This window comes from Diadema setosum, chromosome 6 (genome assembly GCF_964275005.1).
Source record: "Diadema setosum chromosome 6, eeDiaSeto1, whole genome shotgun sequence".
In the NCBI taxonomy this organism is placed as follows: Eukaryota; Metazoa; Echinodermata; class Echinoidea; order Diadematoida; family Diadematidae; genus Diadema; species Diadema setosum.
Genome location: NC_092690.1, coordinates 31,655,146 through 31,727,234, shown reverse-complemented (window position 1 = coordinate 31,727,234; position 72,089 = coordinate 31,655,146). Strand labels below are relative to the sequence as shown.

Genomic DNA, 72,089 nt, shown 5'->3' with positions numbered 1-72,089 from the left:
GAAATGATAGCAGTGTAATTCCATAACTATACCGCTTGCTTGCGAGTTCACCTGTCTATGCATGCCTTATTTTTTTGTTCTGCTTCCTTGAGCCCCAACTCATGCATTCTTATGGTGACTCTCCCATGTCATCATCCTTGTTCATTGCAATTTGTTCTATTTTTTGAAAATATTCTTATTCTTCATCCCACTTATCACAAATTCTGAAACTCTGTCCTCAGTATAACTAATTCATAGTTGTACAAATGTAAAAATCTGAGAATCACCCGGAGGTCTCCTTTAATGGGGGAGTTTCTTGAGCTCACAGGGAAACATGCTTTGAAATATCAATAGGGCAAGTGTTGAGACGAAATACTGTAGAAATATGAGAATATACAGTGCTGTGGTTTTGGTAGAAGAAATAGGGTATCTGTATTTGTCCTCAGTGATAACCAAAAAACTTATTTGGAAAGAATAATAGACATCAAAAAAGAATTGCCCAATCAAACATGTCGGGATTTTCTCAAACATCAGTGTTCTCATTTTCTTTGCAGTGTAAAACAAAAATAAAAAACAAAAAACAAAAAAACAGGGCCGGGTACAGTATCCGGATGGAAATTGGTGGGATGGGCGTAAACCCGCGGGTATTATAACATACTGACGTGAAAAAAAAAAAAGACCAAAAACTACTTTCTTTCTGTGCCCTGGGGAGAAATATTCATCAATTGCATTTTGGAAATGTTGGAAATCACAACTTTTGATGAAATTGTCTCCTACAGTATCTCTTCTTATATTATGAAGGCTTTTTTTTATAATTAAGTTTCTTTCCTCTATGACCATGATAAAACAAACCCCTGATGATTAAAACAAAAGACAATCAAAACTTGGCAAATGAACTCTTTGGACATTAGCAAAAGGGAATACATTAACAGTTTTTGCAAACACTCCAATTGTCTAATACTCCATCAAGCTCATAAAAAATACAATTCTACTGCAACAAGAAATCCATTCAGTAAGACTCGTCCTCGGTTTACATAGCTTAAAATGCCAACTTTTTAAAAATAATGCCCCAGCTCTTAAATTTACTTTAAAAAGGGGAAGTAAAGCTCAACACCTTTGGCCTATGACTTTTTAAGGTACCGTATCACCTTACGGTTGAGGAGATGGGTAAAGAAAAATTATTAACGAAATAAAACTTATAGGAACATGCTTCACATGACCTCACCGTTTTCTTCTCTTAAGAAAGAAACGAAATCTGAAAATTGTTCAAGAGTGTTTTTGAACATAGTACATTGCAAAAGCAGAAAAAATCAGTGTTTTTTAAGAAACATAACTCACAACAACAAGGAATTCCTGTCGTGTCTAGTATTGCACGTTTTTTGGTTTGGAGGGTTTTGGATGCTAATATTTCAAGACAAGTTTATGCTCCGGCACTTCAATGAACTTAAATGTAAAGTAATGATCAACCTCTCTTGCCAATAAACTCAACATTTGCTGTTCTTCAGTAAAGCATATGACAGAAACATATGAGAAACATGTCTAAAATTCATATGAATAAGCTCACAGCAACAACAAAAATACTATGTTATCTATAAACTAATACTGCATGTACTTAGTTTCGAGGGATTAAGATGCAAAATGTTATGACAAAAGTCCCTACGTCCCTACCAGCAATTAAACATCCTTCAACTTCTTTAGCAAATGAGCTCATGTGTATCATCTTCTTGTTGAAAAGACGAAGATGAGTAATGATAAAATAACCAAACTATCAACTTTCCTTAACATGTTTTACATGAAATCATTATTGCATTTTCTTAACGAAATAGAAAAAAACCCAGAACATCTGAAATTGTTCAAAATCGCTTCTTGATAACGACGAAAGCAAAGGAAACTTAGTGTTTGTAACCACTATGACACGTGTCTACAGATCTGTCATGCTCATAAGAAACGTAACTCACAGGAATATAATTTTATACAGTGTAAAAAGTACTTGGTTTGGAGGACATTTAGATGCCAACTTTTCAAGAATAATACACCAGCATTGACATTAACTGATGAAAAAAAAAAGGAATGCTCAGCTTCTTTATCCAATTAGCTCATAGGTAATTCCTTGTAGTTGAAAAAAAAAAAAAAACCGAGTACACATAAAAATATAGACTTCCCGTAACATGTATCACAGGTCATGATCTCCACATTTTTGCTCCTCTTAACTTAAAAGAAATAAATATATATTCTAATTTGTTTTAAATGACCTTTAAACAATATGAAGAAAAAAATTCTGTGTCTGCAAAGGCTTGACACGTGTCTAATACTGGGTCACGCTCATATTAAACGTAGCTCACAGGAAGGAATTCACGTGTGTATAAAATAATACTGCAAAGAGGGTGCAAAGTTGAACCCTCTATTGAGGGTGCGAAAATGTTCCCTTGGGTACATCTTTCCACCCACACTGAGTGGTGCTAGATTGCACCTCTTCTTGAGGGTGCATCTTTCCACCCACACTAAGGGGTGCTAAGTTGCACCTTTCTTGAGGGTGCGATCTTGCACCCTTTACCTTTCGGCGCACCTTTGCACCCCGTGTAGCCTTTACATCTTGGTGCAACTTTACATCCTTTCGTGAGGGTGCAAAGAAACACCCAAAGTTCCAAGATTGTGCCTTGTTTTGAGGGTGCAATCTTGGAACTTTGGGTGCTACTTTGTACCCTCAAGAAAGGGTGAAAGTTACACCCTCGGGAGCAACTTTGCCCCCTTGAAAAAGGCGCAACCTCGTACCTTTAGGTGCAACTTTATGCCCGAAGGATGCAAGAATGTACCCTCTCTTGAGGGTGCAATCTTGTGCCTTATTGGTATGATGTTGCACCTATGTGGTGCTTATTTGTGACCCGCTACAACAAAATGATCCTAAAGTCGGGCGAGGTCGATTATTTGAAAATTGCATGATATAATCCCCTAATTTTTCTGCTTTAAATTGATTTACACTCACTGCACTTCCGACATAAATACAAACCGAGAATGGCGTGGAGTATGCATGTTCGTGGATTTATTGGAGAGTACAAGTTTACCAAAACAAAAAGTGCTTACCACATTACATAACATAGTTACTCATGATAACATGATAGGGTTGTACACTTTATAGACGAGAAAGTAAAAACATGATCATACCAATGCTTGTTATACACAATTATACTTTCCGGTTTCAGGATTCGGTAATTTTACACCGACAAACAGAAATATTATCCAAGTAGTAAATGCTTTCAAACACGCCACTGCTATGTCTAACTCTGGAAGGACCCGGGTTTTCTCTCCGCAAATTTGTATTCATCTCATGACGAGCATCTGCACCGTGGAATACAACAACATATATACATGGCAGTGCTCTCTGCGTACGGGCCACCTACAGACAAGCACCCCGGATCCCGCCTTGCCTCTTAGGCCCTTGTCGGAGGACTCCCTGCATGGTAATCCGAGAAGTATCCCCATCGAGTATAACTACAATGGACTTCTCTGATTGACAGGCGAGCCCACTCAACTCGGAACCCACAAGCGCGTACAGACCCATATACAAAAGCCCCCTGCATCAGAAAAGTGCTCGGCACTAGTCACAGGCGGGCGCGTCCGTGACCCGCCGGCTTTCCTCACGGTGCCTCTTGATGCATAAATGGCCACAATAACAATTGTTAATAAAACAAACATTCCGAAATACACCCTTCCCTACGAGTTTGACATAACAAGTGGAAAACATTTCATGTACTGTATAAACTACATCTGCGCAGAGGCCCAGAAATGAACAATTTCCGCCTCTACCAATCCCCACCAGAAAAGACGCGCAGCACCGCACCAGTCCTGAACACGAAGCGACGCCACCCAGATTTGCGTCACCCCACGGGCCCATGCACTGTACCGTGAGGAACACAACCCCAGCGCCGCCGCGCGTCCACGGCGCGAAGCCGCGCGCGTCCCCGGAGGGAAGGAGACCCCAGGATTGGGTGAAAAACTGCCAAAAAAAACCTTTGCGGAAAAAATGGCAGAAAAGCCCCAACCTGCCAAGCTAGACTTCGACAACAAGATAGTCTTGTCTGGGATTCCTTAGACGATCACACATTGCGATTCCCTCATCACTTGGACCTATAATCCGCCTTTAGCGCGATATCCGTCCATACTTGTTTAAGGACAACGATCTCAAACTATAAGATACAAAAAATTAAATTCCTATTAATTCAATAATTAGTTTTGGCTGTACAGCACGACTTTCCTCAATGTCTATTACCTGTCACATCGATAGGTCAATAGGCATTTAATTATAATACGAGTAATTCCAAATTTACTTGTGTATCGACGACTTTCACAAATAATCAATGCATTTTTAATAGGAAAAAGTATAGGGGGTGGGTATGGGGTGGGTAATTTAAGCGAGGGCCCAAAATTGATGCTCTCTCCGTGAAATCCACGCACAGAATGATCCCTTCTCACATTAACTGCTAAACTTTCCCACGCTAAATGTTCAGCTTTCCCACGCGCACTGCTAAGCGTACTAATGCGGTTGCGCCATCGGGAACCATCAAAGGAGATCACTCGTTCATGTTTTCGGCGACGCTCTTTGCGTATGCCGCCTGCTCTCAGGCTCCGACTAGCGCCGAACGCCCTCAAAGGCAGAAAACAAGTCAGTGAGCGAGTGTAAACCCCTTTTAACGACTAGCGCCGTTAAAGGAATTACACTCACTGCACTTCCGACATAAATACAAACCGAGAATGGCGTGGAGTATGCATGTTCGTGGATTTATTGGAGAGTACAAGTTTACCAAAACAAAAAGTGCTTACCACATTACATAACATAGTTACTCATGATAACATGATAGGGTTGTACACTTTATAGACGAGAAAGTAAAAACATGATCATACCAATGCTTGTTATACACAATTATACTTTCCGGTTTCAGGATTCGGTAATTTTACACCGACAAACAGAAATATTATCCAAGTAGTAAATGCTTTCAAACACGCCACTGCTATGTCTAACTCTGGAAGGACCCGGGTTTTCTCTCCGCAAATTTGTATTCATCTCATGACGAGCATCTGCACCGTGGAATACAACAACATATATACATGGCAGTGCTCTCTGCGTACGGGCCACCTACAGACAAGCACCCCGGATCCCGCCTTGCCTCTTAGGCCCTTGTCGGAGGACTCCCTGCATGGTAATCAGAGAAGTATCCCCATCGAGTATAACTACAATGGACTTCTCTGATTGACAGGCGAGCCCACTCAACTCGGAACCCACAAGCGCGTACAGACCCATATACAAAAGCCCCCTGCATCAGAAAAGTGCTCGGCACTAGTCACAGGCGGGCGCGTCCGTGACCCGCCGGCTTTCCTCACGGTGCCTCTTGATGCATAAATGGCCACAATAACAATTGTTAATAAAACAAACATTCCGAAATACACCCTTCCCTACGAGTTTGACATAACAAGTGGAAAACATTTCATGTACTGTATAAACTACATCTGCGCAGAGGCCCAGAAATGAACAATTTCCGCCATACGGGCACAGCCCGCCGCCAATGCGCAGGAGAGCGGTACAGCGGTAAAAGGGGGGACGCAATAAAGATCCACGTTACACATATTTTGTTGTTGTTGTTTTGCTATACACAACGTTAATCTAGAAAGCACACATCGGAACAAGAGCTAGTTTACATCCATAGTAAAGGCATTTTATGACTATCTCTAGCCCCAGAAAACATTACAAAACATTTACTACCAAACATTGGAGTTATCGAACTCAAAACGATCTCATAGACTCCCTTATCAATCTATGAACACCTTTCATTACCAACCTCACTACCCGTGTCTATTTCAATTTGATTACTCATTACATGTATTTGATATTTGTATGTCTTTGTCTCCTTCACTTTCTGTTCCTTCCGCGCCTAGAGCACTCTGCAGAGTGGATTTGGCGCTATATAAGTCATATCAATTATTAATTATTATCATATCAATTATCATGTCGGCTATCCCGCTTCTGAGGTCTTTTAGAAATAGTGCTATGCCAACATCGGATAAGTGTATGCCGTCCTGTTTGTAAAGAGTGGCGTCATGATGTCGGATGGCTTGATGCGTAATAACAGGAGCACCTGCTCGCGGACAACATGCGCGTGTTCGCTTGTTCATAGCAAGGCGAATCCTATTCAGCCCGATTCTGGTGGGAATCCGCAAAACGGGCGTATTTCCTCCTTGGCAGGATTTCCGACTAAACAATTATTGCTTCTGGAAGAAGTTGCTGCAATTTATTTTAAACATTGTCTCTGAGACCAGCTCCATCCGTGCTTTCTTCGGAAAAAACCCAATGTCGTTTGTACCCGCGTGGATGATGACGTGTGACAAGTTGCAGAAGTGCTGAGACGAAAGAATCGATTCCAGCCTGCTATGAACCTGGCCGAGTCGAAGCCCCCTATATCGTCTCCATTGGACTGGAGCCCGCTGCCTCATTGCTTGGACTCCCTCTCGACTTGCGAATCTCCCGGCCCAGTACGCTACGAGTCCCCAACTACCAGGATCGTACGCCGGCCTCGCCTGCCTGCAAAACAAAGAAAACTATCACCCGGCAGCGTCTAGCTCAACCAAATATTTGCTCTATGTGCCCAAGCCTTTGTATATAGTAAAATTGTCCATACTTTTCGACATAATTCACAATTTCTAAGCTGGGTTAACCCTGCTAAACTGGGTTAATCATACTTGAACTGCTCTATAATCTAACATGTTAATTTACAAAAGTTTATGTGCTCAAACTGAATGTTATAGCGAGCAAGACCCTCATTCCTCAGCATACCACAGTATATACCAACATAACAAAAACATATCCACTATTTTGGTAACTATACCAACATGAAGCAACGAACATAACTGTCCCCAACATGACGTAAGGGACTATTCTGCCCCTACCAAATTTATACGAATGTAACGTTTATGTGTATTTGTCACCCAGCGCCCCATCTGCTGGATTACCTGCGAGTCAAAACCCGCTACTGCCGCCGCCGTGGCAGCACATATTCGGAATGAGTGGGAGGTGAAACGCGACTCTAGTGCGCCAGCCATAGCCGGGAAAACGGGCAGCAGATCTAACGACGTCCATATACCTGAACAACTCTCTCGCCCGGGAACCGTGTCTCTCGGTATACACTGATGCGCGCGTATACAGTGAAGGCACTAGTTCACTGCTCTATGGTGGTAATTCGTGGGACTTTGCGCTGCGGCTGTAGTTGTAGTGTAGCACTAGCCCCGGAGACCGCGCCGCAAGGCGCGGTCCTGGCGGCTACCTCGCAGCTGAGCGGGAGCAAAAATCACGAATAACTCCATTGCCACATTCACGGCGACTTCACAAATAAAGCACAGCTAAATTTCTATCATAAACACAGTGACAATAAAAATGAAATATGCATTACATTTTCGATTTGGTTCTTCTCAACCATTTATCTAGAAACTGCAAAATTTTCCACATTTTAGGAGTAATAAGCGGCCTGACCTAGTGCAACAGTGGAAAGACTTGCTGCTATATCCATTAGTACGCATTTACGCATGCGTGAACAATGACGTCAACGTTACGGACGCTCAAGGATATGAATGATGCACCATCGCACGGTGCATATAAGGTGAAATGAATATGCATCATGTAGCCAGCAATACAGCTGTCAATGCACTGCACTGCATGCATGCTGTGCGCATGTGCAAGTGGTTGGGAGTTTTAGTGAGCATCGGTGAGCTGAAGATATTCGCCTTGTAAGATTTTCTGCATCATAAGCAATGAAATGCATCAGTCACCAAAATGAATCATTTAGGTTTAATCGACCCATGTAAGTAATCCTAGTAGTTTTTGTTGAAAAATTAAGAAAATATAGCGCCGAAACGGCACCGTTTTGTACAACTCCTCGATCTGAATGCGAAAAACGGCGCAGCCCCAACGCTGCACGTTGGGGCTGGTCGCAGTTAGTGCAGCACCTGAGTATAGAGGTTTGATCACTTTGAATCGGGGCATTCTTGAATAAACAACCCAAATCTACAAACTCGCCCTTCCATATCTTTTCTTTGGTCGATATGGCAACCGTTGAACCTAGCTCTTCCCTAGGTGTCGACATCAGGGGAGGCTTCGGGAATCCAGTGTCTGACGACTGACCCTGTTCATCGTCCTCGACCCCAGGCATTTCATTAACCTTATGTACGGTCACCGTAGGCCAAGGCACTTAGAAGCCCTTCATTACTTGGGTACTCACCGTTATCGCCGACCGCGCCACCCATGTCCTGCTCAGGCTGGGCCGTCACATGAGCTCTCCCGGCCGCCTGCCCCGTAGCACGGTCCTCCGTCTGCACCCTGTAGTCCAGCTGCCCAACAGCGGAACTTGCGCCGGGGCCCCGGCTGGTATTATGTTCGTCTGCTGAGCTTCGGGCCGCCGACCCCGCGGATCGCGAGGACACTGGAGGGGGAGTAGTCGTTCCTTCCCGGCGTGTACTGGGTGCGGGAGCATTTCGAGCAATCCTCCTTGCTCTTGTCGGTACCGGAGGAGCGCTGGCCGATGCTGCAGCCCGTGAAGCTTTCCGCTGCGAATGTTTTGGCATCTTGGAAATTCCACTGCCTCTGATCGTAGCAAGAGTTGACGATTTTGTATCCGAATGAATAGCTCTATACAATAATTTAAGCGAGGGCCCAAAATTGATGCTCTCTCCGTGAAATCCACGCACAGAATGATCCCTTCTCACATTAACTGCTAAACTTTCCCACGCTAAATGTTCAGCTTTCCCACGCGCACTGCTAAGCGTACTAATGCGGTTGCGCCATCGGGAACCATCAAAGGAGATCACTCGTTCATGTTTTCGGCGACGCTCTTTGCGTATGCCGCCTGCTCTCAGGCTCCGACTAGCGCCGAACGCCCTCAAAGGCAGAAAACAAGTCAGTGAGCGAGTGTAAACCCCTTTTAACGACTAGCGCCGTTAAAGGAAATATAACACATTTTATAAAAATAATCGGCTGCGGAGATATCGATGTTTAAAAGAGAGCATGTCAAGACGTCTGGAAAATCACAGTTTCGAGAAAAGCGCCCTAAAGGTCTTCCTTTCGACACAATCGCGACCAAGGGACACGCAAATCAGTTTTCACCTCTGGACAATAGAAGGTAAGCACTAGCAACCCCTGAAGAGTTCATTCAAGCACATCAGCGTCGGCGGTCTCCTCACCAACCAATCAGTGACCAGGATTTGAGAAGCGGCTGAGCATAGCGCACCCCGCCTGCACGCACCAGTCGACTAGGCAGTGTGCGAGCTTCACGCTTCGGTTAGCAGCAAGCAGCAAACTGACCAATGACATCACTCTGGTCGTTGTTAGGGGCGGAACCTATCTGTGGCGCTCAATCCAAATTTTCGAACCAGTTTCTGCTTCGTTGAAACGCCAAAAAACATGGCTCAGAAAATCGCTATTTTTTGGTCATTCCTTTGATCATTTTGCTTCAAAATTTCGACAGATGATGGAAGACATGTTAGACTCCAATAATATATCAACATCAGAAAATTGTAAGTTTTTACCAATTTTAATGCTCTGACTTCAAACACGATTTTCACGGCTTCGACCGTGCGCGACTTTAGGACCTTTTTGTTGTAGCGGGTCACATTTGCTCCATGACTGCTGCAAAATTGCTCCTTTAAAGGAGCAAGTCAGTGTCACCGCCTGCTCCTTTATAGGGGCAATATTGCCCATCATCTCAAGGTGCAACTTAGCATCACATAATCGGGTACGATTTAGTTCCTTAACTACTCTATACCTTGAATAGTGCGAACTGATGTAAGCCTATTTGCTCAGTATATAACTTATGTTGTTGCACTCTGCAAAGTAAATAGGATTAGTGTAACTTGGATCTTGTGAATCATGAAATGTGTGTGCGTGTGGAATTTGTGAGTTGTGAAAATGTTAATGTAAAAGTTAACTTAGTTGCGTTTGAATAATATACTGAAACCAAAAATGTACCCAATTACCTTTTCAATAAGGTGAGCACTATATCTATCAAACAGTTAACCTTCTCGGCAAGAGTATACATCTGCATGAAGGAAGAGGTGAAAATATGATATGCAGTTGTCTGGATACGTTTTATTCAAAACGTTCTTGAATGCGTACTTATTCACATAATCTATAAGAATAACATATTATGCTTCTTACCAGTACTCAAAGCCTCTAAAACAAGAGCATGCTTCTTACACTTCTAAAGTATACACCATATCTTAAAAACAAAATGTAAGAAGCTGTTTGTATGCATTCAAACGAATCCATATTTCTATCTAAAATCTAAAACGTGTCTTGTAAAAGGGGAATTCGTTTTATAATGACGATGCCAATTGTCTTAAAGTCATTATCACGACATGTCTTGGAGTTCACGCTTATTGAAAACATGAGATTCTTGGCACGTAGATTACAACTATGGTTTAAAGAGTTAACTGAGATACGCATACCGTATACGGGCATTTCGATGAAAACATTTAAATACAAGGCACTGTAAATAATATGAAAATCAAACTTGATACCAGCCCTTATCGGCAAACAATAGAGACTATGGAAGACTGCAGTTATAATTGTGTTCAGATATTGTTTTGGGTGATACACGCATGTCGACTGATTTGGGATCAATTCGAGTCCCTCGAGCTGAGATTCCGGAACTGCAATGAGCAAACCATCATTATGCATAACAAAGTGACTGAGAATAATGCATGCACCAGTTTCTGTTTCGTTGTTCTATACACAGAAAGTTGTTTCGTTTTCCAATCCTGTGCAGGCACACAGAGATTTACAGAATTCAGTCATCTTTGGCTATGACGCCATGGTCGCGTGCAAAATGAATGCAGCTTATCTAACTTAACCTGTAGTTACTGAATAGGGGACTACTGTATATTCAATTTATACATTATTAATCGGATGATAGAACCTGTCAAAGAGTAAATTGCGGATATCATATACCATTGTCAAATTCACTTTAATTCTATACATAGTATCAATGGAATGTTATGAACCACTTCAGCATTAACAATCATTATCATAATTATTTCCCTGAAACGGCTGCATTCGGGTATGAGAGGGAAGAGTTTGGCATCATACTTATAGCAAGAGTCGTGACTACAAAACTAAATACATGTATTATACAAGGTTTTAGGACACTTTGAATCATGCCCCCCCCCCCCCAAAAAAAACAAAACAAAACAAAACAAAACAAAACAAACCAACAACTTAGTGAAATGTTGTACAATGTATGCCCTACTTCCATTAACCTATGATCTTTCACCTTTGAATACATGGCCCGCATTTTTTCAACGAATAGGCATTTGGATGCAACGTAGGTATTATATAAAAGAAAAAATGTTTTAGGAAAATACATCTAACCCCTTCAGAAATAATTATGGAACAAATAGCAAAATATTGACACGTTCACTTCTTCCGTAATGACATGACAGAAAACTTTCTTCACCGAATCGTTCTGCCGTAATTCATGAGCAAGTCATGGATATATACTTAGTTCGATTAAAAGTATACATTGAGTCATTGCAAAAGCATCTAATGAAAAGTATGCTTCAGAACTACATCATTGTCATTTATTCTATAACACTAATAATATAGAGCTATTGGTCCGCCATATTGCCTAACAGGTCGTTGTCCTCCTATCACTATACCACGTTTGTTTAGCAAATAAGGCACAGAATTTAATTTTTCACTTGTTGCCAAAGACTCTACAATCTTCTTTACCGCTATTCCCAGACGTGTATGCTGGTGCTGTATGAATTAGAAACGGAAGCTTACAAAATATTCACCATCTAACAAGGCAAAAGCGAAGTGATGTCTCGTCCACGTATCGACTTTGTGATTACAGAGATTTTCAAATGGCATAGGCCTAGTTCATTGACTTTTTGACTGTTGACGTAGTCGGACTTCACCAATATTAACACTTGACAGCAATCATTAGATGATCTGAGGAGTGAATTTGGTGGTCATATAGCTCAAAAGTGTGGAAAGTTATTGAAAGAACACCAGAATACTATGTCCACAGTGTTTATCAGGTGAGATACAAACATAGAACAAGTTCCAGTGGGTTTCAGGAGGTTACTTTTCCAGCCATCAGGGCTATAGTCTAGCTGGTAAAATTGGGTCTTTGAGGGCATCTGGCGGCTACCCCCCCCCCACTTCTTAAAACGTCTGGCAACGGCCATGCATATATCCTGTAAGTGTAAATAACAAGTTCCAGTGGGTTTCATTAGGTTATATTTTCAGCTAGGCTAGCCTAGCTGGAAAAAGTTGGGTCTTTAAGGGCGTCTGGCGGCTACCCCCCACCACTTAAAACGTCTGGCAATGGTCATTCATTTATCCTGTAAGTGTAACGAACAGGTTCCAGTTGTTTTCATGGGGTTACTTTTCCAGCTAGGCTGGCCTAGCTGGAAAAATTTGGGTCTTTAAGGGCGTCTGGCGGCTACCCCCCACCACTTAAAACGTCTGGCAATGGTCATTCATTTATCCTGTAAGTGTAACGAACAAGTTCCAGTGGGTTTCATTAGGTTACTTTTTCAGCTAGGCTAGCCTAGCTGGAAAAATTTGGGTCTTTAAGGGCGTCTGGCGGCTACCCCCCACCACTTAAAACGTCTGGCAATGGTCATTCATTAATCCTGTAAGTGTAACGAACACGTTCCAGTGGTTTTCATGAGGTTACTTTTTCAGCTAGGCTAGCCTAGCTGGAGTTGGGCCTTTAAGAGCGTCTGGCGGCTACCCCCCACCACTTAAAACGTCTGGCAATGGTCATTCATTTATCCTGTAAGTGTAACGAACAAGTTCCAGTTGTTTTCATGGGGTTACTTTTCCAGCTAGGCTAGCCTAATTTTGAGGGGTCCTTTTTTTTTGGCCCTCCTGGCCACACCCACCACCGTCTGGCAACGGCCATGCATATATCCTGTAAGTGTAAATAACAAGTTCCAGTTGTTTTCATGGGGTTACTTTTCCAGCTAGGCTGGCCTAGCTGGAAAAATTTGGGTCTTTAAGGGCGTCTGGCGGCTACCCCCCACCACTTAAAACGTCTGGCAATGGTCATTCATTTATCCTGTAAGTGTAACGAACAAGTTCCAGTGGGTTTCATTAGGTTACTTTTTCAGCTAGGCTAGCCTAGCTGGAAAAATGTGGGTCTTTAAGGGCGTCTGGCGGCTACCCCCCACCACTTAAAACGTCTGGCAATGGTCATTCATTTATCCTGTAAGTGTAACGAACAAGTTCCAGTTGTTTTCATGGGGTTACTTTTCCAGCTAGGCTGGCCTAGCTGGAAAAATTTGGGTCTTTAAGGGCGTCTGGCGGCTACCCCCCACCACTTAAAACGTCTGGCAATGGTCATTCATTAATCCTGTAAGTGTAACGAACACGTTCCAGTGGTTTTCATGAGGTTACTTTTTCAGCTAGGCTAGCCTAGCTGGAGTTGGGCCTTTAAGAGCGTCTGGCGGCTACCCCCACCACTTAAAACGTCTGGCAATGGTCATTCATTTATCCTGTAAGTGTAACGAACAAGTTCCAGTTGTTTTCATGGGGTTACTTTTCCAGCTAGGCTAGCCTAATTTTGAGGGGTCCTTTTTTTTTGGCCCTCCTGGCCACACCCACCACCGTCTGGCAACGGCCATGCATATATCCTGTAAGTGTAAATAACAAGTTCCAGTTGTTTTCATGGGGTTACTTTTCCAGCTAGGCTGGCCTAGCTGGAAAAATTTGGGTCTTTAAGGGCGTCTGGCGGCTACCCCCCACCACTTAAAACGTCTGGCAATGGTCATTCATTTATCCTGTAAGTGTAACGAACAAGTTCCAGTGGGTTTCATTAGGTTACTTTTTCAGCTAGGCTAGCCTAGCTGGAAAAATGTGGGTCTTTAAGGGCGTCTGGCGGCTACCCCCCACCACTTAAAACGTCTGGCAATGGTCATTCATTTATCCTGTAAGTGTAACGAACAAGTTCCAGTTGTTTTCATGGGGTTACTTTTCCAGCTAGGCTGGCCTAGCTGGAAAAATTTGGGTCTTTAAGGGCGTCTGGCGGCTACCCCCCACCACTTAAAACGTCTGGCAATGGTCATTCATTAATCCTGTAAGTGTAACGAACACGTTCCAGTGGTTTTCATGAGGTTACTTTTTCAGCTAGGCTAGCCTAGCTGGAGTTGGGCCTTTAAGAGCGTCTGGCGGCTACCCCCACCACTAAAACGTCTGGCAATGGTCATTCATTTATCCTGTAAGTGTAACGAACAAGTTCCAGTTGTTTTCATGGGGTTACTTTTCCAGCTAGGCTAGCCTAATTTTGAGGGGTCCTTTTTTTGGCCCTCCTGGCCACACCCACCACCGATGACCAGCCAGACGTGCATTTCCATACTTAGGGGCATATGTACTAAATTGCTATATACATAAAAATTGGTAACCTTTTCAGCTAGGCTGACCCCCGCTGGCTCCCGGACTAACAATCCCATACTGAACAGAGATTTTGTGTGTGTGTGTGTGTGTGTCCTAGAAATCAGAATTAAATTCATCTGTGTAAAAACAGTATTCTTTTTAAATAAAATTTAAATTAAAGTTGGCGTTACCTAAGACACGTCCATCTTTCTAACAAAGTTTTTGAAATCTCAGCACAAAGTTTTTACCATTGTACACGCTACATGCAATGTCGAAAAAAGTAGAAACGCAGGTCCATTTTATCACTGAAAATTGGTCAAGAGATAAACACATTGACGGATACACGCCTTTGAAGGGAGAGTTCATTCCTTAGCATGTACCTGTTATTCTTCATTATTTTATAATATTTTAAGAAGTCCATTCTTTGATGATTTTCTTTTTCTTTTTGCAATTCATGATTATGATAAGGAATATGTTAAATGAAAGAAAGATATCATTCAGAGGGGCGAAGGCTCAAGTTTTTTAGTTTCTTCAGTTTGTCTCCCTCTACAAAGGAATATGTTGTTAGAAATACCCTTTTAATGGGGTTATGATTTTTATCTTAGATTCTTATGATAGTTACTATCCTGTATGTCACTGTCAGTAATTTCATTGTGCAATTTTCGTTTGTTATGTTGACTGTGAATTTATCTGAACATCATTACAATTCTTAATATCGGAGAAATAATTGACAGAAAAAATATGAATATTCTGTTCCTGAAAAGACTTGAACGTGTAAAAAGGTAATATCTTCCAACCGGCATTAGGCACTATAATGCAGAAACAGTATTAGCACTGGTTGCACAGTTACCATGCATCCTGAATGCACCAGCCACATACCGGTATCTGCATGACACACGTATAACATAACCCTTGCTGTACTATTGTTGGTAGAAAACACCAGATTGATAGCTAGAACTTGTTATTAAGAGTATGGTAGTCAATACTACTTGAAAAAATACAGAAAAAAATGCAAAAAAAATGGCAGTTGGGGTAGGGGTAAAAGGCAAGGAAATTTTATGCGTAAATATGGGCAAAAGAATAGTATCATGAGGAAGATTATAGGTTTTACACTAAAATTATCATTATAATCCATTTCCTTGACCCCCAAAACATGGGGTTAGACACCAAAACCATCACAATTGACCAAAAAATAGCCGAGTTATAACCAGAAATGTCTTTTTAAAGCCGAAACGGCGACCAGCTTTTCGGGGCACCCTGGATTTCGCATTTTTCGTTCTTTTTTTTTTTCAAAAATGGTGTCAGTAGGCACAAAGTCATCAAACTAAGGTGTGATGAGCATGTTCTGAAAATGTCATCCTCTTTAGCCCATGTCTAAGAGATATCAAGGGATGACGACTGTAATATTTAGCCTGTTATTTAGAGAGTTCCTTAGTTGTTTATTTAATCAGTCAGAATAAGCACACGATCTTGGCAGTAATTTGTTGTATTACAATCATGACGAGTTTGAACAATGCAAATCCTTTAGCGATATCGATTGCATCGGATGCCCAAGGGAAGAAACGGACACTGGTCAAAAAGTATATGTGCACATTTTGTTAACACGCAGGTGATAGGATGATATGTTTTTATTCTTCTAGGTCTTGGATGCAAGTAAGGAAGTTTGCTGAGGTAGTACATCTACCTCCGGGGTTTCTCGAGAGGGGTAACTATAGAGCATAGCAACAGCATCATCTCTGTGGGGATTGGTTGGTGCTGCATAGCTAGGCACTAGTCTCTGCGTTCAAACTGTACTAATTTCAAACATTTAGCATCTCCCTTTTTTTAGAAAAGTAAAGTTTCTCTTTTTCACACAGATTTTTTCATTTATCAACTACCACTGAAAATTAATAAGCCATTGTCTTTTTAGGATTATCATGGCAATTATTTGATACGTTGTTCACACAATATACTTGTCCTATTTGAGTAATAATGGAAATACGTCTTGTATGGGCGTGTTTGACTTGCCATATCTTATATCTTACATTCAACTTGTGTAATCATAGCAACACATTATTGTGTAATCATGTGTAATCATAGCAACACATCTTATAAACACAAACATTACTGATACTTGTAAAGTGAGTAACACTTCACTTCAATATTGAGATATCACGGCTTTGTATGACACATTACAACGCACTCTTATAACGACGTAAGTTCAATCTCGCTCTTCACACTTGGAGGAATACTTGTGATTGTTTTGTAAACTGTACTTTTGTTCACTTTTAGAAATGTGTTATTTTTGTCCTTGAAGAAACGTTAATCATTGTTTCTCTTATAATAATCGACAAAGCTGTTACTTTTGATAAGTTAGATGAAACACTTTTATTGCACTCAAAATGTAACCAACTCTACTCTCCAGATGAATAGTTCAACAGCTAAACATTATCACAATCCCGTGATCATTGTCATTTCATTTCCCGTCAAATTCCGGTATCTATCCTATAAAATAGATAAGTTTTTACACTGGTCCATATTTTTGACCTGATCTTGTGATACGATATTATGTTGAGTCATCTAGCTTTGTTGCATTAAGGATTGTTTTCCGCTGTACCTCTTCTGATGTCAATTCTGTTTTGACAGGAGCATTTTTCCTTCACATTCCACTATGCAACTTCTTGGAAACTTTGTCTTTGAAACAACAACGCTTTTCGCTTCGATCAAAATAATTTTTACTGCACTTTTGTTTCTTGGTCAGCTTTGTTTGCACATTCTTTATTACTTTTGGTTTCAGCAGCTGACTAGCTGTTGGCAGGGTGGTCCTTGTCCTCCTCTGCATCAACAATTGTGCAGGACTAGCATCTAGCCCATCGATCGGTGTGTTCCGATAGTCAAGAAATGCCAAACCTGGATCTGTTCCATCTCTCATTGCCTTTTTCATTAGACATTGCGATTTGTACTGTCTTTTCAACTTTCCCATTGCTATGTAGAAAGTGATGAAGACGTGACATGCTTGAATTGGTATATACAGACAAGCAAACTCTTTGAACTGGTCACTTGTAAACTGTGTACCATTATCTGATACCACAATCTCCAGTATACCATTACGTGCAAAAGTGTTGTTTGCATACTAACTTCAATTACTCTTACGCTATTAAAACATTTTTTTTTTTGTTTTTGTTTTCCATGTTCAAACGTTATCAAATAAAACTGTGTGAAACAAAACTCAATTTTCAATTAATTGAAACTCGAATCATCCCATCTTTGTGGTTAAGAGATTTGTGTTGGTCGTGCGGGTGTGCTTTCCCAGGGCTGTTGGAAGATATTACCTTTTTACACGTTCAAGTCTTTTCAGGCACAGAATATTCATATTTTTTTCTGTCAATTATTTCTCCGACATTAAGAATTGTAATGCTGTTCAGATAAATTCACAGTCAACATAACAAACGAAAATTGCACAATAAAGTATTACTGACAGTGACATACAGGATAGTAACTATCATAAGAATCTAAGATGAAAATCATATAACCCCATTAAAAGGGTATTTCTAACAACATATTCCTTTGTAGAGGGAGACAAACTGAAGAAACTCAAAAATTTGAGCCTTCACCCCTCTGAATAATATCTTTCTTTCATTACATTTTAACATATTCCTTATCATAATCATGAATTGCAAAAAGAAAAGGAAAATCATCAAAGAATGGACTTCTTAAAATATTATAAAATAATGAAGAATAACAGGTACATGCTAAGGAATGAACTCTCCCCTCAAAAGCGTGTTTCCGTCAATGTGTTTATCTCTTGACCAACTTTCAGTGATAAAATGGACCTGCGTTTCTACTTTTTTCGACATTGCATGTAGCGTGTACAAAAGTAAAAACTTTGTGCTGAGATTTCAAAAACTTTGTTATAAAGATGGACGTGTCTTAGGTAACGTTAACTTTAATTTAAATTCTGTATAAAAAGAATACTGTTTTTACACAGATGAATTCAATTTTAATTTCTAGGACACGAATAAGAAACATCTCTGTTCAGTTATGCGATTGTCCCCCAGGAGACGTCCCCGGGGCAGTTGTCAGGTGGGAGTTGTCCTCCGGGGGAGTTGTCCCCCGGGGGAGTTGTCCCCCGGGGGAGTGGTCCCCCGGGGGAGTTGCCCCCGGGGGGAGTGGTCCTCCGGGGGAGTGGTCCTCCGGGGGAGTGGTCCCTCGGGGGAGTTGTCCCCCGGGGGAGTTGTCCTCCGGGGGAGTTGTCCCCCGGGGGAGTTGTCCCCCGGGGGAGTTGTCCCCCGGGGGAGTTGTCCCCCGGGGGAGACGTCCTCCGGGGGAGTGGTCCTCCGGGGGAGCTGTCAGGTGGGAGTAGTCCCCGGGGGACTAGTCCTCCGGGGGAGTTGTCCTGATACGATATTGTACATAGTTTTCAGGCTGAATTTTCCAGTCTTGTGTATCTGGTGGTTTTATTGTTTGTTTGTTTTTTGTATCTGTAAATAGGAGTTTCTGCAATTTACAAGCTTTGCTTCTCAGCAGGACTCCTATCTTTTCCACCTCATGTACATGTTAACTCTTTTTAGCTATCTGTCATGTTTGTGTAATCATTGATTTCTTCTCTTCAGTACCCAATATTACAATTTCTGTAATTTGTTTTCTTGGTGGAATTGAACAAATAAATTGAATTGAATTGAATTGAATTGAAAAATTGAATTGAATATATATAGGTACATAATGATTATTCATATTGAATATATATATATATATATATATATATATATATATATGTTGCGAATTCACGTATTGGCTCCAATGTAACGAAGAATAAACCGGCAATGCAATATTTCGTCAGTATTGCATTGAGTCAATAAACTCTATATGGCGAAACATTGCATTACCGGTTTATTCTTCGTTATATATGTATATATATATATATATATATATATATATATATATATATCGAAAGAAATTAAACTTCACACGAACGTTGCTCTCGATCTGGTACTCTCTGTAGATTAATCAAGCTTTCGGCCTGCCATCAGGCATTCATGAAGATCTACTAACAGAACAACAATATTATCCTAATGTCATAATGTGCCATGATATAAAATGGAATGTTACATAATTTAGAAGATTCATTGTTCCGTTGGTAGATCTTGATAAAGGCCTGATGACAGGCCGAAAGCTCGAGTGGGGGAAAGGGAAAACAACATCGAGAGCAAAGTCCGCCTCAAGTCTAAGTTCTTTCAATATATGCTACCCACAATGAAGCAATGTGTACGTTTGAGAAGGGAACAATCTCTCGTACTATACATAGTTATGTATATATATATATATATATATATATATATATATATATTAAAGATATACATATTCACACACACACACACATGTATATATATATATATATATATATATATATATATATGAAGAGTTTGTTTGCAAAAACCGATAAGTCCATTTTTGAAGATTTTGAAGTACGGTCTCTGTCATAAAGCACAAAATGATACCTTTTAAATGATATATTGGTCACTACATATAAAGGTACATGTTTGAAGTTATGATCAAAAGAAGCACAAATTTTCTTATTATTCTCTTTATTTTTCTTGACCTATAATCGCAAATATCTCCATTTGACAAATATGGACTTATCGGTTTTTGCAAACAAACTCTTCATATATATATATATATATATATATATATATATATATATATTTGCTATACACACATATATTACGACTTTCCATAACAAATGGTGCTAAATCAATTTTCCATCAGATTCGGATTTTTGACAAAAAAAAAAATTGTATTCATCTTTAGCACATAGATAGGCACCTCTCTCTATGAAGAGTGCACATTTAGGGTATGGTACCAATCACGTAGTCTCTTTTACAGACAAAAATACATTTATCTTTCTTCAACCGTATATAAAAATTGATATTTGATTCACCATTTCTCCTTGTGCAACATAAAATACAATGCTAAACCAACACAAGATTGTGATTCAACACCCTTCGAACTTATTCAATCGTTTAGTTTCTCGCGTTGATCAGCTAGCTAACAATATGAACAGGCGAGCTAATATTCCTTTCAAAATTTTGTTGGACAGATCTGCAAATTCAGCATCATCTACTCTATCGTTCAAACTCATGTTCATTCTCTTGCGAGACTCTGTAATTGTAGATATAATCGGTGAATATCAACATGCAATGCTGTCAAATCTAAAATTTCGTTTTGTCAAGAGAGTTGTTAACCTATCCTTTTGCGTGTAGATAATATTCGAAGTACCACCATTACAAAAGGAAATCCGGAAAAAAGAAAGAAAGAAAGGAAGGAAGAAGAAGAAGAAGAAGAAAGAAAGAAAGAACAAAAGAAAGAAATTGAAGAAGAAGGGTTCAAAGGAGACCCATTGGAGTCACCCATCTCTTGAGTATCACAAGTTAACCTTCCACATTAAAGCTAGTATCACGAGCTTCATTCTGCGTATGATTGTGATATAATAATTATTCATGTAATTCCTATAAATGACTCTTGTCACCCCGTCCAAATGACATCAACGAAGTGTTCTTTGAAAGTCGTTTGAACCAACTTGCACATGAGCTAAATACTAATTGGCTTTTTCTAGCAGATTGTTATTTAAGAAGAACACTGCACACCAAACATTTGGAGCTTTCGGCGACCTCGCGTAGGACTTGGTTTCCATTTCCATTATTCTATCAGACTGGCATTGACACCTGCCAATTTTGTTGAAACCTGTCCCCCTCCCCCCCCCCCCCCAAAAAAAAAAAAAAAAAATCATAATAAATAAATAGGCCTAAGCATGATATTATTCTCCTCCAAAAGTGTCTTGCCATTGTCACCACACTCGATCGGCCAAGGACGCATTTATGAAATTGGGTCGGAACAGGAAGTGTTCATCGAGCATCTTTTTTTCAAGAATGTACGGCACGGACTTGATTCAAACCCAGGTGCCCGGATTATCTGATGAACTGCCCACCATTTCACGTAGTCTCTCAGCCTCTCTCGCAGATGTTTGACCCTCGACTTCTGTGAGAACCTCATTTTTACCACGGACGCAGTCTCTATAGTCTCCTAGGGACAGAGATAACAAAGATATTCGGCAGTCATTTGGTTGGGAAACAGAAGAATAAAATAATTCAGAGGTTAAATAACGGAGGAAAAGTGAACTGTTTACTGCCTGTGTATAAGGAGCTGGCAAGACAGTATATTTATGTGCTGATGTACGATAAATCATGTGCTACTTAGAATTACTATACTTAGGAAAATAAACTTAGATCATGTTTTCGTATTGAAATACGATGGATGAATTGCGTAATGAGCCACTTCTGGATTATTGATAATATATATTGATTAATTAATGAAGGGCATAAAAAAGACTATTGTCTCTATTATGTTAACATATTCATAATCAATTATTTTGTTTTGATTTCGGTCTTCTTACTGCAGTGCCATGCAATGAACAAACTGACGTTGAAATATATCATGTTTTTTTTTGTTTTTGTTTTTTTTCTTAGCGCGGCTATATCAGTCCCAGTTAAATGAAGACTAAATGGCCATCACCTAGTTCCGTTTGAATCATGTGGCTCTATTATCAATATTTCCCTATAACATAACAACGTTTGATTTAGGAATAGCAAATTAAATGAAACGTTTTATATCTATCTATCAAAATGAACTGCAACATAAAGTACAGCATCAAAGTAAGGTAAAGGTAAAAATACACATCACATCGGATCGAATGAGGAAAAATCGTTGGTATAATTGATGGACACGAGGAATTTTGTAAACTCGGTTACATTCATTTATTCAGGGCGTTTCCGGTTACATAGACTATTCAGTTGTATGGATCCTCTTCTAAATTTGGGAACACTGATGGGGTCGGAAGATAGTGCCGGTTTATATTTTGCAAACACATTTTTTTTTTTCACCCTAGCGATAATGCTTGCCTAGATTTATGACAAGCATAATTATGATATCGTGTTTTTATAAAGATGACAATATTAAAATAGGGAACCAATACCCCCCCCCCCTCCAAAAAAAAAAAAAAAAAAAGACCAACAATGTCTGAAGCTAGCACCGTGGATTTACCACTAACTGACTTACTACCCAACTCTGTTTTTTTTTACACTCTTAACATTTTTCACATTCTCGAAATAATGAGATGTCTAGTGTCACTTACGTTTACTGAAGAACCAGCAAGTAACACCAAACACAGCAGCAAAAATAGCACCAAGAATCGGTGCTATGACAGAAGCTATGGAAACACATGTGAGACAAAAAGAAAAGAACAATTACGCGAATATTTTTTTCTTTTATTGTGGCATTACAATATCAGCATTGGTTTAAAAGGGTTAGATCCTAAACAAATGTGATGTTGAATTGATGCAATCTTGTCAATTTCAGTCTAATTTATCTTTTACATTTTTTTTTTTTTGTGTGAGTGTGTGTGTGTGTGGGTGTTGTTGTTCAATTCGAACTGCCTTCTGTTGTACTTCCACTTCGAAAACGCCTAATTTTTGGCTGGACAGTCCGGTCACTAAAATAAAACTGGCAAAACTGCGTTATTATTCCCTTGTACAGAATTTGAACGATGGTGATAGAACCAAGCACACACATGAATCTCTCTCTATCCCTCTCTCTCTCTCACACACACACACATTACACTATACTGCGTTTGATTTAATTGTCTATACACCTCCCTAGTAAGCAATGCAACCGACTGACGTAGTCCAATAACCAGAGAAGATTGACCGCATACCGATAAAAATTCCTATTAATTTCTTGGACGGGTATGTAGCTGATGTCGGTATCCCGGTTGTTGAAGTTGGAGTCGCAATGGTCACAGATATCCTTGCCAGTTCTACCCGGGTAGACGTCATTTCAGCTACACACGTGAAAACGTCACTCCGTTCAGGCGTTATCTTTACTAGTGCTTCAATATTCTGCGTTCCGTTTTTGTGGTAAAACGAGTTGTAGGCGATCGGGGAAACCTTGCCTTTGTTCGGGAGCCAATAAAGCGAGACGATATCTTGTGGGACGTTCCTCGCCTTACATTGCAGCATTGCATCTTGCGGTTCGTAAGCCAGAAAGCAGTCCGTATTGCTTGAGCATCCCTTGACAGAAAGGAAATCTGCAATTACAGGAGACAGTCGGGTCATCAATGAATATTGTTTACTTATGCAGATTTGTAGAATAAGCAGATACGATGATTACAACGATAATAATCAATAAAGAAAAAAAAATGCTACTAATAATAATACTATAAAATAAATATAATTTCATGATAGAAACATTAACTTCTTGCTACTACGTGGTTGAGGCAGTGTCAGGTAATGACTTTGCCAAGGACCAAAAGAGGCGATCTATCTGTTCCTCCTCATGGGATAATCGGAAAAAGTTTGTAAAGTTTATCTCTTCTTTCTCCATCTCTGCTTTCCCTCTCATTTCGAATTGTCTTATCTTTTTTCTATATTTCTCATCCTCTCTTCCCATCTCAATCTTTCTCATATTTCTGAGCTTCAGCTGTAATTACTGCTGTTTCATGTTTGTTTGTTTTTGTGTATAGCCTACAGTGTTATGTGTGTTGTGTTTAACTGTCTAAAGATATGATGTGAATTAATTGTCGGAGGCCTAAAGTAATATAAGCTGTGCTTTTGATTTAGGCTACTCCACTTGTGGTACCATGATTGTATACATTTACTGTTTTTTTTTTTTGCGCATATGTTATTAGAACATACGTTTCGATATCTTATTTATACCCAAAAGAAAAACAACAACATTTTATTGAATTCAATGATAATCATTGTGACCCAGTAATGCTTGTTTCTCTGTGAAAACGAATTTGAAATACCGTTAAGTCTAAACTAAATAATCAATCAATCTATCTATCTATCTATCTAATCTCTCTTATCTTGACATGACATATTTAGAATGAGTAGCCTACATTCTTCCGGATACCCACTTTATTTTCCAAAATCTTCACTGAGAGAACGTTTCTTGTGCAAGAACGCAAATGCATTACATTACATTACATCACATAAAAACACTCTTAATGAAGTGAAATGTTGAAATACATACAAAGGAATAATTTCGGAACATTGAAGAAAAATAGCGAGAGAAAGGGAGTGGGGGAAAGCGAACAAAAAAAAAAAAGAATGAATGATGAAAGGTTTATATAAATTTGATAGGAATGACTGGACGTCAGAGATTGCGTGAAACTAACCTGTCACTGACACGTCGGTATGGTTTTGGGTAACGTTGTTTGAAAAGTCGGCCACTCGGCAGAAATATCGGCCAGCATCGTTGTCCTTGACTGTGTGAATGATCAGCGAGAAATTGGCGTCCATCGTCATCAGACCATCGCTGTATCTTCTTCCATCTATCTCATTTTGGTACCACTTGACCAGAAGGGTGACAGAATTGGCAGCATGTTCTGAAGGCAGGAGAGATTAGTAAAACAAATATAGACCGATTCAAGCGACTGTTCATGGAAGTGCGCCCTCTTAAGGCGACGCCATAACTGGGGGCCAAACAGGCCGGGTCGGCAAGCGCCCTGCGTGCGTGGCAAGGGTGCCAGCGGCAGCCAGTGCTTTTACCACCCAGCGCCAGCCGGCCAGCTAGCTATCTCTGGCGCTGGCAGCAATCGACGCATCTGGCTTTGTGACAACTAGAGTCTATTTTTTTTTTTTCGCTAGCGAATTAAAAGTAAATAAAATTAAACAACTTACACCGACTATGAGCGAATGGGCAGATGGCATACGGCTGTAGCCAAAAATTGAATTTCAAGGTAAATATCGGTACGATCCTTGAATGTTTGTAGACTCTATTTCTTTGGCGATGACTTGGGTACTCGCGTGTGTAAAGCCCCGTATATTCACATTTGTGTAAGAGAATAAAAACCGCTAGGGAGAATTATTGCTAGGCGCAGGCAGACGTCTTGCTAATAAGCCTAGGCTGTTGACAAGTTAACTGATATAATTAAATACCAATAAAAGATAAGAATCTTGAGCTAGATATGGCACAATAAATTGCAAGCTATCAGTTAACTTAACCTTCTTAGGGCAGGCTTTTGCCTTTACTCGGGAGTGTCGGGCCAGCAGGGTAGAATCTGTCTAACGTTAGATCTTGTCTAGAAATCTAGGCAACAGTCCAGACTAGATCTAGACCTATTGACTTCTAGAACCCTACATCCTATATCATTTTCGGTTGTTGATAACTTCAGGTAAGCCTAACTAAGTAAACCAAACGGATTATAGATCTAGGCATTTCTAGGCCGTATATGCATAGTTACGACTACTTCTGATGTCTACAACCAAAACTTCTACTGTTACTTTTAGGTCTAAATAACCTTGCATAACATCACGCTAACGCCTAATATTATAATCTACAAAAGTGATTTTTAAATGATACTTTCTTAGTATGATTATGAAACGGATGTTTGCCACCATCCATGGTTTAATATTTATAAGTATCACCTTATCAAAAGTCAAATTCAGAGTTCCAGGCCAAAATTGAATAGGCCTATATGGTCAATTCAGTGCTGAACATTGAAGAAGTGAAAACAATATACCGGTAAGAATTTAACGCATCTTGAAACATTTATTTAGCTGTAGTGTAGGCTGTAAAATGTTTGTCATAATAATAAAGTATAGCCAGGAAGTGTATTCTAACTTTGGCAAGTAGGACACCATGGATTAAAAAAAAAAAAAAAAAAAAAAAAATATGTGAATTATCAAATTCTTTGATCTAAACTTATCTTCTAAGATGAACAGCATATTTTACGAATATACTGTGATAACCTAATTCAATAGAGAATCTAGTAGACATAGTTTGTTTCAAAATCTGTGCATTTTTATACCGTTGTATTTCACTTGTCTTTAATTTTGCCTTAATTTATTTAACTGTGTCTGAATTTTACACACTGCCGTACAGCTTCCATTTCCATTTTTTCTGTTATTTGTGCACCTAACAACTGCACAATGTATTTTCCTGATCCTTCCTTTGAAGCTTTCAAATTGGGTCAATATGCCTGAATCACTCAATTTGTCCAAAAGAAAGGCATTAAAAGCCGCTGAATGACTTTTCCACAGTGAGTAAATAGCGCGGCGCCAGCGGTCGCCGGCCGCGGCGCAGCGGCCGCGCCCGGCTAACTATGCGCGATGGGTACGCTAGGCTGCTGAGCTGCTGCGCGGCAACTGCAACTCGCTGGGTAGCTAGCTAGCCCCCGTTGGCCCCCAGTTATGACAACCGTTATAGCGCCGCTAGCGGCGGTAGGTGAATAGGTCATCGAAATTGAATCGGCCTATAGAGAAAAAAAAATACTTCGCAGTAGTCCTAAAAAGCCTTTTTGGGCAGCTTGATAATTTCGTAATGCGCTGTGAGGCCATATGTCTTACCATGTTGCGTATCACGCCTAACTTTTTTTTTTTATTGTATTTGACAAATTTCTACGAGCCATTGAAAGAAGACTGACATTTTCTAATGGCAAAAAAAAAAAGTGACACACTACCCTACAAAGTCTGTATCTAATTGTGTATTATAGGTACGTGCAAACTTTCTACCAACTGCGACAGATGAAGGCAACACTCTCACATCAGTCAGTTATTACCTTTGAGCCAGTACACTGCCTGTGGCGCGACGGAGAACTGACACTTGAGTTTCCCCGGAAGGCCTGTCAATAAAACCGGACGAGCATCAACGACCACAATGTCGTCTGAAACCTGGCAACCTGTTGAAAAATTGAATAGAATGAAACAATTTCAAAATCCCAATCCAAGACCTATTTTGAAATAGGCCTATGCATACCTTGGAACCCGTCAATCCCCAACTCCCCTCTTTCACGATTCTTTAACATGCATACTTTTTCCTGACATCATTCTGCTGGCCGATATTCACGTTACGGTCGTTTCTTAATTATCCCTTGTGTGGCTTTAATACATCTGTATTTCTGTTGTTTTGGGTGATTCGATTATCAAAATCGTCTTCCATATTTTTCAAAGTTATTGGTAATTGTCATATAATATTTCTTTTCATATAATACAATATTTCATATAATATTTCTTCTCTCTCTCTCTCTCTCTCTCTCTCTCTCTGTACTTTAACCGTTGACCCTATTTCGTCGTCTTGCCGACATTGCTGTTCAGACTTTGATCATTCTACTTACGGATCATTTTTTTCATTGTACCCTAAACCGCTCACTGAGTGACATGTATCATGACACTGCTGATCTCACTAACCTTGTCAGGTGGTTGGCCAAGTGCATTATAAATGAAGGTTTCTTTCATTGGACAATATCATTGTAATTGTCATGAAGATAATACTTTCTGACAATTTTCGTTGCAGAACTAAATGGATGATTTTGAAAGAAAGCATGATTCGCTACAGGAAAAGGTATGGTAATGTCCATGTTACACATATTTTGATACAAACTGCAATGTCAATGTAATTACCTCTTGGTAGTTTTAATCACAGAAAAAAAAAATAACTGGCTGTTGTCTCTACCAGGTAAAGAAAAGCGACCGATCTTAACTAAGTAAAGTAAGGACAAATACTAATCGATTGGCGAGTGTTTACCAGTTGCGTATGATGTATAATCTTTTAATTATTATTTGTTTTTGTTACAGTAAGTAGTTAATTACCATTTGTTTTACACTTACCGGTGTCTCTAGAGATTACAATTAGACATGCAGTGAAGATAGCAATAGTCCTCTGGTAACCCATTTTGTTAAATCTGTTTCTCTCGAGAAAAACCTGCCAAGAAAGAATGAATAACTCAACAAGGTGAAGGTTATCATGCAGCATGAGACGCTTTAAAACAACGATGAACTTTAGACGCTTTTAACAGTTATTGTTCTTTGATTATTCTCAATATTTCACTTATTCTCCTTTGCTATTTAAATGGCATTTGATATTTAATATACAATAACTTGAAAGCACGTGTTTTTAGCCCGCATTTAAGCGGTTACAAAGTAACAAAATAACGTGCAAAGCACAGAACACTTGAAAGAAAAAGAAACAGGAATGTGACATAGTGCAAAGGTAAGGGTTGCCAGGGTAAGGATTTGTATCTAAACAGAAACATCATATCTTGCAGATCTCATTACATTTTCCATAGAAGCTCTCTTTCATGACTCTAATTTGCACAGCCTCTCGGTGTTCAATCCAGTTCCATATGGGTGCACGTCACGAGACCGACACCCAAGAGTCATACAGTCCACAAGTCATACAGCTCACAAGTCATACAGCCCACCAGTTTTACAGCCCACGAGCTCGACACAGTGTAAATTAAGCCCATGAGATCGACATCAAGTAAAATAAGCCCTCTAGTTACACAGCCCGGGCCATGAGTTCGAAATTACGCACAAAAGGCTCACGTGACAGACACTAACTAGTCAAAAGACGTTCGCGAGACCGACACTGGGCAAAAGAGGCTCACGAGACCGACACTAGGCAAAGAAAGCCCACGACACCGACAGGATGAACAGCGCCCCCTATTGACCAATTAAGGGTAGTTGTACAGGATGTCCAGCTAATGACATAAGAGATGGAAAAGGATAGTTGCTAGGGTATTACCTCATCAATTGCCCTCCCTCACCCCCTGAACGGTTCAAGATCTACAATTGTGTTTGCGTATGTGAGTGTTTGTGAAAAAAATAAACAAAATTAAGTAAAAGGGCATGAGATGTTTCAACTTTACTTTCGAAAATGCCAAAACGCCCTCGTTTCCCTCTCTGCAAAGCCCATACCGGTATATACCTGCTTAAAAAGAAAAATAATAGAATGATGTGGACATTCAGATCAACCAACTTGAAAATTACCCATCAGTTATGAAATGAAGTTCACTACAAGAACATTATTTACAAAATATTCAATGTTGTAGTGCACACCTGTTTTACATGATATGGGGGGGGGGGTGCATCCATTAAAGTAACTTTTCTATTTTATGAAATATGTACTGTTTTGAGAAGAATAATTTTATAAACGCAAACTACTGAAATCGACGTGAATCGTTGTGATAAAAAAAAAGTTTTCATCCGTTGAATTTAATATATTAAAGTTGAAGAGAAAATTGCAAAGTGAACTCTCAGCAGGCGGGTAAAAGCAGGCAGAAAGAATATCTCATAAGGCATAATTAACTTGCGAAGCGAGAAAGAAAAGGGCAAGAAAAAAAAAAACTTAGATCCTGTCCACCGTCTAAGTAAAAAATAGGAAAGCCTAGTGAATATAGCATGATGGCATCTAACATTATGCAATTCATCGTTCTTGTCCTCTATCACTTTTACATCTTTTTTTTTTTTTTTTTTTTTTTGGGGGGGGAGGGGGGGAGTTAGTGGAGGGGTCCTATGAAGAGGACAATAAGAAAAAAAAACATGAAGAGTTTGTTCGCGGAAACCGATAAGTCCATATTTGAAGATTTTGAAGTACGGTCTCTGTCATAAAGTACCAAAAAAAAAAAAAAACATTTTAAATGATATATCGGTTACTACATACAAAGGTACATTTTTGAAGTTATGGTCAAAAGAAGCAAAAATGTTCTTATTATTTTCTTTATCTTGACCTTTATCTCCATATCTCCATTTGGCAAATATGGACTTATCGGTTTTTGCGAACAAACTCTTCAAATATAACATTTAATGTAGCTCCCCGTAGCGTGACAGAACTGCCCCCTAAAAGCCACAAGTGTAGAGATAAATACTTATTGTCGTTGATATGTAGATGGTGCTGTTATTAGTTAGTAACAATCTCTCGCTCGACAGCGTAATGAAATTGCACCCGCCAGTATGTAATTTTCCCCTTGATTGAACACCCTACTCTTTACATGTAATTGACATGTAGATGGCGCTGTTCATCCTGTCGATCTCGTGAGCCTTCTTTGCCTAGTGTCGGTCTCGTGGGCTTTCTTTGCCTAGTGTCGGACGGTCTCTTGAGCCTTCTTTGCCTAGTGTCGGTCTCGTGGGCTTTCTTTACCTATGTGTCGGTCTGGTGAGCCTTGAAGACCTGAATATAAGAACGACCCAAGTCCAATTTTTGGCCAAATTCAGTTTGACAGGGGAAATTGTAGCGTATGCATGGACTCATCTTGTGTATAAATGATAAATCCTAATTACCCCCGGAAGTGCCTGAAATGAATGAGTTAAATCTTATATCAATGTTAGAATGAAGGACTTGGTCATTCTTACATTCATATTATAGCGCCCTCTATCATCCTTCTCTTATCTCTATAGCAGAATATTATGTATATGAATTAAAGAACGACCCAAGTCCATATGATTCAAAGAACGACCCAAGTCCATCACACAAAATGGCCTCTCCACAATTAATGTAAATGTGAATTGTCATAATAATGTATAACCGAATTTGTATATACAATGTTGCCTTCCCATCACAGTTAAATAGAACATTTTTGGAAAAATAAAAAAGATATGAATTTTTTTTAAGTTTACTCGAAATGGCCTTCCATGGACTTGGGTCGTTCTTATATTCATATACTCAGTTGTGTTTTGTCGGTCTGATGGGCTTTTTTTTGCTTTATAGTGTTGGTCTCGTGAGCCTTTTTTGCCTCGTGTCGAACTCATGGGATGTAAGACTTGTGAGCCGTATAACTCATGGGCTGTATGACTCATGGACCTATTTTTGATGTCGGTCTCGGGGACCGTATGACTCGTGGGTGTCGGTCTCGTGGGATGACCTCTTCCATAAGGCTATTATTGTGTATCTTTTGACAGCAGGCGAGCTCGTTGGCTTATTATTAAACATGTTTCCTATTGAAATCTGAAATCCTCGTTAGAGACATAATACACAAGCCATCAGGTAACTGTAACGAACGATTTAAATTCATTTAGTTTTTTTTTTTTCTTAATACTTGAAATAGCCAAAATGATCTTGCAACCTATCTTTATGATCCTTCCTAGACTAAGATGAATGTATTCACTTCATGTAATGTATGAAAGTTTGAGAAATTGCCAGCAGGGCAACGCCTTTGTTCCCACCACCCCCATTTCACCTCCACATTAATGAAAGTTGCATCCTACAGTCTCGTGCAAACAGTCACTGCTTCAGGATATGGAAATTGATTGGACAACACATTTCGGTTAGTTTTCGAATACATCTTATTTACAACATACCGATGTAAGTGAGACATTATATTACATTACATTTCATTACATTGACACTACATTAATTTTTTTCTAAGTATAATATGTTCGTTTATGTTTGACCCGTTTAAAGGCATTATTTATCATTTGCAGAAAAAAAAAACCCACCTGATTTTGCGCTTCAAAATACTTCTAACATGCGAGTTAGGGAAAGAAACATACAATGTACAAATAATGTTAGTCAGTATAATCAATGTTAAGTATAGTATTAAATATACAGGGTATGAGCATTAGTTATGATAGATGTTACAGTTTCTAGAATGAACCGTCTACAGTAATGGTTTATTGAGAAAAAATAGTTAAATCTCCTTAATGCTCTATTGCAAAGTTTCTATATGCAAGATGAATTTGGAAACAACTGACCTAGACATATGCCTAAAATGTGCAAACTCGAACATATTTTTTCAATCACTGTTTTCAATGGCAACGATACCTTTTTCCATCAATGAAAAGAGACAACTGGCTATTCCGACATTATCGATATGTAATAGGGTATGGATGTACACAGCAAATGCTTATGCACATTTCAAATTGGCAGATATCTAAAAACGGAACATCCTCACCACTTACTCACAGAGACAAGTGATGTACTCAACGACTTAACTACGTTTTAACTGATGTTCATCGAGGCACAACAGGTATTACAATGACATGTTCCGTCAGCTTTTACTTACCATGCACACAGTAGATATGGTGAAGATTGTCGTACTGAATGAATTAGGCTGCCAAATCACGAGACAAAAATAGGAGATTGCTCAATGATCCTATGACCTTAGCATATCCGTATCCACAAAATGGCTGGCCCTACCGTTGGCAATACATAATGGTTGCACAATATGCGTTTCTTTGCTATGTTTTTATTCACGAGTTTAACATGGAGCTATGATGACTATCAAAATTAGGATGGTGTTGTCTTTAACTACAGATTTTCTGATTTCACATGATTTTTAAATCTAGTGTGTCTCTAATCTTCTATCAAACTTTGTTTAAATATAAACAAAGGAATGACAAAAAAGGATTTTGTTTAAGTTTCTTATTTTTTTGTTTTTTAAACCTTGAAAGTTTGCTATCGAATCGAGGTGTGTCGTAGCTTCATGGTAAGAAAGATACCGTTACTTGAGAACGCCGCGAGAGTTTAATGAATTAAAATTCGCGTTTGCCTACACTTACAACTGTGATACATGATTAGTTAAGTCCTTTTTTATGATAAATTTTCCTGTTGGAAACCGTGACATAAATTAACTGAATTGAGTTGTGCGGTTATTTTGTTGCCATGAATCGTGAGGGACATGTTCTTGCTCTTGGGGTAGGTCATCGTCTACAATGCTACTATCATAATTTTAAGAAATGTGAGTGTGTGTTTTTGTTCGCGTGTGTAATGTGTTTTTGAGGGTGCGTGTGTGTGCTTATAAACACACGTGATTAGCAAAGCGAATTATCAAAGTTGTTTCTCTAGCGTGGTATGCTGAAATAGGTATTCTGTTTCCAAGATCTTCCTGATTTACTACAACCCCCCCCCCCCGGGAAAGTGAAACCGACAATGAAAAAAAAAAATGGTGGGAATTAGGAAATACAAAAAACAAGCAAACTGGAAAACAAACTATGAATTCGGCAGAACGACGTTTCAGGTACAAAAGTAATAATGACAAATATAATAACAACCACAATCTCTATGTTTTTTTTTTTTCATATCTCTGTTTTAATATATTTTTTTGCATATATTTTTCCATGCCAAAGTCAAAGCTAACACTGTCCATGCCATCATCAGTATATATAAAACCGCTACACCGACCTCTTCCTCTTCCTCTTCCTGTAAACCAACATGACACAGAAACATGGGAACAAAGGAAAGCATTCAATTTGGATTGTACCCACCAGCTAGCTAAGTTAAAAAAAAAAAGCTGTTCTAATGTGTGTGCACTCATAAGTACCTTAACAAGTGATGTCTATTTCTTGCTAAACTAATGGGGCAAGTGTAAATAATAATAATAACAATCGTTACAATAATAATAATATCAATAATGATCTCTGAAAGAGTTGGAAGTGGATAAATTTTATTCACACTCTTTGGAAACATTCACGTCATTTCTGAGTCTATGATATGGATAAAGTAATCTACTTTGTATGTAATTTGCATTAATCGACATAGAAATAGATTTTGTATCATTTTCTATGCAAATAAGTAGCATATTTGATTTGTGTGTGTAACAGCTCTGTGTTTTTGTGGAATAAATGCTTCAATACACGAATTGACACGCATACTTATAGTTTTTCAATAGACTCAGTTTTCACACAAATACAATCATTACACAAGAATTTGTTTTTACTCAACAAATCTTCACCAAAAATCTGCTTAAAAAATTTAGTAGCGTCGGCCAGCAATTCTTTATCATCCACGTTGCTTCTTCATCCATCCACCCATATGTTTTTTGAACCTCCGAAACCAGTCTTTTCAGCATGGTTAAAGCAATAATCAAGCTTTAAAGACACTTCAGAAATAAACTGCAGATGTGAAGTCGATGCGAGGTGACGAAAACATACATATAAAGAAAAAGATAATAGTAGGCTAATAGTACAAAAATAACAGATAATCTTGTGTGGATTGAAAAAAAAAAAAGATGAAGCCCACTCATATGATAGAGAGAGAGAAAGAGAGAGAGAGAGGTAGTTCACCATTGATTCATGGCATACATCATTGCCCATGTCGAATACACGTGGATGATTTGACGTAGGCTTACGACAACTTAGAGTCACCAAGAAAACTGGCAAGACACTCGAACAATCAATACACACTCTTTGTACAAGTGGTTGTAATGATGGTGACAATGCAGATTAGTGACAGCATTGTTCAGAAGGAAATATCATGCAGTCATGAGGTAACTTTCTTTAAATTATTATTTACTGTATTCTTGTGCCTCATTGGATAACACTAGAGGTTAATAAATGCAAAAGTCCTGTTTCGAGTCCTTTGGTTGAGCGGTTGCGCCTCTATGAAAGGGGATTTACACTCATTGTAATTGTTTGTATTAAAAGCAATTAATGCTCCTGCACAAAAAAAAAAAACTAAATCAAATCCCCTATGCAGTCGACGATGACGATCATTGACATTCCATCTAATTTACTGAATGCGTTGATGATATTGGTACCACTACATCTTATAATGATTCAAAAAAGGAGAAAAAACTATGGTGATGATGTTGATTGCTATGATAACGTTGAAAACGATGGCGCTGATGATTCGGCTGCTAATTCGACGATGCGACTGATCGTGCTTATATAAGTCGTTCGAATAATATACCCTTTTAGACCCTTTTTCCTTATCATCTATCATCATTCGGCCAATACTATCACTTTTCGAATTTTTACAACATTATGAAATTTCTGTCCGTTGAATGAAAACAAAATTTAGTTTCTGGAATATTTGCCCTCACCATCATTCACTGTTTCCTTCGTCTCATGACCAGTAAATTTATCAAGTTGAATGGAACATGTATTGCCTTTATGTTTTACATGGTTGATAGCAATGTGTTTTTAATATCAAGTTTGTTTTGTTTAACAGAATAAGTCGAAGTTGATGGCCCTGTCAATGTCAGTGTCAGTATGTATGTCCCTGTCGTTGTGTCTGCATTAGCGTTAATTCTCTCTTCTCGCTTTCTCTCTTTATTTTTCTTTATCTCAAAGTCTTTTTTCCTTGACTTAAGACTTTCCTTCCCTATTAATTAAACGTCTCCATTTCTTTTCTGTTTCCGCGCTCCATAGTCCGTATCTTTTACAGACTTCCTTTCTTCCGATTTGTTTCATTAATCTTCATTTCTCACTCCTATTTACATGATTTTCAAACCTTCAACTTCTCCCCCACCACCTTTCCACTTCACATTTCTCCTCCAAGCAATGTCCGAACCTTTTACTTGATTAATTTTCACTATATTCTCCCTTACGAATCTCTCTGTCCCCTTTTCTCCCCGTCTCCTGGACTACTGGTGCAAGTTCAACTTCCAGCTCTCTGCTGCCCCTCGATTGTCACTATTTGCCTTCCTTACATTCTCCCTATGTCGTTTCCCTCCTCAGCTCTACTCATTCTAGGCTTTCCTTTTGTCAAGCCCCGATTCCTACAAGAACTACTACACATGATGCTACCGCAAAAATTTCTCCCTCGTTGATCAGATTTCGTAATATTGTCTTGTGATCCTATCAATCTAATTCTTATATCTCAAACTTGATCTCAGTTTGAATTTTGTAGTCAGGGGCCATTCTGAAGAGAGAAAAGACTCATACTATCAGGGGGTATAATGTTGCGACACTAAACCATCTATTTCTTATTTACGTCACAATAAACTAGACTGTCTTTAACACCTCGAGGTTTTGTGAATCGAAATTAGGATCGACAAATACAACACGGAGAACATAAAATTGAAGACGTGTACGATGTTTGACTTTCTTGCGGTAATCTGTAATATTTTCTAAACATTTACAAACACATTGAAACGTGCAAATATTAAGAACTGTTGATTACATAAGGCATATACATGCATAACTAAAAAGAAAGGTCATGACTATGCTGTATAACGTTCTCGCACCATTCATGATATGTTATTGACTATGATTTGCTGGTAATTATCTTCTGAGTGCATTGTGGATAATCTACAACGCATTCCAAATATGAAAAGATTCCGTTGGATGCAGGTTTGTACATTCCAAATACATCATCAAATAATGGAATTAAGCTAGAAACCATAAACACGTACTCATTTCCTGTTATTTCCCAAACTAGTTTTTGTATACATGTACTACTTACATCTTTTTTATAATATTTTCTGAATTATACTACTGTTAATATACTTCACCGTATTTTATATAATTTTGTTTGTACTGAGAATTTCAAGCAGGGTTCATGTGTGAAGCATTTCCCTTATCCGAGATGGATAACACATTTAGTTCAGTTTATGTCATTTTAGCATAGAACCTGCTTCAGCCAATGGCTCTATACCTTGTCCGTGCCCATATACATCATATTATACCATTACAAAAATATCATTACAGACAAAACCAAAAATACAGTACATTGATTAAAATACAAAATAAAATACTAAACTTTTACTCTTTCCTATCCCCCTCCATTTATAACAAAATACTGAATATTCAAATGATATATATCTTCATTCATCAAGTGTTTTATATGTTAACACCATTTCAGTCTAACATTTAAACACTCATCTGAAATCCAGCAAAGGTTGTATAAGGTCTTAACAATTTTAAATTCCGACATATATTTCACAAACAATAATACGCATTCTTTAAATACACAATATTTTCACAAACTCATCAGGCATCATTTCGTCGATAATCTCCTACATAACAAATGAAACATGCTTATCTTTCCGAACTGAAAATTTGCCAATCTTCAGACACTCGAATACTGCTCGACTACCATGTGGAAATGAAAAGGAATGATGGATAGTATTAAAAAAAAAATTGCATGAGCGCATATAACCCTAAATGTTCACATGTTTTGCAATGCTTATTTTGGCACCTCGGTTGAGCACCTTTTCCAAACATTCAGGACGAACTGCTATGTAGAATAAAGGAAAGTTTTAACATTAACTACTCTTGTAAACACACGTGTATACCTCAAAACACCCAGTACATTAAATGCATTCTAAACTCTAACGCTCTACCCATTGCCGGAGCCCCTCTCCCCCCACCCCCCCCCCCCCCCGCCAAACTTGATATAATTCACAAACATGTCATTTATATATATATATATATATATATATATATATATATATATATATACGAGGGGCGACTGAAAAGTTTTGAGCCTAACATAGAAAGGATTAAGATATGAAGGCCAAATTTGGTCCATGAAGTCTTCAATCCTACCAACCAAATTCCTTGGTCATAACAATTTTTATCCTTATTTTACTGGTTCTTGAACTTTCTGTATTAGGTGATTCATAGAAAATGGGCAAAATGATCACAAAAGGTGTCTTGTTTCACCAGAACAATGCTCCAACGCATTCATTAGCGGTTGCAATGGCAACCATTCATGGCTGTGGGTTCCAACTAGTTCCGCACCCACCGTATATTCTCCAGATCTAGCCCCATCTGACTTTCACCTCTTTCCGAACCTCAAAAAAAGATTTGCTGGACAACGCTTCACCACTGATGAGGAGGTCATTGATGCTGTTGACTACTACCTGGAGGACCAACCAAAGAACTTCTACTGCAGCGGCATAGAGGCACTACGTCACCGCTGGAGGAAGTGTGTGGACTCACAAGGGGACTATGTAGAAAAATAGAGCAATAAAGTACTTCTGCCTCTTACTATCTCTTGAAGGCTCGAAACTTTTCAGTCGCCCCTCGTATATATATATATGAGATTAAAACCTAAAATGGCATTAAAACGCTTTATCCTGGCGAGGAAAGCGCACGTTTTAGAACAAGACACCAAACAGGTTAGTCATCGCATTCTTCATCAGCGACCAGGATGCGATGTGATGTTAGATTAAAAATCCGTTTCTGAAGCAGAACATACACACAAGAGTATACGTCTGCTCCTGGTCCTTATATATATATATAAGAACAGTTACCGAAGTAGAGTGGTAATGCATTTCACTCCAACAGTGCTATTCATTCAGACCAAATTTTCTACGAATACATTCGTCTTCCTCAGGGTCGACAATGACAATTCTGAAAGTGAACAAAACATACGTGGTAACCATAAATTATGAATGTTTATACGGCAACACTCGTGTGGTATCTAAGAAAAGGCAAAGTGCGCTCGTGCACTTGCAGTGCGCATGTTGATATATACAGTAAACCTCGGATAAGTCGACGTCGAGTGAGTCGAAAATCACTTAACTCGAAGCAAAATAAAAAGTCCCGATTTTTCCCTATGTATTTTCTCTAAGAAATATTTGGATAAGCCGAAGTACGAGAGTCGAATTTCGGCTGTGTCGAAGTAAAACATTCAGTCCCTTTTGTACGAAATACACGTATTTTACATCACTTGAGCCGAAGAAGATTTCTCTGGCATTCTCATTACATTAGAGGAGAACAAAAAAAAAAAAAAAAAAAAAAAATCGGCATGTCGCAGAACCCCGTCCCTGACCTGCTGCAGGTAAGCATGCACACTCACCGTACCGCTCCACACGCATGTCGAATACATACACATGTATACATGTATACACACAGCAAATCCATACTTTATCCATGTCAAGCCAGAACTCCTTGGTCAACTCTCGCGAGAGTCCAAGTTCACGTAAGTCGACGCATTTTTGTCAGTCCCGAGAGCTTCGACTCATGCGAGGTTTACTGTATATTATATATACAGTATATATATATATATATTCTCTAAAAAAAAAAATCGAGTGAAAATGTTCACTCTAAAAAGAGTGAATACAAAAAAGAGTGAATTTCGAGTGAAATTGGAGTGAATTTTGAGTGAAAATGCTCATTTTCACTCATTTTGGAGTGACGTCAGGGATCACTCCAAAATCTTCGAGTGATCCCTGACGTCACTCCAAAATGAGTGAAAATGAGCATTTTCACTCAAAATTCACTCCAATTTCACTCGAAATTCACTCTTTTTTGTATTCACTCTTTTTAGAGTGAAAATTTTCACTCGATTTTTTTTTAGAGAGTATATATATATACAATTTGTGATAGAAAGACTATATTCATACACAGCGTAAAAAGATGTACATCAAAGATGTACAAGCTCAGTTCACTTCCTTAAATTCGTAGAAGAAATAATGCATTATCAGCGTTCTTTACAATCGCATATCGTAATAGTATAATTCCGCAGTATAATGTGCAGTTTAATGTCCCGTCACTGTACAGGCATGCTAACCTGGAACCATTCTGAAGCAAATAATTTTCACTCAACAATAGATATACTCTTAAATGAATACCACAAGAATCATCCTTCAGCATTTCCACCGATCAGTTACTAGCCATTCCCTTTAAAAGCAATACAATTTCACCGCAGTAAAGTTCTTGCCAGATGTATACTAAGTCCAAGACTAGTGATATCCATATCTTCCTTTCACCTTGTGTACGGGGATTCACATCAACATACGATATCAAGGCTGTGTGTAGCTGAATCTGAAGGTGCGAAAGCAGCTTCTCCATTCGGAAGGGTTCCTCTTCTAAAGACCTCCTTGAACCAAGGCAACAGTTACGCCTTTGCGTGCAAGATTAATCTCATGTCCATAGGTACGTGTGTGAAATTTGTGCATAGAAAAGGTTAAGAAACATCGACAAGTAACAAGATGCTAAAAGTCTTGTTTCAGGGGTGACAATCAAAACACGTCTTCACATTGGCGTGTGGGTATGAGACATAGCAACTTTCCACATTTCCACCATTCCACGTGATGCTAGTTGAGGTGTCAGGGATGAGTGTTGTCAATGAAGTTCATATCAAGACTTTTCTCATTTTCATTTTTTTAACCCTCTACGTTCCACCGAAGGAGCGAGACACGAAGACCAGAAGACTGTTCATATCCCAGACGTGACTGTCAAGTTATTTCGAAGCTATGGAGGCATCTACATGCTGGATTGTGCCAAAGAGAGGCAGCGAGAAAGACAAAGATTCAAGTTAATATTTATCCACTTTACTTCAATTGAATTGTCAATGTCATGACGATAATTCTTCGCTCATTTTGATTTGATCGATTTGTTTTATTTCTGCATTTGTTTATAAAGTCTATAAAACATAACAATTTCCAGTACTATAAGATATTATATTCAACACAAGAGGAATAGAACTAATACAGTCATAATATACCAATAATGAAATGTTGCATAGGTGAATCATACAAAAACAACCGGAAAAGTCATTATTCAATCGATTTAATACATACAAAATGCAGGGGACCGTCAACTTAAGCTGAAACTTGAGTTTAAAGTGAAAACTAATTTCTAGTAAGGGCTTGAGAACCCGTCTGGCACCATTTCATATTTGCTTGCAATATATCGAAAGAGTCTACAAATAAACTTACCTGGCTGACGTGGTTTGCCGGAATGATGAGTCGTTTTGGAGTATTTTGAGAAAAATAATAAAAGTCGGTAGACCGACTTTTATTCCAGAAGGCTCCAGACTAACTCGGTCTCAGGGAAAACTCGACCCTATTTCAGACAATTTACACACAGTTCGTGATCGCCATGTTCATCAGTACTCTATAATACTACGGGTACCAAACGAGGCCTTACTGAGCAGACAGGAAAGTGCGTGCTAATCCTGTACAAAACAAATGGACAGCGCGCGGTCCTCAAGCCTACTAGTATACGCACATCACCTCAGTTGCTGAGACGCGCGGTCTTTGAAGTTTTTGTTGTTGTTTATCAATTGTCTTTGATTGTTTTTAGAGGTGCTTGAGAGGCGCACACTAATTTTGCAAGCGCGCCAAAGAGGTTTTTGATGCGCGTGTTGTAACAACTCGGACCATTACTGCGAGTAGCCAGAACGCTACATTGTAGTTTATACAGGCCGCTCCCGTATGCATAGTACAGTACAATCCAGAGGGAAAACCAGTGCAACTCATCCCGCCGTCAAGCAAAGCGAGGCCGAGTTATCCCCGAGTCCGAGTCTAGCCTGACCCCTTTCGGGTAAGTTCCGAGACTGAATGTTTTTGGTTAATATTTCCCATTTTCGTCCTTACCCATCGAATATCTTGTTATTACAGCGTTATTCCGCACATTTCCTAGGCATACGTTCACATTTTCGAGCAAAATTTGACATCTTTTGCAGGCATACCAGAACTTTGTTTGGGCTTTAAGGGCGGCCTCACAAAAACAAGGACAGTTTTTTTTTCTCTCTTTACACTCTGTGTGCTTGACCAAAGCGTCACTCAGTGATGGGTGACAGTGTGTCTCTTGGGTGTGATGCTTTTGTGTGTGTAATGTGTGAGTGTGTGTGTGTCTGTGTGTGTGTGTGTGTCTAGCAGCACGGTATGGTAAGAAGAGATTGTCACACACGAAAAAATCTCATGCTGCCCCATCGCCCTTATAAAAAAGTACCATGGTTTTACCATAGTACTTTTACTATGGTAATACCATAGTATTACCATAGGATGGTAAATTGACAGATGAAGGCAGTACATTTACCATGGATTTACCATGGTAAAAATACCATGGTAATACCATAGTATTACCATGTATTACCATGGTTTTACCATAGTACTTTTACAATGGTAATACCATAGTATTACCATAGGATGGTAAATTGACAGATGAAGGCAGTACATTTACCATGGATTTACCATGGTAAAAATACCATGGTAATACCATAGTATTACCATGTATTACCATGGTTTTACCATAGTACTTTTACAATGGTAATACCATAGTATTACCATAGGATGGTAAATTGACAGATGAAGGCAGTACATTTACCATGGATTTACCATGGTAAAAATACCATGGTAATACCATAGTATTACCATGGTTGTACCACGGTAGTACCATTCATTACCATGGTACTTCCATGCCATGAGTACCATTCTTTCATGGTAGCACTTCCACGGTAGTTCGACGGTAGTACCACGGTAGTACCGCGGTAGTACCACGGTAGTACCACGGTACATCCATGGTAGTACCACGGTAGTACCACGGTACATCCACGGTACTACCGCAGTACTTCCACGGTACTACCACGGTAGTACCACGGTACATCCACGGTAGTACCACGGTACTTCCACGGTAGTACCATGGTACATCTCACGGTACTACCACGGTACATCCACGGTAGTACCACGGTTCTTCCATGGTGGTACCACGGTCCTTCCATGCTAGTACCACAGTACTTCAAGTATCACATAGTATCACATCATCCACAGAACTACACTAGTATACTACTAGCACAAAATAATACTTTAAGTTCAACCCACTCACCTCATATCTTATCATATATGCTTTGCATGGCTAATTGTGGTAGCTTGAGAAATGCTCATTATAAGCAATAATCTATGCCATTGCACGTCTGCATGACCTTGTGGAGTCATGGAGATAGTATATGAAGTAATATGATTTAGTGGGTTTGGTGCTGTTGTATTTCGATGTACTATGAGATACCTAGCAAGTATTAAATGAGTGTGTGATGTCAGATGAAACGTAACCAAAAGTATTGATCACTGACTTCAATAAATTCACACACACACACACCATTCACATGAATGTTTTCTCAGTGCAGCTCAAAGTAAAAAAAAAAAAAAACAACTAAAATCCAAGGACTCCACATGCCCATTCACCCCACACTTTTGATCACGGGATTCACAGGTAGATTTCTAGGCTTTACACTAAATGTTACACCACGCAATTAAACGAAGGCTTTGGTACTGGTCGGTATACTGTTCAAGATATCTGGCTTAAACCATTTTTATTTATGAGGCATCAGCCATCAAAAATAAATCCAGAGAAAACACAGCGTGTCTACAGTTAGTTCTTAAATTGTGGTTGACAAGTAAGCTGTAGCTCTGTTTATATAGCGGAAGGCCGCCGCTTAACCTTAAAACTGGTTGACAAATATACAGCTGTGGCACTGTTTATATAGCGGAAGGCCGCCGCTTAAACTGTAACATTAACGTACATATGTTCTAATCACAATGGCCGACAAAACTGAGACTAAAACAGTATAGACTAACGTTAGATAGCCTATCCTATACCAGGATACAGACTGTAGGCCCTACACTACAGTACGCACGTTAACCAGCAGGGACTGTTACTTTTTCTAGTATAGTAGTACAGCTTAACTACAGGCACTGTTTATATAGCGGGAGGCCGCCGCTGTTTACAAACATGGATTGTAGTACATGGTTGTACCAAGTATAAATCTAAGACCTAATAATAAAAGCTACCTGCTAGGATAGTCCAGCACTAGCGCGGTAGTCGATATGTCGGTAGCAGTCCCGTCGACAGTTAGATCTGACAGTAACACAGCCACAGGCGCTAGAAATCATCCGTAAAATCTTGGAAGAAAACTCTGACCGCTGACGATAAAACTAGGAGGGTGGTATTCACTGTTCACTGATGTTCACTGCCGTGCTGGGCGCCCGCGTCGTCGAAAGAAACAGCTTGAAACCAAGAAGGGACCCTGCTGTGCACGAGTACTGCAATGATGGCAGGTTCAGACGTCAGTGTAGGGACCAATGCGAGGTTAGCTCCCTATACGCCACGGAGATAGCCTAGCCTGATGTGATACTGCATACTACTGTCAATGTCCAATCAGAAGTCTACACAGTGCGTAGGCTAGGGCGATGTACGACTGATAAAAAAAACCTTGGTAGATTCTAGCAGTAATCTAGCGTCACAGGAGTGCCTGCTATTCCGGGGTTGGAATTATCCAAAAATAATGCTCAGTCCAAAATATGAATCCACCACCAGAATCAGTATATAAATTAGGCAACTGTGCAGAACACAACTGAGGTCTACGTAGACCGATCGAGTAGGCCTAGGTGACCTACAGTGAAGTAGCTAATCTCAAAGTCAATAAAAACTCATCACTGACAGTATCGTGTGCCCGAGTCACAAGCACGTGCCAGATCTATTAAAGCAGAATAGAGACGCACTGGTGATCACTCTATGAAAGTTGCAGCAGGACTGACTAAATTTTGGGGCCTGCTGCATGTACCCTGCAAGCGCAAGCGCAGCTCTCAATGGCCACAAAGGCAAAACTATTTTGATTGGCTAAAGAATACTGAATATATTACGTAACTTAAAATAATTGGCTGTCATAAAGATAATTATTCATTATTACCTCATTTGCATAAAAACCAGACATCACATGACATTGCAGACAGGAAGTGACCTGGGCATCCAGGGTACGTCTAGCCTGCAATGCCTGTACAATGTATACACACAAATAAGCATCCATCTACGGTAGATGTTGAAAAGCTATGTACACTTGTAACTGTGTGTGTGTGTGTTAGAAAAAACCTACAGCAGTGTAATCCTTCGAGTTGCGCGCATTTCAACTATTTGAAGTAAAACAGGGCCTGACACAATCACTTGCACACTTTCCCGGGGCTAGTAAAATCTTATATCGGGCAAGTGAACAAATTAAAATGAAGAAATTCACTTACCCATAGGCAAGTAAAATGTAATAAAAAAATGAGGAAAAATGTGGAAATCTTTAGGCTGTTTAATGCCTAATTCATAGTTTTTGCAAACTACAGAATCACTTGTATAACAATATTCCAATGCTATGAAAGGCCAAGCTTAAGTGATTAGATTATTAAAGAGGAAATTATCATTTTCAATGTTTTTGACTTTCTTGGGGCAATTGTACAGTCAACTTTGCAAGATTATGGTAGCAGTACCATATGCCAGTCAAACAAGTACCATAAGGTACCATGAAAGTACCATAGAGAACTGTGAAAGTACCACAAAGTGCAATGAAAATGTCCAAGAGTACCATGGAGTACTATGAAAGTATCACAGAGAACCATGAAAGTACTATGGAGAACCAGGAAAGTATCACGTGTGAGGATGGCACTCTGTTCAGTATAACATCAACCATATAATAAATATTGTAATTTCATTGTAATACCGTAACATCTATGGTACATTCATGGTAGTACTATGGTACATTATGGTACTTCTATATTTTCAAATAGTACTTTCCTATTCCGTACGGTACTTCTGTGGCAGTACTATGGTAGTACTATGGTACAAATGAATTTACCATGGTTACTATGGTAATACCATGGTAATACCATAGTAATACCATGGTACTTAATGGTACTTTTTTACAAGGGCGGACTCAACATTGGACAGTTCGCTAGAGGACAAGTTCATCTTTTTACGCATGTGGATTGCATGAATGCAGAGTATCAGCAGCACACATTAGTGAAAGTTTGTGAAAAATCGAACAATCCATTTGAAAGTTATGACGTTTAAAGTTTCTTCGTAGTCGCTGTTGTATGTGAAAACTACTGCAGTTTAATGATGTCACTTGAGGAGAAAGATATAAGGGGAATATACAGAGAGTTACAACAAAAACAAAAACATATATATATACGTGTATAATCGGTATTTTTTTTTTAAAAATAAGGTGAATATTCCCTTGTCTTGTCAATGACATACCTGTACTTATGTTAAAGGGTAAAATCATTCAACATGACTTCTAAACGAGGAATGTCGAGCGATGCTTCATTATGGGAGAAAAGTAAAAAGAAGATATGTTTAATATTCTGAGTTGTGTTGTCTTCATATCATACGCATATGACATCACAAGCTGTAGTAGTTTTCTCTTCCAGCAATGGCAGGACTAAAATTCAAAATTCATAACTTTTCACGGACTGTCCGATTCTCTTCAATCTTTCACTGGCGTCTCTTCTACTATTGCTGCATGTTCTCGATCTACATGTTATTATTATTATTATCATATTTATTAGTAGTAGTAGCATTATTATTATTATTATTATTATTATTATTATTATTATTATCATTATTATTCATAAAGGTTAATCTTGCCACGCCTGATTCTGTGACTATGTGCATAGGGTGGATGTAAGTTAGCGGTATACTAAGAAGCGATTATCAAGTACAATTTGAAATAGCAAACACTCTTAGAAATATAGGTTCATCTTTGCACCTTCATCAGTGTCATACTGGGAGCACCTTTAAAGGGGATCCCATTGTGACTGAATCCGAACTGTGACTGAAGCGGGATCTATTCTTCCTAGAGTGTTCAACAGAAGACAAAATGCGCAGCTGCAAACGTACCTGTTGCTCCGTCGGACTTGAACTGTTCGTTAGTTGTGTAACCTTGCCATGCTTGATTCCTGGTTTTACAAAAGAATACATCAATGTACACAAAACGGTTACTTTCAGTTCATTTAAATTCTTTTTAGTTCACCCTTTTTTTTTTGACAAGCACTGCTTTGATCCATATAAATGCAATGCAAAAACTTGAGGTTTCTTTTCAAAATGTATTTTGTGCGTATTGTAGGACCCCTTGTCAGAGCAGTTCCGAGTGAGCTTTAAAGGGATATACCCAGCTAAAGGAAAAGTAATAAATAAAAGGATAAATGCAACCAACTTTTTCACGTCTAGTTATACTTACGTTGACCAGCTACGAAACACAGTGAATAGATGGGCTTACCTGTCATGATTTCGTTCGCCAAGTTGATGAATCCGGCATCGTACACTTTATCGCTCAATTTCTTGTGCATTCTTTTGCGAAATTCTAGTATTAAAAAGAAATCAGGGCAAATACACGTGTATTACTATTGAATTGAACCTTGTCATTCATTGTGCCCGTTTCCTTATGCGTGACCAATACTCTAATCACCGCTATGACTCAGACAATAAATCCAGAAAAGAAAAATAAAGTCCATAATCGTCAAACCTTCCCTTAATACTTTTGTAGTACAAAATTGACCTCATTAAACTGGTGCATTTCATACGACGGGGAGTGTCACATAATGTGTATTGGTGTTTACTCCTTTTAGCGCGTTTTGTTCTTATACGAAGTCATTTGGCTTTGCATGGATGGATGCAAACATGCCGATGACGGGAAGCCATTAGTTTGTTTCAATTTGATGGATGAAACGCAACTGAAACTCAACTGAAATACATTACAAGCCCACCAAGCTGCGTGGTAAGACCTAATTGCAGTGTGGAGGATTTCGTTAAAGGCCCCGTCCCACTAGAGCGAATGACCAACGAATGACCAACAATTTCAAGACGCATATCATTTGTGTTGATACTACATGAGCTCTTAACATGTTTCACGTTCTCTCATTTGTTCTTATTCAAATGGATTCTCAAGGATACGCTGCGCCCGATTTTTTTTTAACATGTCCAACATTTGGAGAATATCGCTACGAATTCCTCCGAATAGGCAATGCATACAAGAACGTCACACATTTTACGAACTTTTCTAAAGGGGTGCAAACGTGTCTTCAAATGCTGGAATTCATCGGGCATTCGTTAAGCATTCGCTCTAAAGTGCCAGGCCTTGTTAACCAAGGACTTATTAAACGAAAAAGACGAAATAAGTGTAATTATGTCGTTAATTTTACCTACTACCACTTTATGACAATGAGAAAATGATGTGACCTCACTAAACAACAGTGCCTTCTATTGCCACTCCTCAACCCAGTAACGAACTCGTTCATAGAAATGTTTAAAAACGTTAACACACTTTGAGATCATTCAGCTAGCAATGTCGAGATCGGCTGAATGAGAGTTTAATACTCAAATATTGTAATTATTGCATGGTTTTCGTCATGCTTTAAATAACATACACACACAGACACACACAGACACACACACACACACACACACACAAGAATAATACGGGAGTAAAAGTTCACTTCTCGTGTGTTTTTTTTTCTTTCTTTTTTTACATTGACCGAGAATAAGATTTAGATCGTGACTTTTCAAAACCTACCAAAAAATACTGCCGCTGAGGTCCCTATTCAATCACAGCACTACATTAGTAACTATAGTTGACCCTATTGCAGCATCAAAAACGTTTGTGTCATCGTCTCTCACAGTCGATTACTAAATTTCTAATATCATCACAAGTTCGCAGATATATATATTTTTTTACTTGTATTGTTTGTTGTGATTGAAATTGGACACTTCAAAGCATGAACAACATGAAGACAATTGTGCGCTAGCCAGAGTCCGGATTACACAGAAATCCAGATAAGTGAGATGGCTGTATACTCTGATGTCGCACTGCAGTGGATTGAACGTCATGTAAAAGGATGCATGTCCCTGCAAAGTTTCAAGCCAAGGGTCATACACACAATAACAGTTGCCGTCAACCAACACCTGCACGTTTTGACAAGTGGCCTTTCCAATCAAAAACCTTTTACCTTGTTCGGACTCAGGTGCAAGCTTGTTTAATAAATTTCGAGAGTTTTCCTTGCCCTGCTCAACCCATTTCACCAGCAGTTCAAGGACGTCATTGTCAGATTGTCGGTCGGACTGCTCTGTGTCAATATCCAAAACTTTGCACAGCCTGATGGCTTCACTCGTGGGAATGTGACGCGCCAGTTCAGTGAGAACCTCTCTACTCGGGACGCAGTCTCTGTATTGGCCTAGTAACAGACATTGACAACAAATTTCGTTTGTCAAAGGATAAGTGAACATGTCAAAGGATTCATTATGTCGTACAGTCATATGAAAAACAAATCAGTATCGTGTTACTATTTACGTAATATAACTCTTGCTACGAGACTAGCTTACTAAAGGACAAGTTCACCTTCATAAACATAAGGATTGAGAGAATGCAACAATATTAGTAGAACACATCAGTGAAAGTTTGAGGAAAATTGGACAATCGATGCAAAAGTTATGAATTTTTAAAATTTTTGTGTTGGAACCGCTGGATGAGGAGACTACTACAGCTTGTGAGTCATATGCGTACAACAGTATAAAGAAAATGTAAAAGAATATTCAACATATTTTCACTTTTTTCGCACAATAAAAGAGCTCTTGACTTAAGCCTCTTTCTAAAAGCAGGGGGAATAATATTACCCATAACATTTGTCGGAAACGAGTCAGGGGAATGTATACTTTTTTTCAAAAGATGGCATTTTGTGAAATTCTCTTTATATTTTCCTTATATTGTTGTACGCACGTGACATCTAAGTTATTCATACACTGGAGTAGTCTTCTCATCCAGCGGTTACTGCACAAAAACTTCAAAAATTCATAACTTTTGAACGGATTGTCTGATTTTCCTCAAACTTTCAATGATGTGTTCTACTAATATTGCTACATTCTCTCAATCCTTATGTTTATGAAGGTGAACTTGTCCTTTAACAGAAACATCTGAATTTCCGGTTATTGTTGTATTGTCTCTTCCCTTCTATATGAGATATCTTAATATCAAAGCGCTCAATTGACTAGACTGCAACTTATCGGACTTACAGTAAAGGAAAAAAAGATCTTGCCAGAATACAATTGAAATTCCATGCTTCAAATATGAGATGCAACTATTTCCACCGAGATTGTATTTACTTAAGTTCTGAATCATTTCAAACCAATGCTAGTTTAATGCATAGCAAACAGAAATATGTCAGTAATTTGTTTCGTTTTGCATTCCCTGCCTTGTAATAAGAGGGTATCCAACCCCCCGTTGGACTTAGTAGACTGATATTCAACAGACATATTTGTAGAGGTTTCGTTAAGATAAATATTGATGGAATGATATAGTATTTGTTGCACTCTGAAAATACAATGAAGTGATGATATCATTGCCTTTCAAATACCCACTGTTATGTTCAGAGAAATGTACACTGAAAACCATAATAGTAGTACCTGAGTGCAACTACCGGAAGCCCTTCACTTTTGTCACCCAGCCACTCTATGTTTTTTTAACACAACACCAGCATTTCGTATTTTCTTTGATTTCCTTTCAAAAACCATATCAAGAAAGGTGATCATGTAACAAAAATAATTATTTGTGTCAGTCAGTGGAAAACACGTGAGGCTATGACAAAAGCACCTTAACTAGCGTACATGGTTGCCCTTAATGACAATGTTTTATGAATAATGAAAAAAATAACTTTTTTATTAATAATTTTTGATAAAACTGAAGCTTTTGACGATTTAGTTCAGTTTAATTACGGAAAACAATTTAGCACGGAGAGTAGCCTATTTTCAGGGTTTGCTTTCAGGGAAACGTACAAAAGAAGAATACATTTTTTTGTTTGTTTCTTGTTCTTTTTTTCTTTTTTCTTTTTTTCTTTTTTTCTTTTTTTTTTCTTTTTTTTTTTGGGGGGGGGGGGGTTGCTCTGGGGGCATATGTGAGAATTACAATTAGGAGATCCATTCTCCCAAGTCAGGATGTCGGTATATCAACATTCTACATGAATGTCACCGGCCCACATTTTTAATCCATTGATATTCCATCTGTGATGCAGCTATGTCTTTCTACACTGACTGATGTAGGTAAATGTAGGCTCTACACGTGGGATTCATTATAATTCATCGCAATGTATCAGATTTAATATATATATATCGATATCCTAGGTAGGTCTATATTACCCGTTAGGATTCCCATGGCAACAGGCTTATGTCCAGCGTCATACATGATATCAGCCAAGGTGGTACGATGGTTGCAGTCTGGTGGACACATCATCTTCCTCCACTTTGTCAGCATCTTCATGTTCTCTTGGATCTTGTCTCCTGTACGAGTTTGGGCCTCAGTATGATCCTCAATGCAAAGCATTCGGGCTAGCACGGCTGGTTCGATTCGTGTTGCCACGACCATCAGATCGCTGGTACTCACGTCGAAATCTAAAATGTCACAGATAATAAGGGGTAATTCGGTCATAATGTTTCCTTACGAATATGCCATGTTTCAGAGTGTTAAATTTGATATTGGATAGAAGCTTTCCAGGTTGTATGTCCCACTGGAAACGTCAAGAAACTGAACATGTTCGAAGAATAAATTTAATATCTCCATCATAGTACATGAAATCTTACGGTAATAGGCGTCAAACCTGATTGTAAAAAAATGAAATAAAATAAATGATAGATTATCAAACACCATATCACTAAAAAATATGTCCCTCCATTATTTGTATATAATGTACACTATAATATAGTGTTAAGGTTTACTATTATTATAGTAAGCTTGATTGCGTCTGTACAACCCTAATGAGGGTGTAAAGAAGATGATAAACGAAGAAAAAAGTCTGAAAGCTTGGAAGGAAACCAGGTTGATCTAGCTACGTCTATGTCCTTTTTATGCTTTTTATTCTCTCATTGAATACTACACACACACACATACAAGGAGGAGCTACGCTGATTCTGTAGACAGTCGGAACCCCTTCTTTCACCGTATACATTGAGACACTTACCAAAGTAAAATGTTCGGGCTATTTGTTTGTAATCGCACTTTCTCAGTAGTATGGGAATCGCTGTCCTAGTGTGATTCACATTTGTTTTATCCTCTCCACACTGTTGTCTTATAACTTCAGCTGTTCCTTTGTTACTTCCTTCTAAAGATTGATTGACTTGGAATTGGCTTAACCGGTGAGTGCTGTATCCCAGAGCTCGGGCGAATGGGTAGACGTCTCTCATGAGTAGGCGCATGGCCAGTCGGGGAATCTCAGCTTTGAAGACTGCGTTGTATCTTTTCTCCGCAAGAAGCTCCTCTGTGAACAGCCGAACATGACAAACAATTCATTCTCAAATCGGTATGTGTGTGATGGTCGAAAAAGGACATTACATCGTTTGCACAGTATCATGGAAATCCACAGGCATCACGCCTTTCAGCCTGTTACATTGACCACTTGCGTGAAAAAGTTACGCAACTATGTGTGTCCCTTTATAGAAGATTTACAAAATAGTGGCTATCAATACGAAATGAAAAATTGGAAGAACAAAATCTACAGCAGTGAATATCAAACACACACACACACACACACACACACACTCACACATACGCACACACAAGTTCTGATGTGGATTCCCAAGTGAGCAATATGATGAGGTGTCTTTGTTCGCAATTCATTAACTTGGAGAAGAGATTCCTTTGAGAGAAAAGCGGTGCAGTTTTATTTGCGGAACTTATAAGCGTCTTGTTACCAAAATATATATTTTTAATGGCTAAAATTTGTCTCCTTCCTCTTATATCCCCCTTCTAGAGGTCATTTTTAAGTAAATGTATTCACACAAAAAAATATAAAGACACGCTATCTATCACGGAAGGTGTGTTTGTTTTATGTCAGTATCCATGGAAATTACTTTGTGAAATGTTAAGAAGCCTACAATTCGGAGAGGAATTCAAAATGTAGCTCATGAAATTCGGTGCTATAATGGCTGGGATATCTCAAAACAAAGTGAAACACAGCGATCCTGATAAAACGTGTTATGGGTCCCACCTTTTATTGGGATAGCTTTGTTTTAGATATTTCAACAATTTGAAAACTAATTTTCTTCAAATCAACTTTGAATTCAGAATTATATGCTCTTTCATATCTCTTGAGGGATTTCTCATAAAAAAAAAGAAAAAAAAAACTCACCATCAGAAAATGGAAGAAACCTCAAACAAAATCTCAACCAAAACTGAACCATCACTATAATGATGATAAAACAATTTAACATAATATGACATTACAAGCTTACAATCATAGATTGGTAAAAACAGAAATAGAGACCATAAAACAGATATATTATATTATATTATATATATATATATATATATATATATATATATATATATGAACAGTTTGTTCTCAAAACCCGATAAGTCCATATTTGCCGAATGGAGATATTTGCGCTTAAAGGTCAAGAAAAATGAAGAGAATGATAAGAACAATAAGAATAATTGTTGCTTCTTTTGACCATAACTTCAAAAAATGTACCTTTGCATGTAGTGACCAATATATTATTATCAATCGCAATCAATCAATCCCAAACAATCCAAATCAAACCCAATCAATCGCAATAGCAAACCAGGGAGCGTTTTATTGTTTTATTATTGCATTTCCATCATGAAGTACAGTATGCTTGTGTCCACGATGGCGTGTGTTGTACCATAGTCTCATTTCCCCCTTTTTACTCTTTTTCTTTCTTTTTTTTTTCTTTCTAAGTTAATTTCATGTCAGTTGACATTGTTTTGTTTTTTTTTGTACGTATTTTTCGAGGGTCCCATACCCTATACAAGCTTTGCTTTTTACTGGGACCCTCCATTTTCAATCTAATCTTTGTATTAGGTATATGTATATACCTTAGAAAGGAAATTCTGTTGTTACTCGTGACCACTTGTACGTTTTCTTTGAAATTGTTACAAATATGTTCTGTAAATGTATTGTATATACATTTTTCTGTTTATTCAACGGAAATGGAAATAAAATTGAATAAAATTGAATTGAATTGAATTGAATCATTTAAAAGGTATTAATTTGTACTTTATGACAGAGACCGTACTTAAAAATCTTCAAAAATGGACTTATCGGTTTTTTGCGAACAAACTCTTCATATATCATATATATATGAGTACATATCATATGAATCAAGTTCCTTGCCTTAAAGCAACTGAATGACGCTTATATAACTGCAAAATATTGCAGATACGATTTGACTTTAATAAGTAAATGCACTATCACTTAACCGCCATACACTCTTTTAAAACATGGGTAGACCTTGATGCTTCATATTGATATTTCATATTTGCTTTTATTCATATTACTATAGAACTTTGTGACATTAGACGAATAATTGAGGAAGCTATATGACAAAAATACAAAAATCATAGAATGCAAGATAAAAAGATAATTTCACCGTATGTAGGATTCATCTTTCGCAGAACTTCTCTGATCTTCCACCTTTTGCCTTCCTTCATTTTTTCATCCTTCACCTTTTCAAGAGCGCGAACCATGTCCATATCATTGATACGCTGTGGAATATCCAGTTTGAACTCTTGTGCGATACTTTGCAGCGCCTCCGGGTCGGCATACTTTCTGATGAGTTGGATTTCGTCAATGGTTATACTGCTAACTACATGTGAAAAGAAAGGGGAATAAACCATATTCCTTATCGCATCATTCATCTCATACGCATAGGGGTGACTTGTTTTTCTTCGCTATAGTCGTTGTCATTCAGTTGATGAATATGGTTTTATGACATAATTCACCAGACTGGGGAGCTTCAGTAGGAGAAGGTGAGACTGCACGACATTTTTACCGATATCATTTTCATAATTTAAGATCGCATAGTAAGGAACAAATTGATTACCGGATAATCTGCTTCTAGATCTATACATTTCTATATTTAGTATGGTGTCCTTCGAATTGTGCCACACATGATTCTACTTTTGTATACACTATCATTTTCTGATAATCGAATTTAAATACAACTATCGTGCTCTCGCATCGTGAAGTGCAAAATGTTCTCTGCGAAATATCTCAGCAAAGACAATTGTGCCTTCTAAGAACGCGCGCGAACGCACCAAAATGACCAGATATTTTCTTCAAATTCATGAAATTCTTCCGTCGAGATGCTTTCATTGCAACTGATTGACAAATTAACCTGCACACCCGCTCGAGTATGTACGCCCATGATTTGTTATCATGACTACTACTAAAACACTGATCAATTCAGTGCTTATTTACGTCGATGCAGCCAATTTGTCATTCAGTTGCAATAAGAATTATCTGTCAACACAAACTTCAAATGACTTATGAGGTAAAGGCACAAAGATGATTAAATCAACAGATAATCTGTATTTCTTTTATTCAATTTAGTAGTTTGGGAATGTATAAGACAAATTCAAGAACTGAATGATTATAATCTACAGTGCTCCTGATGGAAGGAATCAATTCAATGTTGCTTCTTCGTCTCATTTCATTTGAATTTGGGTCGACAGAAAGGTTTCACTCATGCGTAAGGCTTCCTTCTTCATTGACTTACAAGTTGATAGCCCATCAAATTACCTGTCATATTTATCTATGGTTAATAACGCATTAACATTTAGCCACAAATTCTATAAGAAATATAATAATACATGAAAATGAGTTCACTTTCTCCTTTTCTTTGTTTGCTGAGTGTATTTGTAAATCTCTTTCTGTCCGTTATTGTACACATTCTTACGCATGAGTGAAAACCTTATTTTTTCACACCCAAGGCCTAGAAATAAAATTACAACGATGAACAAGCTGTCATCCATGCGTAAATACTCTTCCATGTAACAATAAGAACAAAACACAAATTTTCGACAATAAAAACAATGAAATAATTTGCAAAAATATACCTACAATCTTTAGAATATTTTTGACACCCAAAAGATCAAATTAAGGTGAAAATAGTGGAGGAAAATAAAAACCTTTCTGTCGACCAAAATTCAAATGAAATGAAAGTAAGAAGAAGCAATGATTATATTGAATTGATTCCTTCCATTAGGAGCACTGTAGATTACATTCAGTTCTTACATTTTTCTCAAATTCCCAAAATACTAAATTAAATAAAAGAAATACAAATCATATGTTGATTTTATCATCTTTGTGCTCTCACTACATAAGTCATTTGAAGTTTGTGTTGACAGAAAATTCTTTCTGCAACTGATTGACAAATTGGTTGCCTCGACGTAAATGAGCACTGAATTGATCAGTGTTTTAATAGTAGTGATGATAACAAATCGTATGCGCACAGACTCGAGGGGGAAGCAGGGCAATTTGTTAATCAGTTACAATGAAAGCATCTCGACGGAAGAATTTCATGAATTTGAAGAAAATTTTTAGTTTCCCCTTGTAAGTATCCCATTTTGATTTTGATTGAGTGTAGAAGGAGATAAAGAGAACGAAAACTAATTGTTGCTATTCCATTGATGTCTGTCGTTGTATTTAATTGGTCTTTTGTTATCAATGTTATCTTAAAGTGCATTTGAAAGAGAAGGAAAATATGTCAATTTTTGCAATTTTTACTTTTCTGCTTTGGAGGACAAAACAAATGTGTTTATTTATGCGTAAATTTTTCTTTGCATTGACCTGCTAGCTTCATAGCCAGTTAGATTTTCTTTAATGTGGTATACAATGCAAACATTGATTTTCATCATTAAAAATATGAAATCGAAAAAGTGTGTGTTTTTTTTTTTCTGACAGTATTTTCGTCGTGCATCGAGGGTAATGTCATCGGCTAATGAATCTAAATTGATGAATGGCCAGGCAAACAATTAAATAATCTTTTCTACACAATTACATGATCAAGGAGGCATCCCAATCGACTGTTTACAACAAAAGACTTGACTTTCATTTGTTTAGTATCTTTTTCTGGGGATGAACTATATCCAACAAAACTGTGAATGGTAAATATACACACGTACACGTCCCCCCCCCTCCCCTGGAATATTATGTACAGTTTTCTCCTTTCAACTTGTCTGTGCTCTCGTTTCGCCCTGCATCATATTTCCTTGAGCCAGATGATTCCTCAGTTTTCTCAGTCTCTTGATCTTCTGTTGTGGCTATCAGTGGGGCTATGGATGTAAAAGCATAAGCGAAAAGTGAAAGGAACGAAAATAAAAGACACATTCTGTAATTTCCTTTTTATTCAATAATTTGTGTCTTTTTAACTGAGGCAAATCATGTAAATGAAGATAAAGCTTAACTGACAAAAAATACAAAACAAAACATGGGTTAACTTAACTGCGTTAAAAAGAAATTCGTGTATTTCAAATATATTCGTATCTCTTTGTAATCAGTCATCTTCAAGGAGCTATTACTGTGTCTGGTGTATTGAGAGTTTAAAATGCTCTCCTTATCCTTGCATAAAAGGTTTATTAATCTAAGAACTCCCATAATAAGTTTAAAAAACAACAAAAACAACAGCAAAACAAACTGGATAATCTATATAATGACAACCTGCATAACACGACAACCTCTTATTAGAAACCAAAAACAATATATATATATATACATATATATATACATATATATATGTGAATATTATTATTATATATATATGTATAATTATTCTTCTTCTTTCCATCTACATTCGTGTTAAGATCAACGGCAACAGTCTCTTCTTCAACAAAAAACACAAAGCAAATTGGCATATAAATATTTGGTTACGAAAATGAATCATGCATGCCCCGAAATATATCTAACAAAAGAAATACTCGATTACGAGTATTCCTATTATCATAATCATCATGCCTATTTGATACTGAAAACGTATTTGCCGATGACATAAACAACTTCGGATATCAATCTTGAAGTGAAATAATCGGTATAGCACTACTGTATTAACTTGTTATTACATGCCAAAGCAAACTCACTTTTTTCAGACGTCCTATCCTCTTTTTCATTTGCAGCATTTTCGTCTTTTTTGGTGAAGAATACCCTGGCTTCACCTAAGAGACCCAGTGAAAGAGAGAGGGGGAGGAATAGGGAGAGAGAGAGAGAGAGGGGGGAGAATAAAAACCGTATAATGATACAATACATTTTATTATCTTTCTCATATCCCTATTGCTTTCCCTGCTTTATTTGCCATCATTACGACAATTGTCGATATCTGTATTATAGGTCAATTTCTACAAAATATGAAAGACAAGACTGGAAGTTTTTGAAATCACAGAAAACCTCTTTCGATAATCCAAAACCAACTCAGGAAAGATAACGAGCTTCTACAAAACATATTCTGTTTTGGTTGCGGCTCTTCCACTGGTTCATTTGTGGCATTTTTCCCGTCAGCTGTAGAATCCTTGATATCACCTGAAAATGCCAACAAACCTAACTCAGCCACCCTTGTTTGCTCTCGTGTATGCCTGATCTACCGAACGACACAGGGGGCCGAGGAATATTTATTGGGGGATGCGATGTGCCATTTTGAAGATTTACTTTAAATCTAAAGATTATATCATCTTGAGCAATCACCATGAGCCATCGTATATATTGCAAGTACGTCGCTCTCGATGTTCCGGTCTTCTAATAGGAGAACTCACCACAAAGGATAGCGCAAAACTGAATAGACGGACAAGTGTAAGAGGAGGATTGCTCACCTTTTTTTATTAACCGTCCTGACGGTCTCCCTTGCTCAATGTCGTTAGATTCATTAGGCTCCTTCTTGTAGTAAACATCGAACTGCTCTCTTCTGATGCAAACGTCTATTAGAAACCGAAATAAGAATGGAAAAATTAAATCATTTACTTCTGCAGTTTTTGTTAATGTATCATTATTATTATTATTATTATTATTTTGCAATTTGCAAGCACAAAATATGGGTCATTTGACGTCGGCTGACATTAATGCGACATGTGAGCTCCACAGCTGTTTGTAGAGCCTAGTGAGAGCCATTGATCCTAGTCGCACTGTTATACAAATCATGATAAAAATGAATTGTTGGTAGGCCTTTGCATTGTATACGCAAACACACACATAATCGCATATATGTATAATATTCGAATTGATGAAATGTTCTCGTCGAGTTGTTTTCAGAGAAACTGCAACAGACAACGTCGATGTGGATAAACACTGAATTAATATCTCATCTACGTCGATGTATGGCCATTTGTTAATGATTTGCAATTAAAGCAGCTCAAGAAGATAATTTTATTAATTTGAATAATTACGCGCTACCCACTGCATACTCTCAGGATTAGAACTAGCACTGGTTTTCTTGCGGAAGCTCGTTGGTCATTGTTGGTCTGGAAAGGTGGATAAGATGCGTTTCCGGTGATCAGGAGGGCGTAGGTTTGAAGCCTGATCGAATATGTATGTCCATGAGCTCTTCTGTTAATGGCTACTACTATAAAACACTGCTCAATTCAGTGATTTGTACTTTGTTACTCATTTATATATATATATATATATATATATATATATATATATATATATATATATATTTATATATATTATATATATATATACGATATGCTTTAGATAGTGACATCATACCTGCAACGTCTTCGCGGTCACATCTTTCAGCAGTTACACGAAGTCTACATCTAATCTCGTAATTGCTGCATTCTTGGCTCGACACCCAGTCTTCCAGCAGCTTGTCTGTTCTAAACAACCACTCTAAGTTCTCCTTGTTCCTGTCGTCAATGTCTTTTGGCTTAATGCCTACATTTTCACCTAACAACTTGCAGTGCCTTTTAGTTATAGCCAGGGCAACCGCCTCAATGTCATCCCGACCGAGTGGCGTTTTGTTCTTTTCTGAAACTGAATTATGAGAAAATATGAAATACATCAATTTTCCATTAAATTTTGGATTGCTAATTAGCAATCTCAGGAAGCAACCTTGAGATTTGTTTTTTCGTCCATTCAGATTTCCATTTCTCCTGTAGACATTAATCAAAATATCTGTACGTAAAAAAAAATATCAGATAATGAGTTCGCATTCTGTAAACTCGTAAGGTATGCGTAAACGTGGCACAAATCTCGAGGCAGACTAATCGACATTATTTTCATGGTCTTCTAAATAAGCATGGTCATCTAAAAGATGTATTGTTTCATCGTTATGACAGTATGTCAGCAAAAACAGAAAAATAGATGTCTATCGCTTTCAGTGAAAATATCGTACTCCACTATTCTTCTTCCTGATTTATTTCGCTTACCATTTCTAATGCACTTTGATAATTGTCTTTCTGATCTACAGTATTTCTGTCATTTCCTCTTATCGAACCAAAGCTATATAAGGTTCCTGAAATAACTGCACGGATCATAAATAGGGATGAGAAAGCCTCCACAGCATTTTATACACCTCGTTGTAATTGTGAACAATGTCGCTGCCAATGTTTTGATTATGATTAGCTCCAAGGATAGAGGAACTGTATTCATACCATGGTACTGACGTTTCTGCCTTCTTCTTGCTAATATGTGTTCTTCTTATCGAACCAAAACAGAGGTTCATGAAAATAGTTCCGAACTATCGTCTAAAATGGTTTCCCTGTGAGAAAGCCTCTAAAATATTTTGTAAATCTCGTTGTTATTTTAAGCAGGTTCATCGCACTGTTTAGTCTCCAATGTTCCTGTGAAGAGGTAATTGCCACTGTTTGCAATTTGAGAAAATGTACACTTACTCTGGAAAAATGTCTTGGCAACTGCCTCACAACCAGCTTTTTCTACAACCAAGCAAAAAGCCACCTGGACATTCAAAGGTTTGCACCCTTCCTCTGCCATCTTTTGTAAATGTATGCCTTCTTCTACACGCGCATTACTCGTCGTCTCCGTCCCCACATTACCCTGCTGGTAACCATCTGCCCACTCATTCAGCTTCATAGAACACGTCTCCACCAACGCCCTTGTAATATCCCCTGCTTTGAGCTGATCCACTGGAGTTTTTATGTCTGGTCGAAGATGCTTCAGCAGCGCCTCCACTTGTTGAGGCTGTTTGCCGACACACCACAAAACATGACTAATGTCGTGAGGAGAGAGCTCGCAGTGCTTCTGGCGATAGTCTAAAAGGGAAAGATTTAGGAGAAAGTTTATTTGAAAATAAAGTAAGAAAAATGACGAATAAAGCATTTGATCAAAGTACAAACGTCTGCTAGAGAGGATGATCTTTCGACTTTTTGATCCACCTTTCAGATTACGTAACTTTCCGAAAAGAATGGAGAATGGAGGGAGGGGAAGTGCTTGGGGACTCAGGCTAAACCGTCCCTCTGTGTATTCCTTCACACCGGCAAGAAAACGTGTCGAATCTGTAGACTATTGGATAGCCTACAAATTAAGAAAGAATCGTCATATTTTGAATATGGTTTTCAAAAAAAAAAAAAAAAAAAAAAACAGAAACAGATCAAACTGCGAATTCTGGTCCCTGAGATTGTCCGGCCCTTTATAGTGGCTCACCTCTCGTTCTGCCACAAAAAAAAATAAACAATAAAGAAACTAACCGAACAACAGCAGCAATTTTACAGCCTATTCCTAAATCTTACTTATGCAAAACATTTCATAAAGGATAATTTCTAGGTTTTTTTTTTTCTGTCTCTCTCCCTCTCTCGCTCTCTCTCTTTATCCATCTATCTATCTATCTCTTTCGTGAGTTTTGGTTAATCGGCCTAACAAACACACGTTTTCAGAACGTCTCGTAAAACCTTCTTTTTTTAGGTTTAGTACGTCTTCATATAAAAAAGACGTTTTTAAAACGCACGTGCAACGTCAAAGTTGAGACATATAGCATCTACCGTAAAACACAGGTTTTTGGAAAACGTTTAAAAACGTTAATGGACGTAACAAAACCTTTTTTATTTATGTCTGCTAAGTCTTCGTCCTTTTTAAACGTCCACAAAATGATTTTATTAGGTCTGCTACCTCGACTTCGTCTTTGGTGGACGTTTAAAAAAAAAAAAAAAACATTATTTGGTCCTCTACGTGTTCGTCATTGGTTTCTTTATCATGACTATTTTTTAATGAATATTCAAATAAGAAAATTTGAAAACTAGTAAACATAGATAAAATACATTGAAATCTAAAGATTACTGCTGGGTTAAAACTTTCTGTGTTACAAATAAACTTACCTACCTTATTGTTCAGTTATTCACAATTGAGTATCTGAATATAAGAACGACCCAAGTCCATGGAAGAGCTTTTCGAGTAAACTTTAAAAAAAAAACTTCATATTTTTTTATTTGTCCAATAACATTCTATTTAACTGTGATGGGAAGGCAACATTATATATAAATATTAGAACATATATTACTATGACAATTAGCATTTAAATTAATTGTGGATATGTCATTTTGTGTGATGGACTTGGGTCGTTCTTTGAATCATAATGGACTTGGGTCGTTCTTTGAATCATATAAATGGTATTCTGCTATAGAGATGAGAGAAGGATGAGAGAGGGCGCTACAATATTAACGTAAAAATGACCCAAGTCCATCATTCTTATATTCATATAAGATTTAACTCACTCATTTCAGGTACTTCCGGGGGTAATCAGGATTTATCATTTATACACAAGATGAGTCCATACATAAGCTACAATTTCCCACGTCAAACTGAATTTGACCAAATATTGGACTTGGGTCGTTTTTATTTTCAGGTCTTCAATTTCAAATTGTTATGAAGAGGTATTTTCTTATGTTAATAGGCCTAATAAAGGTGTGTGTGATCTAATTTTAGTAACCATGTCTTCAAATGCAGTACAACATTTTGCTGGTATATAAAAGAATGTGATACAGATTCATCAATCGGGATTAGGATAAAGTATAGGTATAGGTGGTAGGACATTAGGAACAGGTTTGGATAGGATTATATAGGATTAGGGTTATGGTACAGTAATCCCAGATTGTGGCTGTATAATCTCGCAATCATATTTACTCAAATGCCAAATAAAAATGAGCATTGGACGTTTTAAAGAGGGTTCTAAAGGAGGTTCTAGACGGATATGAAACGTTCTCTAAACGTTCTGGAACGGGTTATTAGACCTTTTTTTTTAGACATAAAACCTTTTTTTTTCAACGTTCTAGCGGGTTTTCAAAGGTTTTCTGGACGTCCACAGAACATTTTTGATATATGTGACCGTGCACCTCAAAACGAACATAAAGTCACACACATTGGTTTTGCGTGAGGACTGAAAATAAGTGAAATGGGTCATCCTAGCCAAACTTGACTTTTTCATATTTTCTGAAAAAGCGGGTCTTCTTTTACATTATGCTAAAATTTGGTATTTAAAACGGGCAGGAAAGTGTGTTTTTTAGCAGTTTATCTCGAACATTTTTGATAGAATAGTGTGATTAGGTGTGTCTTTAGAATCCCTTTTTCATTTCTGAAAAACCTTGTCCACACTCTTCACTTTCAACTCTAATAACTTTTGAAAGTATAGTGCTACTGTTTGAAAGTTGGCACTAATTATGGACAGAATGTGTTAATGAGGCATGCTTACTATGAGTTTAATCTGATAATCCCTTCATTGTTGTTACTCTGGTGGTTTATTTCCTGTTTTTTGTCCCATTCATCGCACAGCCAGCACGGTTTGGTAAAGATTAAGCGCTTGAATAGACACTGTACTTCAGAGCCTCTTTTCTCAGTTCACACTTTTCCTGAGTTTGTGCTTTCTTTCCAATATTTAGATAGGTTAGGAGAGTCCATTTGATTTGAGTTATACATCATTTTAAAGCTTAAAGTCTACTCTTTCAGAATATGGTCTTAACTAAATATCCATGTCTGGCGACTTTTTGTTTGTTTTGAGGTGCACGGTCACATATTTAAAAGGTTCAACTGACGTCTAAACGTCCGCAAGGTTTTCTGCAGGTTCTTTAAAATTCCTCATGTTTTTTTTTATCGTTTTATCAAATGTGTAGAAGGCGTTTTCATAACGTCCATTTAGAACGTTTTAAATACGTCGAAAGCCTTCCACAAAAAGACGTTCTGAAAACTTTTTGACAAAACGTCCAAATAACGAACTGGGAACGTTTCAATAATGGGCTCCATAAGATGGCACCCCGGATTCGCCGTCTAAAAGCCCCCTCACACCTGAGCGAATTGCCTGAAATATGACTTGCGATGGCTGGCGAAAGGCATTTTTGGAAAAATCGTTTTCAATGGTAATTGATAGTAAGTCATATATACCCTTCGCGTTTGGGTTCGTACACCTTCTGAACTAACAGTTGCGATTATTCAAATTCGCGCGGGATTTTTGAACATGTTTAAAATTTCCCGACGAATTGAAAAATCGTCGGTCATTTGCATCTCTTATTTACTCTGCGGTAATCGTTCGTTTATCGTTCGTGTGCTATTGTCACGCATAGTCCCTCATCGCGCTTTTGCCAAGGTGGACCGATCTCTAAAGAACCCTAAACGAAGCAACACGATGACTAAATATGTCCTGCGCATAGAAACGAAGATATTATGACAAACGTATTTTCGCTTGCCATCTTCTATGCGAAGGGAAACTAAGACTGATTTTTACTAAATTGGAAAGGCAATGCATACACAAAGGCAAGTCTAGGAGATACTATGACAAACTATGGATTGCGAAGTGATACGAATACGAGCGAATGACCAGACGAAAAAAAAATGGCGAATGCTGAGCTGCTCTCTGTGACCAGCCACTCACCACGCTACTCATATATAAACATTCCACCTGAAAGTTTCAAAGTTTCTTCAGAAAAATGGGAGATGCAGCCCGCCTCAGAGTCCAGTATCTACTGGCAATGGCTCAGAATGATATTGTACATCAGCAGCTAAACCTACACCAGTTCATCAGAGGCCGATTCAGATGGAGACGAGGCTTCAGACGACGTTGTATCTGGAGAAGGACGTGGCTGAACCCTGTCAGAAGAAGGGCTTTTGGAAACTACGACCAGCTGTTGGTTGAGCTCCGAAGAGAAGACCCTTCGACTTTCAAGAAATTTCTCTGCATGCCCCCTGAACTCTACGATGAAATCCTGGGGAGGGTCAGAGGAAGAATCAGGAGGCAGTACACCTGGTACAGGGAGCCGCTGGAAGAAGGTCTCCAGTTGGCAGCTACTCTCCGTCATCTTGTGTGTGGCATCAAGTACTCCGACATCGTGCAGTATGTTGGGTAGTTGGTAGGGAAGTGTGTCAGGCCATATGTGACGAGTATGCAGACGAAGTCATGACAGCCCCTTCAACCCCTGATGGGTGGAAACAACTTCCTGGTGGATTCTACAAGCGGTGAAATTTTCCCCACTGTGTGGCAGCTATTGATGGCAAGCATGAGTGGTCATCAGAAAGCCTCCTCTGTCCGGCTCGCTATGCTGCAACTACAAGGGCTTTTTTTTAGTATAATCCTGTTGGCTATAGTGGACAGTGACTACAAATTTATCTGGTGCGATGTTGGTGGTAGGTATGATACAATAGGGGAAAGAAGGTAGGTCGAGTCAATTTAGGGTTACGTCAGATTTGTTACCACCTCACCTCAATTATTACTGTTTTAATTTTTTTTTTTTTTGCTAAAATGATAGCAATTGGGCATTTCATCTCAGTTTTTGCTTGATACCCTTTTTCTTCTTCAAAAAGCGCTTTAAGAATGATTGATAATGTTGGATATTTATTTCACACAAATGATACTTTGTGTAGAAGCAAAAATCTGAAATTGATTGATTTGTTTCATTATAATGTTGGTATTGTTATGTATAAATTTTCAATTGATGAGCTTCCTGACATTTTTGCACATATGTTCGTAAGAAATAACTCTCTTCATATCTACCCAACTCGTTATCGTGATGACTATCACCTTCCACGTATACTCGCACAATTTTTGCGAGAAAAATATTAATGATGCCAAAAATACTGGAATCTTCCGGCTGATTTTACTGTTTATCTTTGTCGTCCTTTAAATGTAAATGCTGGGTGGAAGATTTCTCTGGCCGCACTGAAATCTGGACGGACCTGGTCGCTTTTAAACTTCCCGAGGAGAGCACACACACATACGAGAACGCCTGATCTATTCTTTCGTCTTCGTTTCCAATCGCACGCCATATCAAACCATTGCTCATTGTTCGTTCGTCTTATCGGGTCATATCAACCCTTCGCTCGCCTTCGGCCGCAATTTACTCGAAGAAGTGAACCGAAAAATCGTTATCCTTCGCATGTAATATTTATCCTTCGCTTACCGTTCGTTAATCATATTTGACTTTAGTTTATAATCGGATGATTTGAATGCAAGTTTATTTGAAATCGTTAAATTCGCGGGCATTTCGTGCGTTTTTCCCATTCGTCCGCCTTCGTCCCCCTACATTCGCTCAGGTGTGAGGGGGCATTAAAGCAAACGCCAAAATACAGTCACAGACGTATATTTTCTCGGAGCAGTTAGCTCTATCACGCCCAGTTTTACAGACGAAGATTATGTCAGGATTCCTGATTCTTAGGCTTTGGGGCCCCTCCATATCTAGTGTATTGCAGGCCTACCAATGCATATTTGAACAAAGTGACATCCTCTCACCCTAGGGATATTACGTGGCAAGTGTGTTGAAAATATATCATTGCTTTACAAAGAGTATTCTGAATATGAAGCTTACGCACATGAATACAATATAAAAAATAATGAATAAATGAAAATAACAATGAAAGGGTCAGACGATAAGCACGCCTGATTAATCTCATACGCCTAACACAGTCACGCGCACACCACACACAACACGCGCGCACATGCAGACACAAACACTAAAGGCCCATTCACAAGCACACACCCACACGGTCATACTAATCTAACATTCCATCTGCTCCTGCAAGGTACTATTATCATATTGATAAGTACTGAGCTGCTTCCACTGTATTTTCTCTTCAGTCTTCTCTTTCCATCTACACAGACCGTTATAGATGTCTTCAGGTGTTATCACCAACTGACAGTCATCACCAAGTCCCTTCTGGTAGGGGACGAACTGGGTGGGGTCATTAAGTGGTGTTACCGAAACATATTCATCTCCCAGTTCCTTTTCGTCAATGAGAAACTGTTTGAGGGCCCCAGCGAGGTTGTTGTAATTATCTTTCTGGTTACACATCTCCCAAAGCTCAACGTAGGAAATTGGTCCTGTGAACGAGAAATACAAATCAGCTTTTGACCCTTTCAGGGTCAAGTACTTATAATAACTACCTGTCTTTCACTGCGAAGTCTGGTTAAACGACAATCATTCTGCATGATATCTACCATCCTTGTCTATTGCAAATTTAAAGTGGATAACCTTTCATTTTTAGTTATTGTTTAATACCAAATTTATCCGGACATACCGATCAAGTAGAATGTAAGATTACTGTTGACTGTGCAATCACCTTTGCTGGATACTAACCGGAAGAATTTAGGGACAATGACATCATTGAAATGTATGAGAGGAAATTGTCACAAGAGGGTAAATCTCAGCGACTACGTACGAGACTAAATTAGCTATACAATCAGTGATAAACACTTGGTAATCATGTAAACGGACAGTAAGGAAAATCATAAGGGTACCCGTTACTCGTCATGAAGAGCACATTAACAATCAAAGTCAAAGTATACAAAGAAACTGCGACGCTAATTCAAAAACCTATTTCTGATGTCAAACAAGTAATAAGTGCTATGGTATTGCATCATGTTCACTTACCAGAGTAATTTGACAGGCTGACTTTCTGCTTCAGCGTTTGCTTCCCTAACAACGAAAATGCGTAAAACTGTAAAATCACGTACCACATTGTTTCCGTAATGGGTCTATACACATGACGATATTAGACATTATAGACAAGGTACTGAAGGGCTATAACCATGCAATGGATATATGGGCCATTCTCAGATTAAGTGTTCAATTCCATGTGAGTAAAACCGAAAAATCAACCACAAAGTAATACATTCAAAGATGTGTTTTCGGAAACTTCAAAACCGGTCAAATACGAAACAAAAAGTGGAACATTCTAAATGATGGTCATTCATTGAGTAAAAATGAATGGAAATAGAGCATCATATATGATTTTTGATCACCAATCAGATACGTTACCGCAAATTTACATGTTGTAATGGACTACTAACTCTGAATTAAATTTATTGTTTTGATCCAATTTCTGTTCAGGAAAATACATCTGTCCCCCCTAAAGATATTGGGGTTTTTCAAGAGGTAAAGATGTTGTCATCCCTTGCTAATTGGTAGAAATTATTTCTGTGTGGTAGGTTGAAATATGCTTTTTGCTGAAAGGAAATATAACCTTAAGATTCACTTTGTATTTTTAGCAAATTTCGCTTACAAATAAAGTTTCGAATCCCACAAATCATGCAAAGGGAACGATCAGATCTGGAATTTCCACAGGAAACAAATATGAATTGCTTTCCTGGGGAAATAACTATTGAAAAACATCGAATCACCTTTGGTAACGTATCTGGTAAAATATGAGTAATAATTTTAGTTGTGTATGAATTAATAAATATCACCTGTTTAATTATTGACCTCATGAATTGATGTAAAAATGAATGATGTAAGCCCAAATTAACAATTTTAAACATTGTACGTAATATTTAAACTATGAAATGTCGTGGAAAAGAGCCCTAAATGTGAAAGCTGAGTTCTTCATTCACAGAATATTCTCATCTTACGTCTAAATGTATTTATCCATCTGACTATAAATATTCATTAAGTTTTGATGGATAATGCAAACAAGGTTTAAAAAATATATTTTTGCAGGCACTTAGAAGGAAGTAGGTACAGTCTCTATGAACTCGATATGCTAAACAGTTGTTTGACCTATGGTAACGTATTTGGCTCATCCCTTTTAATGAAAATGAATAAATAATTGTTCAACTTATCAATGAATCTTGAGTAGTTCTTCGTATGTTGAAAAGCACTAGAATAAATATGCAACAGAACACTGGAACTTTTCTCGGAAGCGTTTCATAAACTACTTTTTACTCTTTCAAAGTTTGGTAACGTATCTGGCGTACCGTAAATGAATCTGTCGGTGAAGTTACAGAGCAATTTCTACTGAACATTCTTCATTTGAACATAACTTTAATTTTTTATGGAAGCGTCATTCTATGCAGAATTGTTTTATGAACACTTTGTTTTACATAACATTATTTGTCACCGTGGGTGCCCTGAATTATACGTAACGTATCTGCTAAATCTGAAAAGCAAAAAACTGATATGCTGAATCTTAGCTTCGTCTTGTAAAATAAACGTTCAAAGTTGTTGCATAGAATATGAAAGTGGCTGGGTTTTATAGAATAGAACTTTGGAGTTTATGAACACACAACGATTTGTTTGTAAAAACATTTACAATTTCTTTTCAGCATTTTGATTATATGGTAACGTATCTGTTAGAAAACTTGGCATTAAATTGTGAGACACTGACGCACAAAGAAAAATCATGTGGAAGTGTTGCTCTTTTTCACCTCTCTGTCCTTTTGGTGTAAGAATATAATCCTGAGGTCCAACAAAACGAAGCATGTAATGTGTAGGGATGAATTTTGACCAGATTTTGATCCCCAGAAAGCACAAGACCAATGAGCAAAATTCGGTCACGTATCTGGGGTAACGTATCTGTGGTAACGTATATGGTCGATCATATTATTATGAGAGCGATATCTACCAAATATTTCTCACTTGTACTAAACTTTAATGTTGAATCGATGCGTCATTCCGAGGAGTAATGTATGATATACAATTTGTCTGACATTGCAACATCTGTCGCAGTGGGTGGCGTGAAAAGTATGTAACGTATCTGTCCAAATAAAAGTGTAGAAAACCGATATTTCAAACATTGTACCGTATTCTCAATAAAGAGCTGTTGCACAAAAAATCTAAGTACCTGCAGTGTATGAAGTATATCCTCAGGGTTTCATATACACAGGGTCATTGCATAGTCTTGTTATTTTCGCAATGCTGTAACAGTAAAGAAACTGGTAACGTATCTGGCGGTGAATTTGGCGACAGGTTTCAAAAGGCTATAAAAACAGAAGTCAATAAAAATTTTGGAACTTTTTGAGTATTGTGATTAGCACATATGATATGCTCATCGTCCATGAAAATGATATTTGGAAAGTGTGTTTGTGGACGGAGAGGAGCAATAAAACATAATTCTGAAATAGCCGGCGACACTGCGTTTTGGGGGTCTTAACGAAGTTTAACAGCAAAATTTTATACAAAAAGGCAGACAACCTCATTTGATCGTGTTTATTTTTAACAAATAAAGTCCTCGTGATATATTATAAACATTTAAATAGTATCTAATAGGTTTCAGGGAACCGCAAACTGTCATGGAATGTCGGCGACACCAAAATTCCGTATTTGAACGCTTTTACTGAGAATGGGCCATATGCGGAATGCCTGGGAAACATTTTCCCTGATCTTGTATGTACACACATGCTGCAGAAGAATCTTGAGTACAGTCAATGAAGTCAAATCATTACCAATTATTGAGCGTACCCTTTGATTTACAATATTTAGTCTTTCAAGACTTACTTGTGCTTTTTTAAATCGTGGTTTTCGAACGCTCCTCATAATGAGCAGCGATTGAAAATTGATTCATTTGGGCCAACTTTCTCTCCCCACTTTAGCCTGAGTCTTTACCTTTTTCTGAACTATGGAGTATCGCAATACTTTCGTCCCTTTGCTGAACTATCGCAATACTTTCGTCCCTTAGCCGCTAGAACGTGTTATTGAAATAAAACTTTTTTTTTTTACGTGAATATAAAAAATGAACGTTTTTGATAATCACATTTTTTTTCTCGGACGGAGAGATCACATATATTACAAACGCACCGACAACACGAATAAGATGTTTTCAGCAATACCTTGCAATGAGGGATCCAGGGGAAACGCACCGGGCGCGCGCAAGGCGCCCCCTCTTCATGGAATTCCTGAATCCGCCCCTTCCACGTCAAAAACTTTTTTTTTTTAACAGAGCCTACATCCATACAATGAGTCCGTGATATACGTGGTAATACCAACTGGATCGCATGAGACTGTCGGCGATTATAATCATCATGTGAATATGTCTCTTTGTATAACATGCAAGAGCACTTACATGCTGTAGCTCATATTCGTGAAACCTCTTTTTCTTCTCTAAATCTGATTATATCTGTCTCACTCTTTGTATAGTTTCTTGTCGTTTCCATCCCGTAAAGTGCCAGCATGGAAATGGCGTTTTTATTGATATGCATTGCCGACTACATTACAAAAAAAAAAGAGAAAAAGAAAACAGTGAGGTGGTAGCGTTGTCACTTACGTTTTTTGCAGCGCCAGCAGAAAACGACAACCGAAAGAAAGATTGCAACGATAGCTGCAAAGATAACACCAACAATGAGTCCTGTAAATGAAAAACAAAAAAGAACATCACTGATAAAGTAGGACAAGAAGATATTATGCAGTATGTCCCAATAGAAAAAATTCAAAAAAAAATTGCAGTGACAACTTCCAACATAATTAAACTGCCTGAATGATGTTTCAGGGTTTAAAAGGATAACAGCTCAGCTATTATTCAGATAATCCCATTCAATTTAAATAAGTGGTCAGAGAGAAATGTGGATCGTTGTAAGTAATGTCATGGGTCTGATTCCTCCAAGTTTAGCACTTGGTTGTTTTTGGAACTGCATAACGTGTGAACACAATGGACAAAACTTGGAGGGAAGGGATTCATGACATTCTCTACAAAAAGCCTCATTTCTCTTTGACCAGTGAAGCAAGTCATATGGGGTTTCCTGTAAGGCAAGGTTATAAGTTATAGTTACATTCCGTAAAACTGTATGTGGATTGATACACTATTATTAAAGTTACAATTTATTGCGAAGGGTACCTTTTTTGTTTTTGTTCTTGTTTTTGTTTTTGTTTTGTTTTGTTTGTTTTGTTTGTTGTTGTTGTTGTTGTTGTTGTTTTGTTTTTTGTTTTTGCTTTTTTTTTTTGGGGGGGGGGGAGGTTCATACGATAGTACGGTAATACAAGGGGCGGAGCCTTTTGCACTGTCAGTTACATTAAATTGCTACCATACGTGCACTAGCTTCCATTACATGTATATGGCACTACATCAAATAATGCATGAAGTAAAAAGAAACGTCCTTTCTGCTGTTCAAGTTTTCGGCATCACCACCCTAATATTTTAATGCAATGTTTCCACGATATCAATGTTTTCATGATGATCCTACTAGTTGGTCTAATGAGTTTCATCTAGCCCTTTTGAGAACCTTATTAGCTCAGAATACATTTATATACACCGGTCCTACATTTTGGAATTCATTGAGTTCTAAAATGTAAAAAAACAAAACAAAACAAAACAAAACAAAACAAAAAATAGCCATATTATTTTAAGCGTAATCTGAAACCTTTTTGTTAAATTCTGGCTGAGATATTTATTTTCATAACCTACATAGGTTACAGCAAACATAAGGTTCATCATCAGTTATTGAGTTCATCTTTACGCAATAAAAAAACGGCATTATAAAGTAATGAAATGCGGCATTTTATATCCATAATTTTTCAACAATTGCGTGCAGTCACTAGCTGTCCGAAATACTTCCTCAATCCCTCTTCCATTTCTCTTGTTCAGTATGTAGGCATTCTCTCACTCTCACTCTCTCTCTCTCTCTCTCTCTTTATCTTTCTTTCTTTCCCTTATTTCTATAATTTTGTTTTTGCTTTATTCCTATTAATCGTATCCCCCTCAGTGTAGTTATGTCATGTTGTTGTGTCTCTGTTGTTTGTTTCATTTTGTCTTATCTTTTTC

General features: G+C 38.1%; 2 protein-coding genes across 2 annotated transcripts; both read right to left on the bottom strand.

The window, feature by feature from the left end:
- Positions 1-21,320: 21,320 nt before the first annotated feature.
- On the bottom strand, positions 21,321-34,239 carry LOC140229726 (uncharacterized). The gene is made up of 8 exons (XM_072309965.1): positions 34,228-34,239; positions 33,329-33,346; positions 28,039-28,132; positions 26,991-27,110; positions 24,606-24,815; positions 23,142-23,513; positions 22,563-22,637; positions 21,321-21,454 (listed from the first exon to the last, which is right to left on the bottom strand). Exons 1-8 carry the CDS (start codon positions 34,237-34,239, stop codon positions 21,321-21,323), a joined length of 1,035 nt encoding a protein of 344 aa, XP_072166066.1.
- A 5,678-nt stretch (positions 34,240-39,917) lies between these two features.
- LOC140229725 (uncharacterized) lies at positions 39,918-61,859 on the bottom strand. The gene is made up of 13 exons (XM_072309964.1): positions 61,856-61,859; positions 60,185-60,400; positions 58,896-59,162; positions 58,001-58,105; positions 57,278-57,352; positions 56,360-56,476; positions 53,791-54,006; positions 51,363-51,659; positions 50,545-50,796; positions 48,366-48,590; positions 46,640-46,723; positions 46,261-46,319; positions 39,918-40,090 (listed from the first exon to the last, which is right to left on the bottom strand). Exons 1-13 carry the CDS (start codon positions 61,857-61,859, stop codon positions 40,061-40,063), a joined length of 1,947 nt encoding a protein of 648 aa, XP_072166065.1. The 3' UTR covers positions 39,918-40,060.
- Between the last annotated feature and the right edge of the window lie 10,230 nt (positions 61,860-72,089).

Excerpts from the sequence above, each read along its gene's own strand:
- LOC140229726 (XM_072309965.1), bottom strand. Across the intron at positions 27,111-28,038 it reads TGTAATCTCTAGAGACACCG|GTTGCCAGGTTTCAGACGAC; the intron begins GTAAGTGTAAAA and ends ATTTTTCAACAG. Across the intron at positions 23,514-24,605 it reads TACCGACGTGTCAGTGACAG|ATTTCCTTTCTGTCAAGGGA; the intron begins GTTAGTTTCACG and ends CTGTAATTGCAG.
- LOC140229725 (XM_072309964.1), bottom strand. Across the intron at positions 56,477-57,277 it reads GGATAGGACGTCTGAAAAAA|CCCCACTGATAGCCACAACA; the intron begins GTGAGTTTGCTT and ends TTACATCCATAG. Across the intron at positions 46,724-48,365 it reads TGCACCTGAGTCCGAACAAG|AATTTCGCAAAAGAATGCAC; the intron begins GTAAAAGGTTTT and ends TTTTAATACTAG.